The following is a 72089-nucleotide window of genomic DNA, read 5'->3' as shown; positions in this document are numbered from 1 at the left end:
GCTTGTACTACCAAGCCCTCTGCCTGCCTTTTGTCTGCGGAAAGTCTTTAGCCAAAGAGTAAGTTTAATCCTAGAAGGGAGAAAACACAGTAGCCAAAAAAGAGTAAGCAGAACAAACTAATCAGAGTTTAGTTAGAAAGCAACATCAAGGACCTTTAGTTCCTTCTCAAGGGCTAGAGATGATATTCTGAGCCATATCCTGGGAGCTGTCTTGCAGATACTAAAACCCCTGCCAGGTGGAAGGAGTCACCCACATGCTGAGCAGGACGTGGCCATGAAATAAGCTGCCACAGTTCTAAGAGTTGGCCTCAAAGAAATGGGAATATACTGGCCCTGGAACTGAACATTAACTGTACTTAAAACAGCCGAGGTGACCCTGGGCAGACCCCCGATGACCAACCTCAAGGTGACCGTCAGGGCTGGCTGCGCTGCTTCTCATGTAGCCCCCCTCCATCTATAAACGCTCCTGCCCGCTGACTGCCCCTGGGGTGGAACCAGCATTTGGACAGAAGTCCACCCCCACCTTCCCCCACCCCGACCCCAGTTGCCAGCATCCAAAGTAGAGCAAGCTTTCCTTTCCCACAACTTGGCTTCTTTATTGGCTTTTGAGCAGTGAGCAGCCAGACCCTACTTTGGGAAACAGTGAAAAAGTCTTTCAAAATGTATTGTGAGCTGTTGGGAAGGAAGGAGGTGCCGGTAGGTATGTGCCTCGGAGGGCATCCCAGGTGGATCAGCGGTACAGAATCTACCTGCCAATGCGGAACACACGCAGGAGATGCAGCTTCCATCCCTGCGGCAAGAAGATCCCCTGGTGGAGGAAGGGCAACCCACTCCAGTCTTCTTGCCTGGACAATCTCATGGACAGAGGAGCCCAGCGGGCTACAGTCCCTGGGGTCGCAGAGAGCTGGACACGACTGAGGGACTAGGCACACGCAGATGCACATGTGACTGGGAAGCATAGGCCATATTTACGTCTGAGAATCAGAACTCCTTATCGGACTCAATTGATAGAATCATTGTCTGGAAGACAAACAAGGGACTTTACTCAATCGTCAGTCAACTATACCTGGTCTGTATGGATTGTTTAGTGTAAACACATCTGCTGTTTATGACTTTATGGGGCAGAGCTACACCAAAGAATTGGAAGTCAGTGTCATCATTTTGACTAGCAGTGTATGAAAAGTGAAATCTCTTCCCCCCTCACCGTACTCCCCCGCCCCAACCCCCTGCAACCATAAGGTCATTCTCTAAGGCCATGAGTCTTTTTGTTTCTGTGTTGTAATTCAGTCCATTTGTATCATTTCTTTTTAGATTCCACATACAAGGGGTGTCATACAGGATAGTTAGGGAGTTCGGGATGGACGTGTACACACTGCTATATTCATAATGGATAACCGACAAGGACCTACTGTATGGCACATGGAACTCCATTCAATGTATGTGGCAGGCTGGATGGGAGGGGAGCTTGGGGGCAAATGGATCCATGTACATGTGTGGCTGAGTCCCTTCCATGTTTACCTGAAACTATCACAACAGTGTTTTTTAATTGGCTATACCTCAATACAAAAGAAAAAGTTTAAGAAGAAGAGGTGAAATCCCAAACAGATGGCTTCCCGAGGCTCACGTGACCCGTTCGTGCAGTTATTAATAACTGTCATCATGGCCACATGGGAAATGGAAACCAGAGAGTGGAGCCTGAGGGACTCTGGACCTCTTCACAGTGGGGATGGTTGCTGTGACTCCTTCTTCTATGCTTCATTAGTCATCTGTGAAGTGTGGTGCTGAGCAACACATCTCCTGTAAATCTGGTGGTTTGTTCAGCCCAATGTGCTTGTGCCAGGAGTAATCCTCCTTGATATCCAGAGGATTCTGGAAAGAAGTAACAACTACAGTGAGGACTGAAGATTGAGTATGAATGAGCCAGATTTAAAAAAAAAAAAAAGTGATGGGAAATCCTAGATGAAGGAGAGAACTCGTTCCAGACACGAGCCATTTCTAACTAAAAACTTGTATTATCCAATCAGAATTCCTGATCTACAAAAAATAATATGCACTTCAGGAACAGCACAGACATAGCAATGGCCTCTTTTGGCTTTTTTCCTGACACTGCAACTTGGGTCATTGTGGACATTGCAACTACTGCTTAAAAAAGAAATCTTAACTGAATTGGCTTTGGGTAATTAGCCAATTTCCATCTCTCTATGAAAGGCTTCCCAGGTGGCACTAGTGGTAAAAAGCCAGCCTGCCAGTGCAAAAGATGAGAGACATGTGAGTAGGGAAGATCCCCTGGAGGAGGGCATAGCAACCCACTCCAGTATTCTTGCCTGGACAATCCCATGGACAGAGGAGCCTGGTGGGATATGGTCCATAGGGTCTCAAGGAGTTGGACACGTCTAAAACGACTTAGCACATCTCTCTATAAAAAATAGTAAACCTCTACAGAATTACTGTTTACGTTTGGTATGAGCTTAAAGGATGAGGTTACAGCAATTAAAGAATCATATCAGTTAATAAGCTTTTTGTAAAAACTTCAAGTCTCCTAGAAGGCTATGGTAGATTTGTCACTCATGGCATAGTATAAATCAGCCCACTCAGGTGATTAAACTCCTAAGACCTGGCTGAATGTTACACTGACTGGATGAAAGCATCCACTGAGAAAGAAAGGAAAGAGGTCACTTTGGATTTCGAAGGGTATAGAAGTCTCAGATAAAAAAATGAATACATGAAACCAAGAAGTTAGTGCTATACGAAAACAACTATATTCTGGCAATCAGTATTCAGAAAACATGGAAGGTGAAAGAAGAGAAAGCAAATAGATTTGTCTGTTTCAAAATGATGCCTCAGGCAGGTCTTATATCCAGAGAATAATATTTATTCAAGGGTTTAGGCTCAAGGGCTCCAATTAAGACAGTGATTCCAAAACCGATCATGTGCCTGAAATCAGATCAGATCAGTCGCTCAGTCGTGTCCGACTCTTTGCGACCCCATGAATCGAAGCACGCCAGGCCTCCCTGTCCATCACCAACTCCCGGAGTTCACTGAGACTCGCATCCATCGAGTCAGTGATGCCATCCAACCATCTCATCCTCTGTCGTCCCCTTCTCCTCCTGCCCCCAATCCCTCCCAGCATCAGAGTCTTTTCCAATGAGTCAACTCTTCACATGAGGTGGCCAAAGTACTGGAGTTTCAGCTTTAGCATCATTCCTTCCAAAGAAATCCCAGGGCTGATCTCCTTCAGAACGGACTGGTTGGAATTAAACAACATCAAAAAAGTGGGAAATGGAGTTTTTTCTAATGTGGCAAAACTAAGCATGTAATTATCAATGCATGTATTTTAGTGTGTCTTAGTTGCTCAGTTGGGTCCAGCTCTTTGTGGCCCTGTGGACTGTAGCCCACCAGGCTCCTCTGACCATGGAATTCTCCAAGCAAGAATACTGGAGTGGGTAGCCATTCCCTTCTCCAGGGGATTTTCCTGACCCAGGGATCGAACCTGGCTCTCTTGCATTGCAGGGAGATTCTTTACTGTTTGAGCCACCGGGGAAGCCCATAATTATCAATAACCACAGTTAAAAGAGATGAATTAATTTCCCTACTAAAAATGCAGGTCTCTTATACATTGAGTTAAAAACAAAGTCCAAGAAGCACATAGTCTGCTCGGGCTGCAGAATCCCATAGGCTGGGTAGCCTAAACAACAGAAATTTATTTCTCACTGTTCTTGAGTCTGAAAAGCCCAAGGTCAAGGTACCAGCAAGGTAGATTCATGCTGAGCCTTTTCTCTTGGCTTGCTGCTGAATGCCATCTCACTATGTCCTCATGTGGAAGAGAAAGAGGCAGACGGAGAGAGGGCTCTGATCTCTCTTTTTCTGCTGAGAAGGACACCAATCCCATCATGGGGACTCCACCCTCATGACCTCCACTAAACATCCAAAAATCATCACACTGGAGGTTAGGGTTTCAGCCCATAAATGAGGGAAGGGAAGGCACAAAAACATTCAATCCACACATCTGCAACAAAGAGCATGTGAGGGTTAAAAGGATGGAAAACAGATACACTCAACAAATGTTAAACTGAAAGCAAGCTAATAACATCAGTATCTGAAGGAGAAAACAGAACTTGAACATTTGATAAGCACAGAGTCCTCCCCACAGATGGGTTATGAAATCTTCCTAACAACACAAGACAGCTATGGAATATACAGACGTGCAAAGAGTGATTGGTAAGTCCACAATCGAAGGGGGAGAATTCAGGACTCTTTCCACAGAAAGCAGCAGATGGAGTAAATTTTGTTTAAGTTGGATTTATATCACACCATTATAATTTAAATTTTTCATGATTTCTGGTTTTCTACTTATGTGTTTGAGAACTGTTCATGTGTTTGTCCATCATAGCTGGCCTCCAAGAATGCGTATCCACATGTAGAGCGACCTCCAAGGATGCATATCCACATGTAGAGCACTGGGCACTTGTTTCTAAGTCGTAGTTCTGGTCCCTGCTTGTGATCATCAACTGTCTATTGAGCAAGATCTGTATCTCTAGTCCAGTGCTGACAGCCGTTCCTTTCACCTACAGATAAATGCTGCTTAGGAGAAATCGGGATGTGAGGATGGAGGAAAGACAGCAGCTTACTAGACATCCTAGGCCATCTCCCACCCAACTGCTTACTTCTGTCATGCCAAACGTGAGCTTGTTTTGCTTTCACAGCTCCTATCTCCACAGCAGTCTGCTCCAGTCTGGGGTTTCCTCTCTGCTCAACCATCTGCTCAAACTTTCAGGCTTAATGGTGGTATGTTTCTGGGACAGATTATTGTGTCTCTTTTTATTTTTCCCATTATCTTATGTAATTATTGGTGTGAAGAAGATGGACACGTGTTCAGTTCACCACCTCGATCCCCTCTCCCCCTGGCCTTCTTTCTCTGCACTCCTTCTCCCAGGCTGGTCCCACCCTCCACATCATACCAGCTCCTTTGTATTTACCTTATACCACTGCCCTTACAGTCAGATGAACCTGGGCCAATCCTACCTTACTGTGGATTTGAAATAGTACCTGAAATAGTACCTGAGTCTTGGGCTTTACATATGAATCTTCCCAATAACTAGTGAACAATCTTTTCTTTTACCTTCAGGGAGGGTTTCAGCTTGGGGCTATGGGGAGAAGACAGTGGACTACCTCTGATTCGCCCATTTAGAGTCTTTTGAAAGCGGAGTGGGGACAGGTTACCAGGGACCTTCCCACCTCCCTCCCTCTCCTGAAGAAGCACCTGTTTTCACAGAGTAAAAGTAGGGGCAGTCTGACATAAGTTCTTGGCAACCAAGGCTTATCTTTTCTCCATGAGACGAGTAGCCTCTGTGGGATGTGTTTAAAAATTTAAGAATGATGTCCAGCATTAATAATAAAAATACTTAAAACAGGTAAAGGCATTAACCTTTTAATTTTTTAAAAAAGTGTCTGTTTGTTTCGGTGGAGCTGGGTCTTTGTTGCTGTGTGTGGGCTTCCTCCAGTTGCGGATGGTGGGGACCACCCTCCATTGTGATGTGTGGGTTCTCATTGCAGTGGCTTCTGCTGTTGCGGACCACAGGCTGGAGGGAGCATGGACTTCAGCAGTTCTGACGTGCAGGCTCAGCAGTTGCAGCTTGAGGTTTCTAGAGTGTGGGCTCAGTAGTTGTGGCACACGGGCTGAGCTGCTCCAGGGCATGTGGGATCTTCCCAGACCAGGGATCAAACCCATGTCCCCTGCATTGGCAGGCAGATTCTTAACCACTGGACCACCAAAGAAGTACCAGTACCAACCGTTTCAAACAGTTTGGCTTCCCACAGGCTACTCCAGGACCTGGAGATCGTAACACCTCACTAGCATCCTAACAGCTACCCACCTGTCCCTACCTGAACACACACACCTCTGCTAGCCTCTTTATCTCCTGATCTCATCTAAACTTAGTCTAAATATTTAGCTTTGTGTGTCCCAAATCATGCATCACAGAGGTTTTGCAAATCCCTTTTTGGCATAGTCACTGAATGTCTAAAAATTATTCATGACAAATATATCTAAGGTAAGATTTCATTTCCTGCCAGATCAGCCAGTCTTCTTACATATGAACATTGAACTGCTCATCGGCCATGAAATACATTGAAAAGGAGTTATCATGCTTGTATAGTCATTGATTATCCCAGAAAAAGTAGTGTCTTGAAAATGAATTTATTTCCCCTGTATATACTTTTTTCTCTTTTGATGATTATACTCTGTGTCTGGAGAAGGGATGGGCTACCCACTCTAGTATTCTTGGGCTTCTGCTGTGGCTCAGCTGGTAAAGAATCCGCCTGCAATGAGGGAGACCTGGGTTTGATCCCTGGGTTGGGAAGATCCCCTGGAGAAGGGAAAGGTTACCCATTCCAGTATTCTGGCCTTTGTCTTAGATTAATTTATTGTAAGTGTGTAGGTTTTTTTCTGAGCTCTCTATTTCATTAATCTGTGTCTATTTTTGTGCCAGTACCATACTGTTTTGACTACTGTAGCTCTGTAGTATAGTCTAAAGTCAGAGTACTTGATATTTCCAGTTTTGTTCTTTTTTCTCAAGATTGTTTTGGCAATTCAGGGTCTTTTGTAGTTCCATATAAATTTTAGGGTTATTTATTCCAGTTTTGTGGAAAATGTTATGGGTATTTTCATAGGGATTAAATTTTAAATTTGTAGATTGCTTTGAGTAGTGTGGCCATTTTAACAATATTAATTCTTTCAAGAACACAAAATAACTTTCCATGTATTCATATCATCTTCAATTTCCTTCATCAGTGTTTTAAAGTTTTCAGAATATAAGTCTTTCCTTTCCTTAATTAAGTTTATTATTAGGTATTTTATTATTTTTGATCTGATTTTAAATGGGATTATTTAATTGTTTTGTCTTTCTCATGGTTTATTATCAATATATAGGAAAGTAACAAATACTACCTCCACTAAGGAACCTTATGAATTTACCTATTCACATCCTCTTATTAGTGTTTATTCAATCAGTAGTGCTCACAGTTGAACACAAATTTCTCTACTATTATATGTAAACAAAGTACCAGTATTCTCACTCTGCTCTCACTTGCATCCCGAAAGATAACATCTCCCCAAAGATTCATTCTCCTATTCTTGTCCCTCCTCCTACCCAGAAGAGTGTGATGGTAAGACAAAATGCCTCTACAGTTCTATCTGTGGTCCCCTTCAGCCATACCCTGGCTGTTTCAGCTCCAGATATCACAAAATTTCCCTTGCAGTCAGTCACTTCCATTGAAAGACTCCTTCATTAAAAGTTCTATTACCCATTCCCAGAGAGTCTACCACTGTTCATTTAAATTTAACTATATAGGTAATTTCTATATATATAGCGAGTCTTCAACAGTATGTGAACTGAGAACTTTCAGATGTTCAAGCTGGTTTTAGAAAAGGCACAGGAACCAGAGATCAAATTGCCAACATCTGCTGGATCATAGAAAAAACAAAAGAATTCCAGAAAAACATCTACTTCTGCTTTATTGACTATGCCAAAGCCTTTGACTGTGTGGATCACAACAAACTGTGGAAAATTCTGAAAGAGATGGGAATGCAGGCCACCTTGCCTGCCTCCTGAGAAATCTGTATGCAGCTCAAGAAGCAACAGTTGGAACTGGACATGGAACAACGGACTGGTTCCAAATCGGGAAAGGAGTATATCAAGGCTGTATATTATCACCCTGCTTATTTAACTTATATGCTTAGTACATCATGAGAAACACTGGGCCGGATGAAGCAAAAGCCTGAATCAAGATTGCCAGGAGAAATATCAATAACCTCAGATATGCAGATGACACCACCCTTATAGCAGAAAGTGAAGAGGAACTAAAGAGCCTCTTGATGAAAGTGAAACAGGAGAGTTAAAGCTGGCTTAAAACTCAACATTCAAAAAACTAAGATCATGGCATCTAGTCCCATCACTTCATGGCAAATAGATGGGGAAACAGTGGAAACAGTGACAGACTTTATTTTCCTTGTCTCCAAAATCACTGCAGATGGTGACTGCAGCCGTGAAATTAAAAGACGCTTGCTCCTTGGAAGAAAAGCTATGACCAACCTAGACAGCGTACTAAAAAAACAGAGCTATTACTTTGCCAACAAAGAGCCATCTAGTCAAAGCTATGGTTTTTCCAGTAGTCATGTATGAATGTAAGAGTTGGACCATAAAGAAAGCTGAACACCATTCATTGGAAGGACTGATACTGAAGCTGAAGCTCCAGTACTTTGGCCACCTGATGCAAAGACCCAACTAATTGGAAAAGACCTTGATGCTGGGAAAGATTGAAGGATGAGGAGAGGGGGACAACAGAGGACGCAATGGTTGGATGGTGTCACCAACTGAAAGGACATGAGTTTGAGCACGCTCCGGGAGATGGTGAAGGACAGGAAATCCTGCAGTGCTGCAGTCCGTGGGGCTGCACAGAGTCAGCCATGACTGCGTGACTGAACAACAACATAGATAAAGGGCTTCCCTGGAGGCTGGGGGTATAGAATCCGCCTGCTAATGCTGGAGACATGGGTTTGATCCCTGGGTAGGGAAGTTCCCCTGGGAGAATGAAACGGCACCCCACTTCAGTATTCTTGCCTGGGAAATCTCATGGACAAAGGAGCCTAGTGGGCTACAATCCAGGGAGTCACAAAAGAGTTGGATATGACTGAGCTACTAAACAACAACAACATACATAGATAAAATGTGCTACAAATTTTTTTGTTCACCACTATTTGCTCTTTTTTTTTTTCTGTTGCAATCTGAGGTTTCTGTTCCTATGTATTTGATATTTGGTTAGAATTCTCACTCTACTATTTTCTACATATGAGTGATATATGATATAACTAGTGATATAATTTCTGAAGTCTTCCAAATCCACAATATCTTTCTTTGACCCGTGGCAGACTGACACCCTGTGACCTCATGTTTTAGACTGACCAATTTTTTTTTTTCGTTTTTATGAGGAGGAAATTGAGGCTCAAAGAAAGAAGGTAACCTGTTTAGGTCATATTGCTATTAAGAAGTGGATGACTAGTAAAGGGGTTGGAAGGGAGAGAGAGTGACTAAAATAGGGATTAGCAGTCAAAGGTTAAGCTAGAGCTTAACCCAACTTCAAGTTGATGAAATGGCGAAGACGGCAAAGACATGGCTGGAGGCAAGGCTGGCATGAGTGTGCACCATGTCGGTACAGGGAAGCTCATGCACGTCTTCACACTCCACTTCATAGCCTGCTGTTTGCCCTAGGTCTTGGAGAGTGTGTGACTGATTCTCAAACTTTGGTGCACCTGAGGCTCGCTGATCATAAACCATAATAAGTAGTCTCTATGCTCTGTGTAGTTCCTCAGTACATTCTGCTTATATAACACAGAAGCTGGCAACCAGGCCAGATTAATCATTTCTCAGTTCAGGACACAGTTTGGTTAAGAAGCTCCATCCAAGATCAACTCGTAGGTGTCCTTGGTGCCTGTGTTCGGGAGGGATGTTGGATAGTAGGGGAACAAGGTATTCAACCATCCCGTTTACTCTTTTCTTCAGAGGCAAATCCAGTAACGGTCTTTTGGCTCCTAACCCAGAACAACTGGTGCAATCACCAACGTCTTCGCATGTCTTAAATGAGAAGAAGCTGAGAGAAACAAACAGCTGCGTCTTTCTTTGTGTGTCAAGCCTTCACTTAAGGTGCAATCCCTCTAAAAATCAGAGAGAAGGGGAGAGTATAGACAATGTGGGGAGAGAGAAAGCCTGGGTGATCCTGGCCCTGAGGACTGTAAGAATGCAGGACTCAGGGGAGGCATGGATTAATGTCACCCATATCCCCTTCACATCCACCCCTGTGCAAGGGGGCTTTAGGGGGCACTGGACCCCCAACCCTCTGGCTCTGTTGCTTTCTTCTTGAAGTTCCCAGTGTTCAAGACTCCTCCCCGCTCCTCTTAAAGCTTACATTCTGATGCAAGGAAACAATAACTAAACTAATAAAAAAAAATCATACTATACAGTGAAGTGCAGTATATTAAACATTGGCATAACAGGACAGAAGATGACAGAGGTGGAGAGAAGAATATTTTATAGGGGTGGTCAGGGAAGACGTCTTTGAAAACCTGGCATTTGACACAGCTCCAAAGAAAGACAGGAGAGAGTCAGGCATGCATGTACGTGGCGGGGGCGGGGGTGGGGTGGGGCGGGGGTGGATTCCAGATCACGGAAGCTCTCCAGGAAGTACCCAACATGTCCACTGGAGTAAAAAAAATAATAATAATAAGTCAACCTCCATGTATGTTTTTATCCAAAAAAAAAAAAAAGAAAGAAATTGAACTAACATTTAGTATATTAATTATAGAAGATATATATACATATATAATATAAATAATACATATGGGGTAGATGCTCAGTTAAAAATCATAGGGGTAGGAAATAAAAATTATAGCGATTACTACACTCCTTAAAGCCACCCGAAAGGCAAAGGATAGATTTTATCTATGTCTCTGTCTTCAGATTCCACCACTCTGGAATATACTAGATATCAACATTTCATGTATAGTTTTTTTTTTGTAATCTCTGTGTATATATTTTTATAGCCTCTACTTTAAAGCTCCTTTTTTTTTTTTTTTTTTAATATCAACTAGGCCTAAGCCTTGAAGACTAAGTGAAATTCGCTCAGTCATGTCCGACTCTTTGCGATCCCATGGACTATACAATACATGGAATTCTCCAGGCCAGAATACTGGAGTGGGTAGCCTTTCTGTTCTCCAGGGGATTTTTTCCAACCCAGGGATCGACAGGTCTCCCACATTTGCAGGCGGATTCTTTACCAGCTGAGCCACAAGGGAAGCCAAACAATATTGAAGTGCTTCTCCAGCAGATCTTCCAGGGCCAGGAATCGAGCCAGGGTCTCCTGTGTTGCAGGCAGATTCTTTTCAACTGAGCCATCAGCGAAGCCTTGAGGATGGGTCCCTAATAAATGAACAGATGAACAAATGGTTGGAAGGATGAAACAGTATGAGAAGAGATGATTTACTGGAACTGCATGCATTGAAATGCTGCAAAGGCAGCCTTGGCACCATAAAAGACTTTGGGTGTTGGCATCTGACAGGAATTAAAATCATCCAAGGATCGCCCTCGGGCAATTTATTCACTTTGTTCCCTAATCTGTGAAATAGGAAATGGGTGAAAGTGAAAGATGATGAATTGAGACAACCCTGTAGAAAAGGCCAAAACACAGAGTCTGGCACTGAGAGGACAGTTCCTATCTTTCATCTCACTCTCCTCTCTTCAACCCCACCGCCAAGCAGCCCGCTCCACGCTGTCAGTGCGGGGAAACAGCTGCTAAGACAATGAGAGGTGGCTTGCAGGCTTTGCTCCCATGTTGCTTTTACCAAATAGACAAGGACCCAGAGTGATGAAAACACAAGTTTGACAGAGACAGGTGAGCTGAGCCTTAGTTAACTGAGCGGAAGGTAAGTTGAGGGGGCGGGGGGGAAAGCTGAGCCAACATGAGCTAGTGCAACCTTGGGCTAACAGTGGTACTCTCGGGGAGGACGCGACACAGCGTCTGTCACCTCCACCTCGCCGTTCCCTGACACAACTGCAGCACCCTAAAGGTGTGGGAGACTGTAGGGAGAAATATCAATAACCTCAGACACGCAGATGACACCACCCTTAGGGCAGAAAGCAAAGAGGAACTAAAGAGCCTCTTGATACAAGTGAAAGAGGAGAGTGGAAAAGCTGGCTTAAAATTCAACATTCAAAAAACTAAGATCATGGCATCTGGTCCCATCACTTCATGGCAAATAGATGGGGAAACAATGGAAACAGTGAAAGACTTTATTTTGGGGGGCTCCAAAATCACTGCAGATGGTGACTGCAGCCGTGTAACTGAAAGACGCTTGCTCCTTGGAAGAAAAGCTATGACCAACCTAAACAGCTTATTGAAAAGCAGAGATATTATTCTGCCAACAAAGGTACGTCCAGTCAAGGCTATGGTTTTTCCAGTAGTCATGTATGGATGTGAGAGTTGGACTATAAAGAAAGCTGAGCACCAAGGAATCGGTGCTTTTGTACTGTGGTGTTGGAGAAGACTCTTGAGAGTCCCTTAAACTTCAAAGAGATATAACCAGTCCATCCTAAAGTAAATCAGTGCTGAATATTCATTGGAAAGACTGATGCTGAAGCTGAAACTCCAATGCTTTGGCCACCTGATGCGAAGAGCTGACTCTTTGGAAAAGACCCTGATGCTGGGAAAGATTGAAGGCAGGAGAAGGGGACGTCAGAGGATGAGATGGTTGGATGGCATCACCGACTGGATGGGCATGAGTTTGAGGAAACTCCAGGCGTTGGTGATGGACAGGGAGGCCTGGTGTGCTGCAGTCCGTGAGGTGGCAAAGTGTCGGACACGACTGAGCGACTGAACTGACCCAAGTCGTGGGGCAGAGCACGGAAGCCTGGCGAGCCACCCCGAGCTGCCATTGGCCGTCGTGACTGTCAGTCCGCGCTCAGCTCCGCTTGCCCCGCCTCCTTGCCCCGCCCCGTCTTCCCGGATCTTGATCTGCGTCCTCCCGGATCTTGATCTGCGTCCTCCCGGATCTTGATCTCCGTCTGCGAACAGTCTGCGGGTGTCCATCCGCCGGGAAGCAGCTTTATCCGCCGCGAATACTCGCTTGGCTTGCGCGAGTGCCGGCGCCGGGAGGGGTGGGGGCCGGGAAGGGGCTGCCCGCGCAGACCTCGGTCACAGGCCCCGTGCGGGAGGGTCCCGGAGGGACAGGTTGGGGCAGCAGGAAGAGAGACGGAAGGGAAGCAGTCCGGGAGGTGCTGGGGTGGGCCGGGAAGCTGATTAGAACCGCAGCAGGGGAGCGCCAAGGTCACGTGCCAGCTGCCTTGCGTGCCTAGGGAGTCAGCCTGGCTCTGCTGGTAGCTGTGTGCCTGCAGGCCAGTTGCTTGATGTCGCTGGACGTAGTTTTCTTTTGAAATGGGGATGACTGAAGTTGCTCCCTGGGGTGTTATGGGGATGAAATCAGTTAATGTTTGTGAAGTCCTTAGTTTTCGTTCAGTGAAAACGGATGGTCGCCAGCGGCATTGGCATCACCTTTTGAGAAATGCAGGTCACCCCACCTGGCCACACTCCAGCCTTATGGCCTCGGGAGCTCACAGGAGCTCAGAAATGTGTTTCAACAAGATCACTACAGGATCCCCACGAAGTGCTGGTCTGAGCTCCTCAGGCAGATCTGTTGATGCCTCTACTGGTTAAATGATGCAGATTACCGAGCCTCACTTGGTGAATCTACGCTGAAACTGAGTCCCAGAATCTGTGGTTTATTAAAAGCTACTCATGTGATTGAGTTTGAAAGCAAATGGTTGGAGAATCACAAATGAATAGATCGTTTTAATTCACATATAGGGAATCAAGACACCCGCCCTCCATCCCACCCCCACCCCCGCACCCCAAAATGCAACCGGAGCTTGCCTAAGGTCTCCGTTCAGGGTCCTAAGAAACTGTGAAGCTCTAAGGTTAAACTCCGCCCCGACACACCTCCGCCTCTGCCCCAACTAGTCCAGTGGCCTCAAAGTATCTTGTTTCCTAATCTGTGAAATGGGAGCAAAAGTCACACCTAGCTCAAGGGGTGACTGTGAAGATCAAATATGACCCAGAAAAGTCCCCTCTGGGAATATGGATTGGACGGAAGTGTTCATCCATGTCTGGCCCCAGAGCCTGCAATTCCTGCAGGGGCCTGGGACCCTGCAATTCACTTGATAAAATAAGCCTCCTTGGAAACTCAAGTCAGCAAGTGAGGGGCTTTGGGGAGATATCCAGGCCTCTTAGTTTGGCCTGAGTCTGGTCCAGCCCAGTTCTGAGCCATCCCCAGAACCGAGACAGGAGCTCAGAGGATGGTTTCCAAGTCCCATTGTGCCTGCGAGGATGCATGAATAAAACCATCCAGCTCACACTGCCTCTTGGCTCCAGGCAATGGCTCCAGGCAGTGTCACCTCCATAGTTCTTTTCCTGGTGAGGAAAAACTCCCTGCTTGCTGGAAACCTCCTTGGAGCATCTGGTGTCCTGCAAGGGAGGGCTTTGCCGCCCCCCAAGTGTATTGTCTTCCTAGGGCAGGATGGACCAGGGGTCTCTGTAGGCAGTTTAGCTGCCAGGCCTTCAGGGCTGACCCTATGGTGCTGCTAGAAATATAGAGCCCCCACCCACCTCCTCTTTGGAGGGAGGTTCAAGAGGGGACAGGGTTGGAGGGAGGTTCAAGAGGGAGGGGACATATGTATACCTCTGACTGATTCATGTTGACGTAGGGCAGAAAGCAGCATTGTAAAGCAATTATCCTCCAGTTAAAAATAAATTGTAAATGTTAAAGTAAAAAAATAAATTGAAATAGATTCACAGACGTAGAAAACAAACTCACAGTTACCAAAGGGGATGCATAAATGCTCAGTCATGTCTGACTCTTTCCTCTTCCAGGGGGTCTTCCGATCCAGGGATGGAGCCTCGGCTCCCGTGTCTCCTGCATGGCTGGTGGATTCTTTACCTGCTGAGCCATCAGGACACCCCTACCAAAGGGGGTGGTGGGGGATAAACTAGAAGTTTGGGACTAACATATACATACTACTACTATACATAAAATAGGTAAAGCACAAGGACCTACTGTATAGCACAGGGAACTAGACTCAGTATCTTGTAATAACCTATGATGGGAAAGAATCTGAAAAAATATATATATATATATATATATATGTATAACTGAACCATTTTGCTCTACACTTGAAACTAGCACAACATAGTCACATAATTTGGGAAGATCCCCTGGAGAAGGACATGGCAACCCATCCCAGTATTCTCGCCTGAAGAATCCCATGGACAGAGAAGCCCAGCAGGCTACAGTCCATGGACTCACAAGAGTCGCACACGACTTAGCGACTAAACCACCACATTCACGTAACTGTGAATTAATTATGCTTCAATTAAAAAATTAAAAGTAAAAAAAATTTTTTTTAAGAATAAAAGGGAGGGGACAGCTTCTAAGTTGAACTGTGGTGGGCCCACTGTAAACTTATGGGCGAGGAGGAGGAGACCATCCCACTGGGCTCTGGCATATTCCAGGACCAGCTCTGGAATAGGATGTCCAGGCCTTCAACCCCGATTCTTCCCCAGAGGCCAGATCTCCAGCCCTTCATTCTGTGTTGTCTTTGTACATCTGATGACAGTTTTCCCTGTTCAGTTCAGTTCAGTCACTCAGTCGTGTCAGACTCTTTGCAACCCCATGAACCGCAGCAGGCCAGGCCTCCCTGTCCATCACCAACTCCTGGAGTCCACCCAAACTCATGTCCATTGAGTCAGTGATGCCATCCAACCACCTCATCCCCTGTCGTCCCTTTCTCCTCCTGCCTTCAATCTTTCCCAGCCTCAGGGTGTCCCCCATAAAACCCCTGTTCATCCCTCATCCATCAAGTTTGAATCTAAATCAACGTTTCTCTCTCTCTCCTTCTTAACTTCTCCCTTTCTCTCTTTCTCTCACATATTCTCCTCAGGTAGAGGAAAGGTGTCTTCTTGGCTCCTAGAACATGTTGTTTTTAACTCTAAATACAGAAATCAGCCCATGCTGTTAGGACTATTGAATGTGGGTGGAGCTTCCCAGGTGGTGCTAGTGGTAAAGAACTGTGCCTGCCAGTGCAGGAGACATAAGAGACACAGGTTCGATCCCTGGGTCAGGGAGATCCCCTGGAGAAGGAAATGGCAACCCATTCCAGTATTCTTGCCTGGGAACCCCATTGACAGGGGAGTTTGGCAGGCTACAGTCCACAGGGTCACAAAAAGCTGGACATGACTGAAGTGACTGAACGTCATGCATGGAGTAGAGACATCTTTGAAGGTGTGAGCAGTCTTTACCTCATTATGGGTTTGGTGGTGGTGGTTTAGTTGCCAAGTCGTCTCCGATTCTTACGACCCCAAGGACTGTAGCCTGCCAGACTCCTCTGTCTGTGAGATTCTCCAGGCAAGAATACTGGAGTGGGTTGCCATTTCCTTCTCCAGGGGATGTTCCCGACCCAGGAATTGAACCCAGGTCTCGTGTACTGCAGGCAGATTCTTTACCAACTGAGCTACAAGGGAAGCCCCATTATAGGTTTAACAACAATTAAATAACCCAACCACCTGTGACTTGGTGGTGGTGGTTTATTAAGAGGTGGAGTCGCTAAATCGTCTCCGATTCTTGTGACCCCTATGGACAGAGGAGCCTGGCAGGCTACAGTCCATGGGATTCTCCAGGCAAGAATATTGGAGTGGATTGCCATTTCCTTCTCTAGGGGATCTTCCCAACCCAGGAATCAAACCCGGGTCTCCTGCATTGTAGGCGGATTCTTAACCAACTGAGCTACAAGGGAAGACTTGGCTAGATGTATTCTTGCTCCATTTATAATGAAATGCAGATGACTTACTGCATATGGCCAACAAGGTGTTTAGTCCAAGGGACTATGCAGTGTGTGGTCCTATCAAAGGTAAACACTCTGTCTTCAGGGATGTCAGACAGTTTCAACAACATCCTATCCGCAGAAGCTGAAAGTGAAGTCTCGGTGGCTCAGCAGATTCCTCGAGCACTCCCTGACCATCACAGCTGCCAGGTTGTGGTGGGTTTGCATTGAGCTCGAAGGGCACAGCTTCAAGAGGAGAAGCAATGCTGCAGCTCTGCCATGGACCTAGAGGTCCTGATTCAGCCAACTCTGTTAGTTTTTTAATGAGGGTCAGTGTAAGGTTGAAATGGAAGACCGCCTCCTAAATGGCATCAGGCCAACAATTCCAAACATATGGTTCAGTTGCTATTCCAGTGACCAGTAAACAGAGAATAAAGCATCAGCAGGTAGCTCAAGAAACCAACATGCTTTGGGATTGGCAGGAACCATGTTGGGATGCCATTGGGATGCCATTACAAATGGGCAAAAGTCCATTGGGAGGTAAAAATACAAATGTCACCTAAGAAGCAGGGGGACCTGGGGAAACAAGCCAGGCTTTTTTTTTTTTTTTTTTCTTCTGCCAAGCTGTCTTCCTTTCAATTATTTTTTCCTTTGCCTTTTCATGTCCAACTCTTTGCGACCCCATGGATTGCAGCATGCCAGGCTTCCCTGTCCTTCACCAACTCCTAGAGCTTTCTCAAACGCATGTCCATCAAGTCAGCAATGCCATCCAACCATCTCATCCTTTGTCGTCCCCTTCTCCTCCTGCCCTCAATCTTTCCCAGCATCAGGGTCTTTTCCAATGAGTCAACTCTTCGCATGAGGTGGCCAAAGTACTGGAGTTTCAGCTTTAGCATCATTCCTTCCAAAGAAATCCCAGGGCTGATCTCCTTCAGAATGGACTGGTTGGATCTCCTTGCAGTCCAAGGGACTCTCAAGAGTCTTCTCCAACACCACAGTTCAAAAGCATCAATTCTTTGGCGCTCAGCTTTCTTTATAGTCCAACTCTCACATCCATACATGACCACTGGAAAAAACATAACCTGGACTAGACGGACCTTTGTTGGCAAAGTAATGTCTCTGCTTTGTAATATCCTGGTTGGTCATAGCTTTTCTTCCAAGAGCAAGTGTCTTTTAATTTCATGGCTGCATGTCGAGGCTGGCTCAACAAGCCACGGTTTCCCGAAAGTGCAATACAGAGAAAGAATTAGAAAGACACAATAATTGAAAGCAAGGATCAGGAGACCAACACCATTCCTAGGTGAAGGTGCCCAAACTGATCAAGTCAGCTTTACTACATGTTTTCAGGCAGGGGAGTCCGTGCAAGTGAGAACGTGCTCTCAGAAGCATATAGAGCCACAAGGCTGTTAAGATAGGATAGGAATGTAACATAAAGATGAACTAAGAAAGATTTACTTGTACTAATGATTTAAGTTGCTGTCTCAATAACAAAGTTCCAGATGCGAAAAACATTTGACTCAGAGACGCCCGGTCATGGAATAGTCTGATGATGGCTTTCCACCTCCAGGCACACATCCTGCTTTCAAGATGTTTTTCTGTTCCCTTTGGGCTTAATCCAAGGGTCCTATGTCTTGAGGTGTCTGGTCAGCAAGGTTGATAATGCTTTCACAAGCCTTTTCTGGGGTCTGCTTTTTCTGTCTGGTACTTGCTTCCTACATCTCCCCCTTTTTGTTTTTCAGCAAGTGAAATAATTGTAAGAAAGGCTAATTGTTGTTGGTGACATTATTGTCATCTTGCTGTTCTTCTCCAGACTACACAGAAGCAAAAGAAAACGATTAAAATTATAGCACAGGTTAACATAATTCCATGTCCATAGGCCTTGATCTGTTTAAGAGGATTTAGAGAGGATATACCATCGGCAATAGTATCAAGTAAATTAGATCCAGAAATCATATCTAACTTTTTATTAAAAGTTTCTAATATATCATGTTGTAAATCTTGAATATCTAGAGAAATATTTCCTTGATTTAATAAATGTTGTTTGATCTTGTCCTAATTAAACCATGACCAATTGTATTCATGTGCTCTAAAACAAAAAGAGGTGTAATTCCAATCACGTTTTAATCTCAGTTGCTTTTGTAAACTAACCATTTGATCTCTGAATAGTATTACTGTCTGCTGGAGATCAGCCACCTGAGAAGCTAATTTGCCATCTGTTTTTTGTTGAGTGGACTATAAAATGTCAGCATCCTTATGCCATTCTTGTACAAACTGCACTGTTTGAACAGATTGATGTAAACCTACTCCAGCCACTGCTGCAGTGGTAGTGATAGCTATGCTAATGCCTAAAATAGCAGCGATATGCATTCCAATGACTCTTTCAGCATGTTTTAAACCTTTAATAATTTCTTCAAGGGCATACAGTGTAGGACTTTCTTGCCAAGATCTTTGCAAATCTACTGGTATCCAAATGCCCACTCTAGCTTTAAGAATATAAATACTCTGCCAACTGTCATTGAATGGGATAGTATTACTTAAACATGTGTAAAAGGAACACTGTAAACAATCTATAAGCCCTGTATTTTTATCATAATTAGCTGGACAGACCATGAATACAAAAGGAAGTCTAACACAAGCTTGCATATTATGAGTAGAGTTTTTGTAAAAATAAAAGTTGCTTTAGGGTCCAGTGGTTTGGGCTTAGCGCTTTCACTGCTGTGGTCAGGGCTCAATCCCCAGTTGGAGAACTAAGATCCTGCAAGCCATGTGGTGTGGCCCCCTGCCCACCCCCCAAAAAGAGACACTTCATAACTGGCATATACAGGACTCCTGCTGAAGCATCCCTGAAAATATAGCATAAACTAATAATAAAAATGATTTATATACAAGGTTAATGAAATGTTTACTGCCTAAAGGACATTGTCTATCCTGGGTACATGTTAAATATTGTTGAATTAATGGATGCATTTCAAGATATTTCCAGTATTTATACTTTCTGGAGATCTGAGTTTCCATCTAGTATCATTTTCCTTCAGCCTAAAGAAATTCTTTCAGCATTTTGTGTACTGAGCCCTGAGACTTTCTTTTTTCCCTAAATCTTTTTCCTCTCCATTTTTCAAATTCCATGATTTTGTTGGTCGATTTTCAAATGCACTGTTTTTTTCTGTCATTTTCATTTTGCTGTTTGTCCAGTGAAACTTTTTTAAAATGTTATTTTATTTTTGGCTTCGCTGGGTCTTAGTTGTTGTATGGCAGGCTTTCTCTAGACTCGGCTGTGTTGCTCAGGCTTCTCGTTGTGACGGCTTCTCCTGGTGCAGAGCGTGGGCTCAGTAGTTGCGGCTCATGGGCTCAGCTGCTCTGCAGCATGTGGAATCCTCCCAGAGCAGGAATCAGACCTGTGTCCCCTGTGTTGGCAGGCAGGCTCTCATCCACTGTGCCACCAGGGAAGTCCTGTCCAGTAAATTGTTTAATTTTAGATAGTATATTTTTCAATTGTAGGATATCTGTTGGGTTTTTTTCTGAATTTTTTAAAAATTGTGGTAAGATATTTATAACATAAAATTTACCATCTCAGTCATTTTTGTGAACCTAGCCACAGTTTCGTGGTGTTAAGTACATTCACTCTGCTGTGTAACCATCACCACTATCCATCTTCAGAAAAACCTGACATCTCAAACTGAATTCTATGCCACTCCACAATAACTTCTCATTCCCCTGGAAGTCACGATTCTTTCTATTCTCTATAAATGTGACTATTCTAAGTACATTTAAGTGGAATCCTGTAATATTTGTCCTTTTCTGTCTGGCTTATTTCACTTAGAATAATGTCTTCACGGTTCACTGATACTGTCACATGTGTCCGAATTTTCTCCCCTTTTTTATTATTATTTTAAAAATACTTACTTATTTGCATCAGGTCTTACTTGCAGCATAAGGGATCTAGTTTCCCGACCAGGGAACGAACCTGGGTCCCCTGCATTGGGAGCTTGGAGTCTTAGCCACTGGACAACTGAGAAAGTCCCTTTTCTTCCCTTACAAGACTGAATAATTTTCCATTGTATGTATCTAGCCCTACTGGAGAAGGCAATGGCACCCCACGCCAGTGCTCTTGCCTGGAAAATCCCATGGACAGAGAAGCCTGGTAGGCTGCAGTCCATGGGGTCGCAAAGAGTCTGACACGACTGAGTGACTTCACTTTCACTTTTCACTTTCATGCACTGGAGAAGGAAATGGCAACCCACTCCACTGTTCTTGCCTGGAGAATCCCAGGGACGGCGGAGCCTGGTGGGCTGCCATCTGTGGGGTTGCACAGAGTTGGACACGACTGAAGTGACTTAGCAGCAGCAGTTAGCAGGGTCATTTAAAATATATTCAGTCTATCGACCATTCCATGCCTCAAGAGTTTTCAAAGCCATAGGTATTTTCCAGATCTCATTATGAATAGGATGGTGAACTAGATGTGGAATGGGAGGGGCAAATCCTACCCCATTCCAAACCAAAGATCCATTACCAAATGTACTGAGTCCCACTGTGCTATATCCAAGGACTGGGGATTTTGGTGTCTTTTAATTTTGGAGTCCCTCTGGGTCCCCAATCAATTATGGGACCTTCAGTAGTATTGATCAATAAATGGCCTTCCACTCCTTTACAATAATTCCATTGCATCCAATCTTCCTTTTCTAAAAACATAAGAGCAGTTGAAAGAAAAAAGGAAGTCTTATCATCTTTAGTAGATTTAACAACAGATAAACATTTTTGATAATCTGTTTTTAAACAGATCTCTCCACGCCTAGAGAATCCCATGGACAGAGGAGCCTGGTAGGCTGCTGTCCATGGGGTCGCACAGAGTCGGACATGATGGAAGCTATTTAGCATGCATGCATGCTTTGGAGAAGGAAATGGCAACCCACTCCGGTATTCCTGCCTGGAGAATCCCAGGGACAGAGGAGCCTGGTGGGCTGCCATCTATGGGATCACACAGAGTCAGACCCAACCGAAGCGACTTAGCAGCAGCAGCTCCATATCCAATGCAAATAGGGGTATTTTCAGACCCAATGGTGTAATTGTTTAATATATATTCTTCTTCTTCTGGTTTATCTGGGAGACTTTGATCATAGGGGCCAGGAAGCCAAGCTGAGTCATTCACAAAAATGGGAACTGTTGAATCTTCCCATGTCTAACACTGCGCTCCCTGATGTAGCTGGGAGCAGGTCATAGACAGATTGTTTTGGGGGGCCTGGGCTGTAAACACAAAAGGAACAGTCTTCCAAGCACTCAGATTGTTTTGGGGGCCTCAAGCCAGGCCCCACATTACATTTCGGGAATGTCCCATCTTTATGATATTTAGATGTGTATTGATTTGCCCATTGATTTTCTTTTTTGCGTTTTGGACATAAGCGTGGAGTCTCATTTTCTTGTTTAGCATTTTTTAAATCTTTTTTCTTTCCAATCTCTCTTAATACGTCCAATTTTTCCACATTGATGGCACAGAGTGTCATTTCCTCTTTTCCCTTTAGATAATGCTGGAGCCAATAATTGCATTTTATATGGCTCCAACCCACTACCATGACAAGCCTTTAAATATTCCTTCAAAAGCAGCACCGTGAGTTTTAGTGGCTGAATAGCCTTTTGACATTCTGAATTGGCATTATCATAAGCAAGAATCTATAATAACAAATCTCTCAGTCCTGGCTGAGAAATAGTTTGGGTCAAATTTTGACGTAATAGTGCAATGAAGTCTACATATGTCTCTCCATTAGATTGTTTGAGTAAATGATGGAGTAGCCTGTCCTGGAGGATTGACTTTTTACCATGCTTTTAAGCATATCATTCCTACTTGCTGAGTACTTGATCATCACTCACTTGATGAGTACTTGATCATCAAATTGTAACTGGGCTTGAACTCCAAAATATGCACCAGATCCCATCAATTGTTCTAAAGAAATGTTAACGGGAGGATTAGTGGCTGCATTACTATGAGCTTGCTAACTAGCCTCATCTTGCCACCAGTCCTAAATTGTAAAAATTCCCAAGTAGTTAAACAAGTCCTAGCAACCGTCTCCCTCCCAATCATGAGGGATCAATCTTTCTGCCTGTGACAAACCTTGAATCATCCCCATAGTATAAGGAGAATTAGTTCCATATCGAGTACAAGCCTGTTTGATCTCTTCAATAGTTTTGAAAGATAAAGGGTTATAAATTTAATCCTCCATTTGGGAATTGAGGTCCGGGTGGAACCTGTATCACTATTACAGGAAGAGCTAACGCATTTTCATCACCTTGTGACTGAGCCACACGAACTCCCCTATGAAAGGGAGAGATGGTGTTGGGAATGGTTACTTGTGGCTTTAACATAAAACCATCTTCCCAAGGAGTCTCGGATCAAAAGTAGAAGGCTCACCCAGGGGGGGCAGACGGAGGAGCTGTTCTAGCAAACAAAATTTGTTCATTACTTTTATAACATTTCCCTTTAAAAATTTTTGCTTTTAAAGGTTTTTTCCTCCTCCTCTGAGTCACTATTGTCATATATATGTAACTCTTCTTCTAACTCCGCCTCTATTCACTCGAGAAGCGGAATCATCAATCAGACTCCAAAACCTCCGATTATAGTGTACCCAAAGCCGTGCTAATGAAATTTCCTAAAGACCGCACTGACAAGGCTATTTGTCTCTACTTTGATAAGCTCCGTGCAAGCAACGCATTACTTCTTGCCATTCTTTATACCTTAAAGTTCCTCTAGCCAGATCAAGCCAATAGCAATGTTTTTCATTAGCAGAAAATACAGTCTTTAAAAGCAGACTGAGAGACTTGTACTCCTGAGCTTTTCAACAAAGTCTTTAAGACTTGCATATATTCTGCATGCTTAGAAGGATTTTGCCCCTTTGTTACCCTGATTGACAAATCCACGGGGGTGTACTTACCAAGTACTTGCATTGTCCACCACGCCGGCCGGATTTCCCTGCGTTCTCCGCCGCTCCGCTCGGAGCTGAGCCTCCTAGGCTGGTTTCGCTTTCAGGTTCCTGTTCCCATGCCACTTGTCGAGTCCGGCTCAACAAGCCAGGGTTTTCAGAAAGCACAAAACAGCGAAAGAATGAGAAAGACACAAGAACTGAAAGCGAGGATCAGGAGACCAACACCGCTCCCAGGTGAAAGTGCCCAAACCGATCAGGTCAGCTTTATTACATGTTTTCAGGCAGGGGAGTCCGTGCAAGGGAAAACGCTTTCTCAGAAGCATATGGAGCCACAAGGCTGTTAAGACAGGATAGGAATGTAACATAAAGATGAACTAAGAAAGATTTACTTGTACTAATGATTTAAGTTGTTGTCTCAATAACAAAGTTCCAGATGCGAAAAACATTTGACTCAGAGATGCCCGGTCATGGAATAGTCTGATGATGGCTTTCCACCTCCAGGCACACATCCTGCTTTCAAGATGTTTTTCTGTTCCCTCTGGGCTTAATCCAAGAGTCCTATGTCTTGAGGTGTCTGGTCAGCAAGGTTGATAATGCTTTCACAAGCCTTTCCTGGGGTCTGCTTTTTCTCTCTTGTACTTGCTTCCTACAGTGGCAGTCACCATCTGCAGTGATTTTGGAGCGCAAAAAAAATAAAGTCAGCCACTGTTTCCACTGTTTCCCCATCTATTTGCCATGAAGTGATGGGACCTGATGCCATGATTTTAGTTTTCTGAATGTTGAGTTTTAAGCCAACTTTTTCACTCTCCTCCTTTACTTTCATCAAGAGGCTCTTTAGTTCTTCTTCACTTCCCTGGTGACTCAGACAGTAAAGCGTCTGCCTACAATGTGGGAGACCTGGCTTCAGTCCCTGGGTCGGGAAGATCCCCTGGAGAAGGAAATGGCAACCCACTCCAGTCCTCTTGCCTGGAGAATCCCATGGATGGAGGAGCCTGGTGGGCTACAGTCCATGGAGTCACAAAGAGTCGGACACGACTAAGTGACTTCACTTTCACTCTTTGCCATAAGGGGGGGGGGGTCATGTGTGTATCTGAGGTTATTGATATTTCTCCTTGCAATCTTGATTCCAGCTTGTGCTTCATCCAGCCCAGCGTTTCACATGATGTACTGCATATAAGTTAAATAAGCAGGGTGACAATATACAGCCTTGACTTACTCCTTTCCCAAATTTGAACAGTCTGTTGTTCCGTGTCCAGTTCTAACTGTTGCTTTGTGACATGCATACAGATTTCTCAGGAGCCAGATAAGGTGGTCTGGTATCCCCATCACTTGAAGAATTTTCCATAGTTTGTTGTGACACACAGCCAAATGCTTTGGTGGAGTCAATAAAGCAGAAGTAGATGTTTTTCTGGAACTCTCTTGCTTTTTTGATGATCCAGTGGATTTTGGCAATTTGACCTCTGGTTCCTCTGCCTCTTTTAAATCCAGCTTGAACATCTGGAATTTCACAGCTCATGTACTGTTGAAACCTGGCTTGGAGAATTTTGAGCATTACTTTGCTAGTGTGTGAGATGAGTGCAATTGTGTGGTAGTTTGAACATTCTTTGGCATTGCCTTTCTTTGGGATTGGAATGAAAACTGACCTTTTCCATCCTGTGGCCACTGCTGAGTTTTCCAAATTTGCTGGCATATTGAGTGCAGCACTTTCACAGAATCATCTTTTAGGATGTGAAGGAGCTCAACTAGAATGCCATCACCTCCCCTAGCTTTGTTCGTAGAGATGCTTCCTAAGACCCACTTGAGTTCGCATCCCAGGATGTCTGGCTCTAGGTAGGTTGATCACACCACCATGGTTATCTGGTACAGTTCTTCTGTGTATTCTTGCCACCTCTTCTTAATATTGTCTGTTTCTGTTAGGTCCATACCATTTCTGTCCTTTATTGTGCCCATCTTTGCATGAAATGTTCCCTTCGTATCTCTAATTTTTTTGAAGAGATCTCTAGTCTTTCCTATTCTGTTGTTTTCCTGTTTCTTTGCATTGATCACCGAGGAAGTCTTTCTTATCTTTTCTTTCTATTCTTCGGAACTTTGCATTCAAATGGGTACATCTTTCTTTTTCTCCTTTGCTTTTCACTTCTCTTCTTTTCACAGCTATTTGTAAGGCCTCCTCAGACAACCATTTTGCCTTTTTGCATTTCTTTTTCTTGGGGATGGTCTTTATCCCTGCCTCCTGTACAATGTCACGAACCTCTGTCCATAGTTCTTCAGGCACCTGTCTTTCAGATCTAATCCCTTGAATCTATTTCTCACTTCCACTGTATAATCATAAGGAATTTGATTTAGGTCATACTTGAATGGTCTAGTGGTTTTCCCTACTTTCTTCAATTTAAGTCAGAATTTGGCAATAAGGCATTCATGATCTGAGCAACAGACAGGTCCCGGTCTTGTTTTTGCTGACTGTATAGAGCTTCTCCATCTTTGGCTGCAAAGAACAGAATCAATTTGATTTTGGTATTGACCATCTGGTGATGTCCATGTGTAGAATCTTCTCTTGTACTGTTGGAAGAGGGTGTTTGCTATGACCAGTGCCTTCTCTTGGCAAAACTGTTAGCCTTTGCCCTACTTCTTTTTGAAGGTCACAAACAAAACCTTGGGTGCACCAGGACCCAGGAGAAAGGAGCAGTGACCCCACAAGAGACTGACCCAGACTTGCTAGTGAGTGTCCAGGAGTCTCCAGCGGAGGCGTGGGTCAGCAGTGGCCTGCTACAGGGTCGGGGGCACTGAGTGCAGCAGTGTACGCATGAGACCTTTTGAAGGAGGTAGCCATTTTCTTCATTGCCTCCACCATAGTTTGGTCTCAGGTCAAACAACAGGGAGGAAACACAGCCCCATCCATCAGTAGAAAATTGAATTAAAGAGTTACTGATTATTATATATGAAACAGATCTCCAGTCCAGATTTGATGCATGAGACAGGGTTCTCAGGGCTGGTGCACTGGGATGACCCTGAGGGATGGGATGGGGAGCGAGGTGGTGGTGGAGGGGGTGGGTTCAGGATGGGGAACACATGTACACTCATGGCTGATTCATGTCAATGTATGGCAAAACCACTACAATATTGTAAAGTAATTAACCTACAATTAAAATAAATTAATTAATTAAAAAAATATTTACTGAGCATGGCCCCGCCATCAGAACAAGACCCACTTTCCCCCTGTCTCTCCCATCAGGAAGCTTCCATAAGCCTCTTATCCTTTGCCTTTTCACTGCATCTCAAATGCTCTTAGTTAATGGCCAAAGTCATTACCGTCATCCAGTTGAATCTTCTCGGTCTTTACGTCTCTGTTCTTCTTCCACTTTAGTCTGTTACTGCTTGCCATGGGCAGTTCCATGCCCCTTCCTGAGCCTCCCTGGGTGTTCACTATCACGTACTGAATGTGAATTCTTTCATTTCACTCGTCATTCAGTTGGAGTGGATTAGTATCTCTAAGTCAATATGTCAAAAGTAGAATTCAGAGACACACACGCCGGCAGCAACTCCTTCCCTGGATTTCTCACACCAGTTAAGGGAGACTTTATCCTTACTCCATTTACTCAAGTCAAAAGCCCAGAAATCATGACTGAACCCTCTTTTTCTCTTGTTTCTTGAACTCCCTCCATCCGTACACAAAGCATATGGGTTTGTCCTTCAAAATATATACAGGGACTTCCTCCATTTACTCAGTGGACTCTAGGTTTCCACTGAAGGGGGCATGGATCCAATCCCTGGTCAGGTAACTAAGATTCCCCCACCCCTTGAAGTGCAGCCAAAAAAATAAATAAATAAATAAATACATGTAGAATCCAACCAGTATTCACACCTCAATACCAGTCAAGCTGTGCCTCCCACATTGGTGGAAAGTTGGACGAGCCTCCTCCTAATTGCTTTCTTCATCTGCATCCACTCTTGCCCCCTAGAGTTTTTGGTCCACACAGCTGCCAGTGGTTTTTTTTAAAAGTCAGGTTATATCGCACCCTTGTTTCAAACTGTTAGAATAAATCTTCAATTTATAATAAAATCCAGCCCACAAGGTACTTAGTGGTAATGACAAATACATGTGCTCCTTAAGGTATGTTCCTTTCCAGGACAAATTCTCTGTCCCTAGAAATGTCAGGCAACTTCAATAGCACCATTCTCTACTGCTTCCTTTTTACAAGTTTTTAACATCCTCAGGGTCTACAAAGATAAGAGAATCTGTAAGTCCCTTGTGCAATAATTCATTCTCCATCTACGTATGTTACTATCAGTCACCTGTATGCTCTAAGATGATGTAAGGAATAACAGCGATTTGATGAAACTCTCATAGTTTTTCTCTTCTTTTCTTCTAGCTTTTTACAGTAACACTTCTAAAGTTTACTCTCTCCAAATCCCACTGAGTACCTGGAATTTAAGCAGTGATTATAGTTTCTCTGTATATATTTTACATTAAGCCAAGTTAGGAAAAGCTTTCAGTACTATTCCAATATCATCGACTTTTACATAAACATCTATTTCAAACGAGTTGTCACCATCTTCACGTATCAACTGTGTTCTCCCCTTCTCTGACCAGCCTTTCCAAAACAGCACCTAATAGTGAAGGCATCCCCTCCTATTGTTTCTTAAACTGTACGATGTTTTCTCAAGCCCCTGCTTTGGTCGTCAGTTTGGAAACGCCTAGTTCTGGAGCCCTCCCTTGGGACTGGAAAATTCTGCATGTACCCATGCAGGGCCTGGGAACCAGGAGAGCTGGGCTCTTCCTCCTGGCTGGAGGATCCGTGTTGCAACAAGTTCTAAGCTAAGCTGGCTCCTTTGTTAGAGACAGAAACTCGACTGCCTGCTTTGGACCATTTCTGCGCTGGAAGCTGACGAAGCTCACCGCGCCGACGTCCCCACGGGCTGGGTGGGGAGCCTCTCCAGAGCCCAGTCCACAGCCGCCGGCCGCCCGACAGTGGCCGAAGAGCCGTGACGGCCGAGCTCCCTGCGCCGCCGGGCCGCGCTATTGGCCTCGCGGCTCCGGAGGCCAAGCGCTTTGCCCCGCGCTCCGCGCAGCCTTCATGTAACCGGCCCTGCGGGGACGGGTGAGTCCGCCGACTCCGCCCGCTCCTGACAGCAGCGGACGCGGGGGCGGGCTGCATGAAGGGACAGGACGGCTCGAAGCCCGACCCGGAACAAGGACGCGGACTGTGGCAAGAGCGCTGGGTCTCGCGCGAATGGACCGGCTGGAGGCGGTGCCCTCATGACGCGCGAACCGCCCCGCCACCGGGTCCGCTTCCACCCTTTCTGGCCGCCGCTCTCAGTGGCTCGGCCAATCGGCTTCTGCAGGGGGATAACTTTCGCGCGGGAAGAGTTTCCTCCGAGCGCCGTCCTCGCAGCCTGGATCGCGGATCCCTGTCCCGCCATCACCCTCACCGCCGGGGCAGATTCTCCGCTTCTGTGAGCGGCTCCTCTGATCTTGAGGAGGACGTGGAGTTCTTGGGGCGGCGAGGCGCAGGTTTGTCAAGGGCGCCAGTTAGAAGGATCTCAGCCCAGATCCAAGAAAATTTTGGAGGGAGGGGGCATAAGCAGTTTTCTCTTGTGGTAACCCCCTCCCCAGGTTCAAAGGTCAAGAGTTTTACACCTGGAAGGACACTTCCAGATAGCCTAGGGAGCTATTCCAGTTAACGTTTGTGTGCCTTGGGCGTGGAAGGGTGGTGGTGGTGGTTAAAGTTGATTTAATAGTGGAGATTCCCATAACTGCATCCCAAGCGTAGTGAGGATGGGATTCAGGTATCTTCTTCTTCTTTAAAAAAAAAAAAAAAAATTCAGAGGGGAGAATTCTCAGGACCAATACAACTTTCAGCCGAGCTCCTTAATTTACAAATGAGGAAACTGAGATTTCTAAAAGGAGTATCACCTCGCGGAGGTTTGGTGGATTGTGGAGGTTCTCTCCTGGCCCCGGGTACTTCTTCCGTTGCTGTTGTGATCAGTTCTCAGCTGAATGCCTCGGAGTGTTCATCTATCCGGACTTCCCTCTGTGCAGGTCTCTCTTTTCTGTGTCTTTTGAACTCCTGCCACCTTGGTCTCTCAGCTGTCTCCTCAAGTCAGGAATGCCAACGGGCCCTGCCTGGCTGCCCCTCGTGGCGCCCTGGCCTGGAATCTCTCAAGGCAGTCAGCTGGAGTCATCACAGGATGCCCTTCATTTGTCACTGCCACGAACTGCATGATGTCTAGTTCCTTGCAAATTCTTGTTCCATCTGTTTAGCTTATTGTCTTCTTTTGCTTTCAGACTGAAGGGCAAGTCAGGTCCCTGTCACTTTGGCCAGATATCCAAGATAATAACCATTTTAATGTTCTTGTCTACTAGTTCTATCATCTGAGTCACTTCTGGATATGTTTCTGTTCATTGACTTCTCTCCTCATTGTGGGTATTATTTTTCTGCTTCTTTTTATGCCTCAGAATTGTACTGGATATCAAACTTTGTCAATTTCACATATATGAGCGCTAGAAATGTTTCTATTCCTATCAGCATTTTTGAGCTTTGTTCTAATTGTGTTAGTGGAAAAGTGTTACGCTTCCAAAGCTTGCTTTTAAATTTTGTCAGGTGGGACCAGAGCAGTCTTTGGTCTATGGCTAATACTTTTGTCAATACCTAATATGTTATGAATTATGAAGTTTTCCAGTTTGACTTCTGGGAACACAAATTATTGTCAGCTGAGCATGAGAAACAGAAACTATTCTCAGCTGAGTGTGGGAAACAGAAACTGTTCTCAGTTGAGTGTGAGAAACAGACCGCTAGTCAGCTGAAATTTCAGGGGTGCCCTGCGGGGAGCCGGTGGGAGGCACTCCGCCTGTGGCAAAGGTCATGAGGAAGGAGGCTTGACATACGCAAAGGTGGGATCAAGCCTCAAGAGTCCCCCTGGAAATCCTTGAGCATCTACCCCCATAACCAGAGCCTGCCTACTTTACTACTTTGTGCCCTCACCTACACCTCTGACTTTACAGGGGGCTGTCCCCCACCACCTCTTTCGGAGAAGGAGTTAACTTAGAGCTCCAGTTAATAAAAACTCCTGGGTGTGACAAGAGTGTTTTAACTTACAAACTCCTCTGAAGGTTCTCTAGCCTACCTGACAGGCTTGTCCAGCCACATGTGATTGCTCACAGCCTCCCAACCGGGAGAGGCACGAGATGCTTTAAACCTTCTAAAAACAGGTTCCTTAGAAAAGTTAGAAAACCATTAGTATAAGTATAGTGGGATGATTAGAAATTGTATTGGTGAAGGGTTTTTCATTTGTTGAGCCAATGTTTACTGCTAAGTCTCCACATCCCTTGCCCTTACACACATTAATGAATATATAGAAGAAATAAGTATTAACCTTTGATATTAATCACGGTAGACCTTAGGCTAAGTAAATTCTTTCCTTAACTAAAACCCACTACACCCTTACCCTATAGGAATGTAACTTTATTTGGGTGGCGTCTGTTTTAAGAATAATCACCCCTGGAAAAATAAGTGTCCTGGTTGACTGACTGCTGTCACAAGGAGAGGGTCATAAATTGTCAGCAGGCCCCCTGGCCAGAAGATGATGTAACACCCCTAAGACCTCTGTATACATTTGTACGAAGCACCTGACTTTGATAAAAGTCAGGACTGCTGACCCCGCGTGACTTTTGCTTAACATCTCAGTGTATAAAAGTAGACCATGGAAAATAAAGAATTGGGATCAGTTCCTTGAAAGACTGGTCTCCCCATGTCTCTCTCTCTCTCTCTCTCTCTCTCTCTCTCTCTCACTCTGGCTGAGTCTCCATCTGGAGTGCGGAACCCGCCATGCTTACTAATTATGCCTGGGCTTCTAAGATCCGACCGGGGAGGCCTCAGTGTCTCCTCCCCTTTGGGAGAACGGAAGGACGCCTGCGGCCTATGTAAGTGGTGCAAGCTTCTTGTCTTGAAGTTTTACTGGATTCCCGCGTAAACCAAGCTACTCAGCCTCTTTTCTCCACTGAATTTTCCTACTGAGCTATCCTCATTCTATTACTCTTTACATCTTTAATTAATATCTAATTGAAGCTATTGTATCCTGATCCTCGCCGACGCCATCCCCGCTTCGAACTCCCTGGATCAGCCGGGGCTGGACCCCGGCAGTGCCCACTACAGATCTCTAACACTCTGTGTAGCTGTAGCTCTCTAGTACTCTAGCCCTACAAACTCCAGCCTCCTGGCCCCACCAGGACTCTTAGCTTGTCTTCTCCACTTGGGGAAAGTGCCAGGCTCTGCTTGTGTCTCCCTTCCCTGAGATACAGCCTGGAGATGCTCCCCAGGCAGCAAGGTAGATGTCTGTAGGTCCTACCTCCGATTTCTCTCTCTCTCTCTTAGGGGTCAGAGATCACTGTTTTGCCCTGCCTGATAACCAGTGTTTGAAACTTACTATTTCATATATGTTGTGTTTTATTGTTTTAGTCATTAAGGGGTTGGTAAATTCAATCCTGTTTCTCTTTCTTGGCCAGTAGTGGAAGAAAGTCATATTCTCTTGGGACTCATCATGAATTTCATAAAGACTGAAGAGAATACATCATTCAGTGCTACAGGAAATGACCAGAGTACCAGACCTGAAGCATCAAAGGTGTGTGTACTTCTAAACAACTTTGCTGGAATGGCACTCTAACTATAGAACTGTCTTAGGATCCTTGAAGGGGATAAGTGTATAAAGAATGGCAATTATAACCCCTTCTCATGTATTGTTTAAAATATATTTAGGGAGATCATATATATAAGTGTTTGTGTAAAAACAAAATGATAGTATATGAATTAACAAAGCAAAGAATACCTTGTTAAACAGCAAGGTGACAGTATAGACATTCAGTATCATTGGAAATATAGATGGGCAAAAATAATAAGGTAGTTAATATGTACTGAGAAATTACTGAGTACTTGGAATTAGGCTTGTCACTTCCTGTGGATTATCTCCTTTAACATTTAATAAAACTCTTTGCAATAGAAATTATCATCCCTAAATAGAGAAACTGACCCTCACTTTTCTTAAAATTGCAAAAGTAATGGACTTCAGAGCAAGGATTTTAACCCAGGCAATCAGACTTCAGAACGCAATTTTGGACCAACACGCGGTTGTACTCAAAGTACGCAAAATAGTAATACTAAATCAAAATATAAACAACTGCTTTTAGAGTGCAGAGAAAAGAGTGTTTAATTGAGACTCAAGAAATTAAAGTTATGTCATGTGAGAAATATCTTAAAGAATGGCCACAATTTCACAAGGTAGGTGGATCAAGTATAAGGGAATAGTCTGGGTAAAGTCATGTACACAGGCAAACCTATTTGAGGAATCGTATAGCTAGATTTGATGGTATGTATGTAAGGAGAATTCAAGAACATAGTAGGCAAGTAATACTGGGAATACGATTTAGTACAAGATCACAGTAGACTATATCAGTAAAAACATTTTGTCAGGGGAAAATCATCTAACTTTGAAATAACAAAAATGATTCATTGGATTAAAGGTAAATGAAATTTAAAATTAATTTTCTTTTGCACTAACCACATTTCAAGTGCTCAGAAGCCATATGTGGCTCATGGCTGCCATATTGAACAAAGCAGATATAGAAAATTTCCATCATTGCAGAAAGTTGCAAACTGCTACTCTAGGTTAAGGAACTCTGTCCTTCTCAAAGTGTGGTCTGTATACTAGCAGTATTGATGCCACCTAATAGCTTCTTCCCCATGTCCAAGGTAAGAGAAACCCAGGTAAAACAGTAGGTGCTGTGAGAGGCATCAGAGGGCAGACACACAAACCACAGGAAACTAGCCAATCTAATCACGCAGACCACAGCCTTGTTTAACTCAATGAAACTAAGCCATGCTGTGTGGGTCCACCCAAGACGGGCGGGTCATGGTGGAGAGGTCTGACAGAATGTGGTCCACTGGAGAAGGGAATGGCAAACCACTTCAGTATTCTTGCCTTGAGAACCCCATGAACAGTATGAAAAGGCAAAATGATAGGATACTGAAAGAGGAACTCCCCAGGCCGGTAGGTGCCCAATATGCTACTGGAGATCAGTGGAGAAATAACTCCAGAAAGAATGAAGGGATGGAGCCAAAGCAAAAACAATACTCAGTTGTGGATGTGACTGGTGATAGAAGCAAGGTCCGATGCTGTAAAGAGCAATATTGCATAGGAACCTGGAATGTTAGGTCCATGAATCAAGGCAAATTGGAAGTGGTCAAACAGGAAATGGCAAGAGTGAACGTCGACATTCTAGGAATCAGCTAACTAATGGACTGGAATGGGTGAATTTAACTCAGATGACCATTATACGTACTACTGTGGGCAGGAATCCCTTGGAAGAAATGGAGTAGCCATCATGGTCAGCAAAAGAGTCCGAAATGCAGTACTTGGATGCAATCTCAGAAATGATCTCTGTTTGTTTCCAAGGCAAACCATTCAATATCATAGTAATCCAAGACTATGCCCCAACCAGTAATGCTGAAGAAGCTGAAGTTGAATGGTGCTATGAAGACCTACAAGACCTTTTAGAACTAACAACCAAAAAAGATTTCCTTTTCATTATAGCAGACTGGAATGCAAAAGTAGGAAGTCAAGAAACACCTGGGGTAACAGGCAAATTTGGGCTTGGAATATGGAGTGAAGCAGGGCAAAGGCTAATAGAGTTTTGCCAAGAGAACACACTGGTCATAGCAAACACCCTCTTCCAACAACACAAGAGAAGACTCTACACATGGACATCACCAGATGGTCAACACCGAAATCAGATTGATTATATTCTTTGCAGCCAAAGATGGAGAAGCTCTATGCAGTCAGCAAAAACAAGACCGGGGGCTGACTGTGGCTCAGGTCATGAACTCCTTATTGGCAAATTCAGACTTAAATTGAAGAAAGTTAGGGAAAACCACTAGACCATTCAAGTATGACCTAAATCAAATTCCTTATGATTATACAGTGGAAGTGAGAAATCAATTTAAGGGACTAGATCTGATAGAGTGCCTGATGAACTATGGACGGAGGTTCATAACCTTGTACAGGAGACAGAGATCAAGACCATCCCCATGGAAAAGAAATGCAAAAAAGCAAAATGGCTGTCTGAGGAGGCCTTACAAATAGCTGTGAAAAGCAAAGGAGAAAAGGAAAGATATAAGCATCTGAATGCAGAGTTCCAAAGAATAGCAAGGAGAGATAAGAAAGTCTTCCTCAGCGATCAATGCAAAGAAATAGAGGGAAACAACAGAATGAGAAAGACTAGAGATCTCTTCAAGAAAATTAGAAATACCAAGGGAACATTTCATGCAAAGATGGGCTCAATAAAGGACAGAAATGATATGGACCTAACAGAAGCAGAAGATATTAAGAAGAGGTGGCAAGAAGACACAGAAGAACTGTACAAAAAAGATCTTCATGACCGAGATAATCATGATGGTATGATCACTCACCTAGAGCCAGACATCCTGGAATGTGAAGTCAAGTGGGCCTTAGAAAGCATCACTATGAACAAAGCTAGTGGAGGTGATGGAATTCCAGTTGAGCTATTTCAAATCCTGAAAGAGGATGCTGTGAAAATGCTGCACTCAATATGCCAGCAAATTTGGAAAACTCAGCAGTGGCCACAGGACTGGAAAAAGTCAGTTTTCATTCCAATCCCAAAGAAAGGCAATGCCAAAGAATGCTCAAACTACTGCACAATTGCACTCATCTCACATGCTAGTAAAGTAATGCTCAAAATTCTCCAAGCCAGGCTTCAGCAATACATGAACCATGAACTTCCAGATGTTCAAGCTGGTTTTAGAAAAGGCAGAGGAACCAGAGATGAAATTGCCAACATCTGCTGGATCATGGAAAAAGCAAGAGAGTTCCAGAAGAACATCTACTTCTGTTTTATTGACTATGCCAAAGCCTTTGACTGTGTGGATCACAATAAACTGTGGAGAATTCTGAAAGAGATGTGAATACCAGAACACTTGATCCGCCTCTTGAGAAATTTGTATGCAGGTCAGGAAGCAACAGTTAGAACTGGACATGGAACAACAGACTGGTTCCAAATAGGAAAAGGAGTACGTCAAGGCTGTATATTGTCACCTTGCTTATTTAAATTATATGCAGAGTACATCATAAGAAATGCTGGACTGGAAGAAACACAAGCTGGAATCAAGATTCCCGGGAGAAATATCAATAACCTCAGATATGCAGATGACACCACCCTTATGGCAGAAAGTGAAGAGAAACTCAAAAGCCTCTTGATGAAAGTGAAAGTGGAGAGTAAAAAAGTTGGCTTAAAGCTCAACATTGAGAAAACGAAGATCATGGCATCCAGTCCCACCACTTCATGGGAAATAGATGGGGAAACAGTGGAAACAGTGTCAGACTTTATTTTTCTGGGCTCCAAAATCACTGCAGATGGTGGTTGCAGTCATGAAGTTAAAAGACGCTTATTCCTTGGAAGGAAAGTTATGACCAACCTAGATAGCATATTGAAAAGCAGAGACATTACTTTGCCAACAAAGGTCCATCTAGTCAAGGCTATGGTTTTTCCTCTGGTCATGCATGGATGTGAGAGTTGGACTGTGAAGAAAGCTGAGTGCCGAAGAATTGATGCTTTTGAACTGTGGTGTTGGAGAAGACTCTGGAGAGTCCCTTGGACTGCAAGGAGATCCAACGAGTCCATTCTGAAGGAGACCTGTCCTGGGTGTTCTTTGGAAGGACTGATGCTAAAGCTGAAACTCCAGTACTTTGGCCACCTCATGTGAAGAGTTGACTCATTGGAAGAGACTTTGATGCTGGGAGGGATTGGTGGCAGAAGGAGAACGGGACGACAGAGGATGAGATGGCTGGATGGCATCACCGACTTGATGGACTTGAGTTTGAGTGAACTCCAAGAGTTGGTGATGGACAGAGAGGCCTGGTGTCCTGCAGTTCATGGGGTCTCAAAGAGTCGGACACGACTGAGTGACTGAACTGAACTGAACTGATACGAAAAGCAATCCACAAACTTAGAAAGTGAAAGAAAGTGAGTCGTGTCCTACTCTTTGTGACCCTAAGGGCTGTAGCTTGCCAGGCACTTCTGTCCATGAGATTTCCCAGGCAAGAATACTGGAGTGGGTTGCTATTTCCTTCTCCAGGGGATCTTCCCAATCCAAGAATCCAACCTGGGTCTCCTGCTCTGCAGGCAGATTCTTTACCATCTGAGCCACCTGGGAAGTCCACAAACTCAGAGAATACATTTTTAATACATATGATGAATAAATAATATGTGTCCAGGATATACAAAGTACTTTCAATAATGAAAAATAATCCAATAGAAAGATGGGTAAAAGACATGAACAGGCAGAAGTTATTAAACTTATTAAACTACCAATAAGATGCCATTTCAGGGGAGGGATAAATTGGGAGATTTGGAGTGACATATGCACACTACTATATATAAAGTTGGGCTTCCCTGGTGGCTCAGACAGTAAAGAATATGCCTGCAGTTCAGGAGACCCGGGTTCAATCCCTGGATTGGGAAGATCCCCTGGCAGAGGGCATGGCAACACACTCCAGTATTCTTGCCTGGAGAATCCCCTTGGACAGAGGGGCTTGGTGGGCTACAGTCCATGGCATTGCAAAGAGTCGGATTTGACTAAGCGACTAAGCACATATATAAAGTAGATAACTAATAATAGCCTGCTGTATACATGGGGAATTATACTCAGTGCTGTGTAATGGTCTATATGGGAAAAGAATCTTAACAAAAAGAGCGGATATATATGTATGTATACATGATGGAATTCCAGTTGAGCTATTTCAGATCCTGAAAGATGATGCTGTGAAAGTGCTGCACTCAATATGCCAGCAAATTTGGAAAACTCAGCAGTGGCCACAGGACTGGAAAAGGTCAGTTTTCATTCCAATCCCAAAGAAAGGCAATGCCAAAGAATGCTCAAACTACTGTACAATTGCACTCACCTTACATGCTAGTAAAGTAATACTCAAAATTCTCCAAGCCAGGCTTTAGCAATACGTGATCCGTGAACTTTCAGTTGTTCAAGCTGGTTTTAGAAAAGGCAGAGGAACCAGAGACCAAATTGCCAACATCTGCTGGATCATCGAAAAAGGAAGAGAGTTCCAGAAAAACATCTATTTCTGCTTTATTGACTATCCCAAAGCCTTTGACTGTGTGGATCACAATAAACTGTGGAAAATTCTGAAAGAGATGTGAATACTAGAACATCTGACCTGCCTCTTGAGAAATTTGTATGCAGGTCAGGAAGCAACAGTTAGAACTGGACATGGAACAACAGACTGGTTCCAAATAGGAAAAGGAGTTCGTCAAGGCTGTATATTGTCACCCTGCTTATTTAACTTACATGCAGAGTACATCATGAGAAATGCTGGGCTGGAAGAAGCACAAGCTGGAATCAAGATTGCCGGGAGAAATATCAATAACCTCAGATATGCAGATGACACCACCCTTATGGCAGAAAGTGAAGAGGAACTAAAAAGCCTCTTGATGAAGGTGAAAGAGGAGAGTAAAAAAGTTGGCTTAAAACTCAACATTCAGAAAACAAAGATCACGGCATCTGGTCCCATCACTTCATGGGAAATAGATGGGGAAACAGTGGAAACAGTGTCAGACTTTATTTTTCTGGGCTCCAAAATCACTGCAGATGGTGACTGCAGCCATGAAATTAAAAGACGCTTACTCCTTGGAAGGACAGATATGACCAATCTAGATAGCATATTGAAAAGCAGAGACATTACTTTTCCAACAAAGGTCCGTCTAGTCAAGGCTATGGTTTTTCCAGTGGTCATTTATGGATGTGAGAGTTGGACTGTGAAGAAAGCTGAGCGCCGAAGAATTGATGCTTTTGAACTGTGGTGTTGGAGAGGACTCTGGAGAGTCCCTTGGACTGGAAGGAGATCCAACCAGTCCATTCTGAAGAAGATCAGCCCTGGGATTTCTTTGGAAGGAATGATGCTAAAGCTGAAACTCCAGTACTTTGGCCACCTCATGCGAAGAGCTGACTCATTGGAAAAGACTCTGATGCTGGGAGGGATTGGGGGCAGGAGGAGAAGGGGACAACAGAGGATGAGATGGCTGGATGGCATCACTGACTCGATGGACATGAGTGTGAGTGAACTCTGGGAGTTGGTGATGGACAGGGAGGCCTGGCGTGCTGATTCATGGGGTCGCAAAGAGTCGGACACGACTGAGCGACTGAACTGAACTGATACGTGATTAGCTTTGCTGTACCCCTGAAATTAACACAACATTGCAAATCAACTATACCCTAGTGAAAATTTGTTTGAAAGATGTCATTTCACATTCACAAGATTGGCAAACTTTAACAGTTGGGCAGTACCATGTTTTAATAAGGATGTGGAGGCAGTGAGAACTCCCATTTCCCACTGGTAGAGGTGTAAAGTGGTACAACCATTTAGTAAATCATTTGACAGTATTTAATAATGGTGAGTATGTGTATTCCAGATGTTGAGCAATTCAGCTCCTAATCTATTCCCAAGAGACACTCTTGCACGTGTGCACCAGGAAACATATTAATAGATATTCACAGCAGAACTGTACTACTGTAGTTGGTAGAAAAAAAAAAAAAAACTAGAAATAACTGAAATGCACATAACCAGTTAATTTCTTCAGTGGATTCTATTTAACTGTGAAAGTGAATTTAAAGCTCCATCAACTGGAAAGAACGTCAAAAAAATAGTGAAACAAATCGCAGAAGACATATTCATGTATGTGAGACAGCAAAAGAGACACAGATGTATTGATCAGTCTTTCGGACTCTGTGGGAGAGGGTGAGGGTGGGATGGTATGGGAGAATGGCATTGAAACATGTAAATTATCATATGTGAAATGAACCACCAGTCGAGGTTCAATGCATGATCCAGGGTGCTTGGGGCTGGTGCACTGGGATGACCCAGAGAGAAGGGATGGGGAGGGAGGTGGGAGGGGCGTTCAGGATGGGGAACTCATGTACACCCATGGCAGATTCAAGTCAATGTATGGCAAAACCAATACAATATGGTAAAGTAAAATAAGTAAATAAAACTAAAAAAAAAAAAAAGAAGACACATTCAAAAGATGCATTTATGCAAAAATCAAAAACAGACAAAGCTAAAGACTATGCTACTTATATGTGTGTGTTAGTTGCTCAGTCCTATCCAACTCTGCGACCCCATGAACTGTATCCCACCAGGCTCCTCTATCCATGGAATTCTCTAGGCAGGAATACTGAAGTGAGTTGCCATTTCCTTCTCCAGGGTATCTTCCCAACCCAGGGATTGAACCCTTGTCTCCTGCATTGCAGGCAGTTCCTTTGCCATCTGAGCCACTATACGTATATGTCCCTAAAGAATCTGTTGCCAGCAGATTATCAAAATACTTTTTCCTAGGCGATTTCCAACTGATTGTATAATATGTTTTTAATATGGATTTGTATATCTGTCCAATCCTGTGATTCATTAATCATGTTAGTATCTTTCCTTAGTGCTGTTGATACCATGTACAGAATAAACTGGACAGTAAATATTTCACAGGAATTTTTTAAAAGGTGGTACTTCAAATGTCCAAGTGATATGTTAAACCAGCTTTGTTAGTAAGTAAATACATATAAATGTAAAAAAAAAAGTCAAGCTATATCTCCCAGTTACCAAACCTTTAAAATGGTAGTACTCAAATCCTTTTGAAGAATTAACCATAATACTGATTTCCTTGGGCAATAAGGAAAGAACGGGGAGGGGGAATTGATGTGACCTTCCGAGAAAGCAGTTTGGCAGTGTACGTGGTGAAGTACATTTATAATCTATTTCCGCTGCTGGGAATCTAGCATAGGAAAATATTTTAAGACTTTAGACAAAACGTTTTGTGTATAGAAAAGTTTGTCATATTTAGAATAGTAAAAAAATTAGAAATAATCTAAATAGCCAGCAACAGAAGAATGGATTAGAAACTATTGTACAGTGAACTATCATATAGCCCTTCAAATTATGTTTTCAAAGGTTGTTTAATGATATGCAAAAGCACTGACAGACTGCTTAGTGAAACATGAACTCATATGCAGCATGGTATATTTTGATTTTATAATTCAAAAGGCATGGGACATTATTATTAAAGGTGATCCTTACTAAATTTTTAATCTTTCCTTTTCTAAGGATACTGTCATAGAGGAGGCATGTCCTGGCACACCTGTTGATCAGTCTCTGTCTGACATACGAGAACGTAACAGCACCATTAAAGTTAAAAGTGAAGTCATTGAGCAGGAAACATCCTCTGAACGACAGAACCCACACGTGAGCACCAGTGAGAAATGTCTTTTCACCTTTAGTTTGAATGAACGCCTCAGGAAGTTAGACCATAGTGTGTTTACAGCATTTGGTGGGCCCAATGAGAATATCTATTCAGTTCTGAGTGCTGATGACCATTTCAGTGAAAGGATGAAGAAACATGTAAAGAAGAACATCATTGTTTATGAAGAAGAAACAATAAAAGCGTATATAAATTTAGGAATGCCTCTCAGATGCCTACCTAGTGGTTCCCATTTGAAAATAACATTTGGTCAAAGAAGGAGTAACCAGAAAGATGATCAGGTATTACGCCCATGTAAAAATCCAGACACTGAATGCATTCTTTTTCACGTTGTTGCTATTGGGAAGACCAAAAAGAAGATTGTTAAGATTAATGAACTTCATGAACGAGGAACTACACTTTGTGTCTATGCCTTGAAAGGTGAGACTATCAAAGAAGCCCTTTGCAATGATGGCCGATTTCTCTCAAATCTAGACACACTTGAATGGACACTAAGAGATCACAAAAACGTTTATGGAAAACAGTCCATTGTGGATATAGTATCTGGAAAAGTCTTAGAATTGGAAATTCTTAAAAAACTGTCTATCAAGAAATGTACCCATAGAAAAATTAAACCAGAAGATGAAAATGCCACTGCAGATATCAGTCTGCAGGCTTTAACACAGTCTAAGAGCAAAGCCCATGAACCAGAGAAAGATGGAGAAACTGAAGATGTAGAACACAACAGAGAAAAAATTCTCCCATGTGAGAGTCTAGGGCTTGATATTAAACATAAGACACGCCGGTCCATTTCCGAAATTAAACGTTATTACAATAATAATCTCTACAAAAGACTTCGGAGAAAAATCACACGAGTTAGGCGAAGGCCCTCTCTAGGTAGGCAATATGCTATTCTGGCAATCCAAAGGGAGACAACTAATCTCTGGGTAAAGAATTTACAAATATTGAATAAAGTTATGATGCATCAGTATCCAAATTTTAATAAAGAAGCACTTCGGATACAAAAGTATTTTCAGGAAGAACGGGAGAGAATGAAACTGACAACGTCTAAACAATTCAGCATGTATAAACATTACTTTGGAAAAGTGACTGAAAATTCTGTTTCAGTTGCAATCTGTGAACGTCTTGTTCATCTTAGTAAGTCAGTTGGATTCATGAAATGGGACAATAATGGAAACACAGGCAATGCTACTTGCTTTGTTTTCAACGATGGTTTTATTTTCACCTGTAGACATGTTTTACACCTCATCGTGGGAGAAGGTACAGATCGAAAGTCATGGCCAGATATAATAAGCACATGTGCAAAGGTTACTTTTGCTTATAAAGAGTTCTGCCCTAACGATGTTGATTGGCTTTCCTTTGAGCCATGGTTTATGGTGTCTGGTGAAACTCTAGATTATGCCATTTTAAAACTGAGTGAAAATGGAAATGGATTTCCTCCAGGTCTGTCAAAACTGATTTTTCGTCAACCATCTGATGGTTTACTTTATTTAATTGGTCACCCAGAAGGCCAGATCAAGAAAATAGATGGTTGTTCTGTGATTTCTCTAGAGCAACGGTTAGAGAGGTACAAAGAACATTATTCAGATGGGGTAGTACCAGGATCCTGTTCAGACATTTATAATGCTTTCCCTATGTTTACCCAGAGAAGTTTCTTGTCAGAGGTGTGGAGCACTAACACACTTAGTTATGATACTTATTTTTCTAGTGGGTCTTCTGGCTCCCCAGTGTTTAATGCATCTGGCAAGTTGGTTGCTATGCACAGCTTTGGGCATTTTTATAGCCGTGTAAATAAGGCTTATGCCCTTATTGAATTTGGCTATTCTATGGAATCTATTCTTTGTGATATTAAACAGAAAGATGAGAACTTGTACAAATTATTACAAGAAGAGAAAAATGAGAGCCACAATGAAGAGAAAGATAACAAACAAGAACTGTCACTTCAAGAAAGTCAGATTGAATCCATGCAATATTAGGAAAAGGATGCTGCTTTCAAAAACACATGCCAATGATTTAAAGTATTGGGATGGCCACAAGTTGGTTTGTTTTTTTTTTTTTCTGTATGATGGCTCTAGTAGTTCTTAGTTTTCTTAAACTTCATTTGAAACAATTTCATTATATTGTATTCATATTGTGACAGCTGTTGTATCAGCAGGCATTTTAAAAAAACATCAAAATTAGTGAATTTTTGTGTAGCCATTTTAATATTGAAGATAGAAGAAAACATTGTTGGCATATTATGCTTTATTATTTCAAGTAAGGTTAAAACTATTGAAATTAAAAGATTTGTGCAGTGTATGGAGTGGTTTGCTAATTTGTGTGCTGGAGATTTCTCACTGGACAATGCTCCATGATCTAATAGACAAATTGATGTTAATAGTGATCCAATCTAGACATTAACTGAGAGCAATCAGTGTTATATCACGCAGGAGATAGCTGACATACTCAAAATATCTGAATCAAGCATTGAAAATCATTTGCACCAGCTTGGTTATGTTCATCACTTTGATGTTTGGGTTCCACATAAGTTAAGCGAGAAAAACCTTGACTGCATTTCCATATGGAATTCTCTACTGACACCTAACAAAAACTTTCCATTAAAACAAATTGTAATGGGTGGTGAAAAGTGGATACTGTACAATAGTATGGAATGGAAGAGATCGTGGAGCAAGTGAAATGAACTGCCACCAACCCCACCAAAGGCCAGTCTCTGTCCTAAGAAGTAATGTGTGTGTATGGTGGGACTGGAAGGGTGTCCTCTATTATGAGCTTCTTCTGGAAAACCAAATGATTAATTCCAATAAGTACTGCTCTGAATTAGGCCACCTGAAGGCAGCACTTGCACGAAGTATCCGGAATTAGTCAACAGACAGTGCATCCTCTTACATCAGGATGACACAGACTGCATGTTTCTTTGATAAACAGGCAAAAATTGTTACAGTCTAGCTGAGAAGTTCTGATTCATCCACCATCTTCATCAGACACTGCAACTTCAGATGTTCATTTGTTTTGGTCTTTACAGAGTTCTCTTAATGGAAAAAATTCAATTCCCTGGAAAACTATAAAAGACATCTGGAACAGTTCTTTGATCAAAAAGATGAAAATATTATAAAATTGCCTGAAAAATGGCAAAAGGCAGTAAATACATTATTCAGTAAAGTTCTTGGTGAAAAAAAAAAAAAAAAAAACTTTTTGGCCAACTCAACATTTGGGGCTGTTTCTTTAAAGTATAATGAATATAATTTCTCAATTAGAAAAAAACTTTAAGAGAATCATGTGGATGTACAAAACACATATTAGAGCTCAAATGAGCATTGATTTTCTTTTCTCTCATTGGCTTTTTTTCTTTTCAGCAATCTAAAGCATCACTTTAAATACTTCAGTTCGGTGGTGCAGTACTTACTGGATGTGAGGTAGACCACAGGATGTATTGTACAACACAGGAAATACAGCCAATATTTTATGACTGTAAATGGAGTGTAACCTTTAAAATTGTATAAAATTTTTTAAAACTATAATCAGACTGTGAAATGTTGTCTTTGTTCTACTTGACCAGATGCATAGCCTAAATTCTAATACTGTGGAAGGATAGGAAAATGGATATTGGGTAAACTAGCAGCCTTATTTATTTTGGGGGGCTCCAAAATCACTGAAGATGGTGACTGCAGCCATGAAATTAAGACGCTTGCTCCTTGGAAGAAAAGTCATGACCAACCTAGATAGCATATTCAAAAGTAGAGACATTACTTTGCCAGCAAAGGTCTGTCTAGTAAAAGCTATGGTTTTTCCAGTAGTCATGTCTGGATGTGAGAGTTGGACTATAAAGGAAGCTGAGCACTGAAGAATTGATGTTTTTGAACTGTGGTGTTGGAGACGACTCTTGAAAGTCCCTTGGACTGCAAGGAGATCCAAACAGTCTATCCTAAAGGGTATCAGTCCTGAATATTCATTGGAAGAACTGATACTGAAGCTGAAACTCCAATACTTTGGCCACATGATGCGAAGAATGACTCATTGGAAAAGACCCTGATGCTGGGAAAGATCGAAGGCGGGAGAAGGGGATGACAGAGGATGAGATAGTTGGATGGCATGACTGACTCAATGGACATGAGTTTGAGTAAACTCTGGGAGTTGGTGATGGACAGGGAAGCCTGGTGTGCTGCAGTCCATGGGGTCACAAGGAGTCGGACACGACTGAGTGACTGAACTGAACTGAGCAACCTTAATCACAGTCCTACCCATTCAGCCCCCTTAGTACCTTATATACACTTCCTTCCATGACATGAAGCACACCTACTCACTCTCCAAGATAGTCCAGCATTGCTGGGTAACGTGTTTCTCTTCATCACACCTGAATGCCACTCCTCATGGCCCAGAGACATATCAGCCCATTCCTCCTCATGCTACTCACACACCTGATATACCAGAGTGGAGTATGGCCAGAATCCAGGAACTTAAATTTTTATTCAGAAAAGAGGATAATGGAAAATTTGGCAGTTACAACCCCATAACAATGATCAAATTATGTTTTGTAGGAATTGCCAGGATGCTCTGCTCCAGTAGGGAATTTGAGTTATGACTGCTGCTACTGCTGCTAAGGCGCTTCAGTCGTGTCCGACTCTGTGTGACCCCATAGATGGCAGCCCGCCAGGCTCCCCCGTCCCTGGGATTCTCCAGGCAAGAACACTGGAGTGGGTTGCCATTTCCTTCTCCAATGCATGAAAGTGAAAAGTGAAAGTCAAGTCGCTCAGTTGTGTCTGACTCTTCGCGACCTAGTTCATGTTATAACTCTTGGTTACTGCTCATTGGAGTTGGAACAGCCTTGTCCATTGTCACTCAAAACCCCAGTTTTTTTTGTTTCAGGGTGTTCTTTCCTGTCTGTTTTCTCCTGTGGCATTTCCTTCTCTTTGCAATGTGTAGTTTTATTAAGTTAGGGTTTATATACAGTAAAATACATCTTTTTTCTGTACAGGTCTGTGAATTCTGACAAATGCATTGCTCAAGTGACTACTACCCAATTAAAATGCTAAGCAGCATCTTTACTATAGATACACTGCTATCAGCATGCTTATAAAATTATAGTGATCATTTCAGTCAGTGTATACCTCCCCCTGACTTCTCTTTAATTTGTTAATTTTTGTTTGTTTCACATCTGGATCGTTTGAATCAGAATCCAGTTTCCACATTGTATTTGGTCATATAAGTCTCTTAAGTTGCTTTTAATGTGTAAATTCCCGCTTCCTATCTCTCTTTTTCGGACATTTATTTATTGGAGAAACTGGGTCATACGTGTCCTGTAGAATATTCTACATTCTGGACTCCACTCTTTCATCTCTATCGTGTCACTGAATGTGTAGCTGTACTCCCTCTATTTCCTGTAAACTGGTAGTTAGATCTAGAGGGTTGATTATATTCAGTTTGGACTTTTTTCTACTTCCTAAGTGGTGTCAAGGGATATTGGGTCTTCCTGTTATATTTACAATGGGCCAGTATCTGATCTTCATTTTCATTAGCATCATGAAATTTAGTATAAATCCTACTGGCTTCCTGTAACTGAATGTTGAATACAGAATCTCTGGAAAGTATACCACTTCAAAGTACTAAGCCAACATCATTTCCCATCTTTTTGAATTAAGCTTTAAAATGCTCTCCCACAAATATCCCCTATTTTTTTGTTGATGGAGTTTAATTCTAAAAATTCTTTCTGCATAAAACTTTTTTCTCACATATTCTGCAAATTACCTTCAGATCATAGTAACTTTAAATCTGGTGTGGCAGTTAACGTTGATTGTCAACTTGACTGGGCCACAAGGTGACTGGATATTTAGTCAAGCGTTATTCTAGGTTTTTCTGGGAGAGTGATTTTGCATAAGATTAAGATTAAAGCAGATAGCCCTTCTTAATATGGGTGGGCCTCGTCCAATCAGTTGAAGACCTGAATACAACAAAAAGACTGACCCTCACCCGATTTAGGAGAGAATTCTTCCTGTATGACTGTCTTTGAACTGGGACACTGGATTTTTCCTGCCTTTGGACTTGAAACATTGTTTTTTCCTGGGTCTCAAGACTGCCTTGTTCTCAGAACTTCAGATGCTGACTGGAGCACACCATGGGATATCCCAGGTCTCTGGTTTGCAGGTTCACCCTACAGATGTTGGGGCTTTCCAGCCTCCACAAACATGTGAGCCAATAACATACTAAATGCATACATGCATTTGTACATAATCTCATAAGCCAATTACCTGTAATATATGTACAAATCCTATTGGTTCTGCTTTACTGGGGAACCCTAATACACTAACAGGACCACTGCAGTGAAGCACAGGGCATGAGAGAAATCTGTTAGCTTTCTCCTACCAGAAGACAAAGCAGAGCAGCAGAGAGAATGTCATTCAAGATTCTATTCAGTTCAATTGCTCAGTCGTTTCTGACTCTTTGCAACCCCATGGACTGCAGCACACCAGGCCTCCCTGTCCATCACCAACTCCTGGAGTTTATCCAAACTCATGTCCATTGAGTCAGTGATGTCATCCAATCGTCTCATCCTCTGCCGTCCCCTTCCTCTCCTGCCTTCAATCTTTCCCAGCATCAGGGTCTTTTCAAATGAGTCAGTTCTTCACATCAGGTGCCCAAAGTATTGGAGTTTCAGCTTCAGCATCAGTCCTTCCAATGAATATTTAGGACTGATTTCCTTTAGGATGGACTGGTTGGATCTCCTTGCAGCCCAAGGGACTGTCAAGAGTCTTCTCCAACACCACAGTTCAAATGCATCAATTAATTCTTCTGTGCTCAGCTTCCTTTATGGCCCAACTCTCACATCCAGACATGACTACTGGAAAAACCACAGCTTTGACTAGACGGATTTTTGTTGGCAAAGTAATGTCTCTGCTTTTTAATATGCCAACTAGGTTGGTCATGACTTTTCTTCCAAGGAGTAAGCATCTTTTAATTTCATGGCCGCAGTTGCCTACCACAGCGATTTTGGAGCCCCCCAAAATAAAGTCTGTCACTGTTTCCATTGCTTCCCCATCTATTTGCCATGAAGTGATGGGACCAGATGCCATGATCTTTGTTTTCTGAATGTTGAGCTTTAAGCCAACTTTTTCACTCTCCTCTTTCACTTTTATCAAGAGGCTCTTTAGTTCTTCTTTACTTTCTGCCATAATGGGTGGTGTCATCTGCATATCTGAGATTATTGATATTTGTCCCAGCAATCTTGATTCCAGCTTGTGCTTCATCCCACCCAGCATTTCTCATGATGTACTCTGCATATGTGTTAAATAAGCATGCTGACAATATACAGCCTTGATGTACTCCTTTCCCAGTTTTGAACCAGTGTGTTGTTCCATGTCCAGTTCTAACTGTTGCTTTGTGACCTGTACACACACTTCACATGAGACAGGTCAGGTGGTCTGGTATTCCCATCTCTTAAGAATTTTCCACAGTTTCTTGTGATCCACACAGTCAAAGGCTTTGGCATAGTCAATAAAACAAAAGTAGATGGTTTTCTGGAACTCTCTTACTTTTTCAATGATCCAATGGATGTTGGCAATTTGTTCTCTGGTTCCTCTGCCTTTTCTAAACCCCGGTTGAACATCTGGAAGTTTTCGGTTCACATACTGTTGAAGCCTTGCTTGAAGAATTTTGAGCATTACTTTGCTACCGTGTGAGATTAAGGCAATTGTGTGGTAGTTTGAACATTCTTTGGCATTGCCTTTCTTTGGGATTAGAATGAAAACTGACCTTTTCCAACCTATGGCCACTGCTGAGTTTTCCAAATTTGCTGGCCTATTGAGTGCAGCACCACATCATCTTTTAGGATTTGAAATAGCTCAACTGGAATTCCATCACCTCCACTAGCTTTGTTCATAGTGATGCTTCCTAAGGCCCACTTGACTTCACATTCCAGAATGTCTGGCTATGGATGAGTGATCACATCATGATTATCTTAGTCATGAAGATCTTTTGTGTATAGTTCTTCTGTGTATTCTTGCCACCTCTTCTTAACATTGTCTGCTTCTGTTAGGTCCATACCATTTCTGTCCTTAATTGTGCCCATCTTTGCATGAAAAGTTCCCTTAGTATCTCTAATTTTCTTGAAGAGATCTCTAGTCTTTACCATTCTATTGTTTTTCTCTATTTCTTTGCACTGATCACTGAAGAAGGCTTTCTTTTCTCTCCTTTCTATTCTTTGGAACTCTGCATTCAAATAGGTATATCTTTCCTTTTCTCCTTTGCCTTTCTCATCTGTTCTTTTCACAGCTATTTGTAAGGCCTCCTCAGACAGCCATTTTCCTTTTTTGCATTTCTTTTTCTCGGGGATGGTCTTGATCCCTGTCTCCTGTACAATGTCATGAACCTCCATCCATACTTCATCAGGCACTCTGTCTTTCAGATCTAATCCCTTGAATCTATTTCTCACATCCACTGTATAATCGTAAGGGATGATTTCAGTCATACCTGAATGGTCTAGTGGTTTTCCCTACTTTCTTCAATTTAAGTCTGAATTTGGCAATGAGGCATTCATGCTCTGAGCCACAGTCAGCTCCTGGTCTTGTTTTTGCTGACTGTATAGGGCTTCTCCATCTTTGGCTGCAAATAATATAATCAATCTGATTTCGGTATTGACCATCTGGTGATGTCCATGTGTAGAGTCTTCTCTCAACGTTAGTGATTGATATTTTCCAAGTCTTAGAAGCCTCCCAAATACCGGAACTCCAATTCTAGGAAGCTTACCCTTTGTAAATGAAGGTTCTAAATTTCACGTATAAGACAGGAGAGGTTTTGAATTCAACTGCTATTGGAATTTAGCAATATGAAAGATTAGTCTTAGAATTCTGGTACTGGTGGAATGGGTATTCAAACAAGTCTTCCCACCCTGTATACACATGCAGGCACACTGAATAACTTGAAAATATAGACAAAAAATAGGAAACACTTGCGTGAAGATATCAAAGCATTATGAAAGCAGGAAGTACAGGACCAATATTCAAGTGAGAAAATAGGTTCAAAGGATGAGCTCTGTTGTTCATGTTGCTTTTACATTAGAGGCACCTGCCATTTTCAGAGGAGATGGTTGAGCATCTGACTAGCTAACCAGACATTTGAAACAAATCATGAAGCTGAGGGAAGCAGAGGCAAAAGTTAGAATTTAAGGCCTATCAAGTGGTCGGGGGTCTAGTAAATACTGCAGAATTTTATATGGGAACAAAATGTTGCCTGTCAGTATAAGAATGTCCCCCAAATATCCCAACCTTCACAGGGACTCAAGTTGGAAAACATTCTCGACCCCAACTAAGTTAAGATGATCTAACCTGGATGATCCCTGGTGACTCAAGCAATAAAGATCCACCTGCAATGCAGGAGACCTGGGTTCGATTCCTGGGTTGGGAAGATCCCTGGAAGATGGCGTGGAAACCCACACCAGTATTCTTGCCTGGAGAATCCCCATGGACAGAGGAGCCTGGTGGGCTACAGTCCATGGGGTTGCAAAGAGTCAGACACGACTGAAGCAACTAAGCACAACACAGCACAGCCTAGGTTAGGTTAGTGACTCCCACCCAGCCATCTCCCAGAATGAATGGCGACGTCTCTTTGGAGGAAGGTTATATTATCCTAAGCCTCATTTTTTTTGTCCTTACAAGACAAAATTTGCTACAGAAAAATGAGACCTTAGACTTGAAAGAGCTTTTATGGGAAGTCTATCAAGAAAATTGGCAGAGAGATAGACTTGATGAGAAAAATGTGATGATATTCTTCAATCTAATACCAATATGTGAAGACTTCCCTGATGGTCCAGTGGTTAAGAAGCCTCCTACCAATGCAGGGGACACAAGTTCGATCCCTGATCTGGGAAGATCCCACGTTTTGCATGGCAACAAGCCCATGTGCCCAGGCCACCACGGTGAGAGGCCCACACCCTGCAACTAGAAAGTCGCCCCCACTGATCACAACCAGAGAAGGCTCACACGCAGCAGCAGAGACGGGGCAGCCCAAAGTAAACAGTAATAATAACGTGAGATACACACAATAATTATTTACTGTAACCTGAGAATGCTCACACTCAGCAACAGAGACAGGGCAGCCCAAAATAAATAGTAATAATAATGTGAGATACACACGATAATTATTTACTGGTCACAACCAGAGAAGGCTCATATGCAGCAGCAGAGACGGGGCAGTCCAAAGTAAATAGTAATAATAACATGAGGTACACACGATAATTATTTACTGGGTTATAATTACTAATAATCCGAGAGCCCAAGTACTTATTCAACAGGCAAGCATTCTTTCCTAACAACTACTTGAATAACAGAGAATTAGGTTCTCTCAACATCTGACTCATTCTTTCTCTGCCAGGCAATGTGGGCTGACATTTCCTGCTTTAGTATTTACTGAAACTGAAAAGAACAATTTCACAACAAAAAGTGCACTATAACTTTAACCAGAAGGATACTTTAAGACATTTTGAGAACGGTGGACCCTCTTGTCAAATCCTGGAAGCCCAAGGCTCCTCCTGCTGCAACCACACTCAAAGATTGCAAATCACATGATCCTGATGTTGCAACTAAATCTACACTGAACATTATTCAGGGCAGCTCCAAATTAGCTGAATCAGATCCTCAGACTTATTTTTTTTTCAACTGGTACACAAGTGAAGACCGCCTCTCTCAGTGTCCTGTGCCACTGCTTGCGCATACCTGCCTTGTGAACACTACCCCTTCCTCTGAACCAAAGATGGGTCCAATTGAGTGGGCCAGACAAATAGTGGTTCTAGTAACATTCTCCACGAAAACTGTAGGTATAGCTTATCACTGGGTTATACAGAAATCAGACACATAGACCCTAGGATAGTTCTTAGACACAGGTCAATGAGAGATGCAGAACAGCTAACCCATAAAGCATGCTCATGGGAAACCTAACCCAACAGATAATTGTGCTGGAACCATCTTGTTGCTGTTCAGTCGCTCAGTTGTGTCTGACCCCATGTACTGTAGCCCGCCCGGCTCCTCTGTTCATGGGACTTCCCAGGCAAGAATACTGGAGTGGACTGCCATTTCCTTCTCCAGGGGGATCTTCCAGACCCAGGGAGTAAACCCAAGTCTCCTGCATTGGCAGGCAGATTCTCTACCACTGAGTCCCCAGGGAAGCCCCATATAAACCAGCTAAAGATGAGGCCCCTATGGTGGGGTTCCTCCAGCACTCTCCTTCCTGTCTTTGCTGCACAATCCTCGTGGACTTCATCCAACCTTGCCAAGGGCAGCAAAGAAGGAAGATCAGAAAATGGCCCACACCTTGCTGGTGAAACACATGTCCATCCAGCCTCATTGAGCATATTGGCTACAGCCCTTTCTGTTTGTTTGGTCAGCTGGACAATTAAGTAGAACTAAAAGACCACCTCAATGGACATGGGTTTGAGCAAACTCCAGGAGACAGTAAAGGACAAGGAAGCTTGGTATGCTGCAGTGCATGGGGTCACAAAGAGTCAGACACGACCAAGCAACTGAACAACAACAAAAAGACGTCCACTCACCGTGAAATCTGGCTATTGAGTCTATCACTCCAATAATGTGGTTCAGCTATTTCCACTATTGCCTGCAAGGGAGGAGAGGGTGGTAAAATACATTAACTGCCAGGCTTCAGGGCATAGAAATGAAAGTCGCTCAGTCGTGTCTGACTCTTTGTGACCCCATGGACTACACAGTCCATGGAATTCTCCAGGCCAGAATACTGGAGTGAGTAGCCTTTCCCTTCTCTAGGGGATCTTCCCCACCCAGGGATTGAACTCAGGTCTCCCACATTGCAGGCAGATTCTTTACCAGCTGAGCCACAAGAGAAGCCCAAGAATACTGGGTTGGGTAGTCTATATCTTCTCCAGGGGATCTTCCCGACCCAGGAATCAAACCAAGGTCTCCTGCATTGTAGGCAGATTCTTTACCAACTGAGCTATCAGGGAAGCCCTCAGGGCATAGAAAATGTCTACAATTGGCTTTGACACCAGCCTGCCTTTGCTGTTGTTGCTACTATAAAAAGGCTAGGAAGGAAAGTTAAGGTTGGTGTTTTGTGGCCTCTGTACTTTGTGCGTGGAAGTTTTGAATCAGTACTTTTTAATGGAGACAGCTTGGCCAAAACTGTTACAGAATTTGGGGACCCATTAAAACAAAGTTTAAGGAGGAAAAGAAACTTCCGAATATGTAATATATTATATATGTAATATAACTTAAAATGTATCTAAGGACTCAGCCTACTCTTTTCAGGGCCAGAAGTACTTTGCAGGTATTTGGAATGAAGAAAACACAGTCGGTCTTATGTATCTGCGTATCCATAGATTGAACCAAAGGATGGAAAATATTTGGAAAAAAAAAAATCTGTGAAATTCCAAAAAGCAAAACTTGAATTTGCCACTCATCTTCAACTATTTGCATAGCACTTAAATTATATTTGGGCTTCCCTAGTGGCTCAGACAGTAAGGAAGGAACCTGCCTGGGTCAGGAAGATCCCCTGGAGAAGGAAATGGCAACCCACTCCAGTATTCTTGCCTAGAAAATTCCATGGACAGAGGAGACTCGCAGGCTACAGACCATGGGGTCACAAAAGAGTCCGACATGACTGAGTGACCAACACTACTAAGTTAATGTAAGTAAATTCCTTAATTCTGATCCAAGAATCCCTTTCCATTTTTACAGTAATCCAGGGTATCACCAGTGATGGAGAAACGGGTATTTAAGACCTCCTCCACCTACCGACTTGACGGACACGAGTTTGAGCAAGCCCTGGAAGTTGGTGATGGACAGGCAGGCCTGGCGTGCTGCAGTCTGTGGGGTCGCAAAAAGTCGGACATGACTGAACTGAACTACCTAGTGAGGGTGAGGCAGGTCATGAGTAAACTGAAAGAAGGCTGAGTCAGCCCCAAGAGGCCAAACCAATCCCAGGGCTGGCTCCTTCAGAGCAATAGAAGGGTCTCAAAAGATCAGGTGATAGAACGTCCCAGATCTCCCACTTCACAGCTCTCTGCTATCACCTCCAGCTCCCAGAGAGGGAAAACCAGTTTCCAGAAGGCTTCAAGCTCTGCCCCAAAGACCTGAGGCTTGGGAAGCCATTTCCCAGCAGTGTTGCCATTGGGTGTGGGGGATGTCAATCTTTGCCCCAGCTCTGTTCCCCCACCCCCCGACCCCAGGTCTCTGTCTACAGGCAGGGCCCCACCCAGGGCGAGGAGACACCGTTGTTGCGGATGCCTGAGTAGGCCTCCCGGGACTTTCCTGGGAGGAAGCTGTGGGCACTGATCTCATCCCCTGCATGGAGGGTCATGGAGAGAGGACTGCCCGAAGTGGAACAGACTGGATGGGAAAGGACAGAGGTGGGGTGGCATCCTGGAGACTGAGCTAACAATAGGAAGGAAGAAAGTTCTAGAGGCAAAAGCCTTGGGGCCAGGTTCTTCCTCTGCAAAATGGGGGTGCTAAAAGTTGTCCCCACTTTGCAAAGGTGGTGTGAGGATTTAAACATTGTTAAGAGTTGACTTAACAGTTTCGGTGTTGACCATCTGGTGATGTCCATGTGTAAGAGAAGACTCTACACATGGACATCACCAGATGGTCAACACTGAAATCAGATTGATTATATTCTTTGCATCCAAAGATGGAGAAGCTCTATACAGTCAGCAAAAACAAGACCAGGAGCTGACTGTGGCTTAGATCGTGAACTCCTTATTGCCAAATTCAGACTTAAATTGAAGAAAGTAGGGAAAACCACTAGACCATTCAGGTATGACCGAAATCAAATCCCTTATGGCTATACAGTGGAAGTGAGAAATAGATTTAAGGGCCTAGATCTGATAGATAGAGTGCCTGATGAACTATGGGATGAGGTTCGTGACATTGTACAGGAGACAGGGATCAAGACCATCTCCATGGAAAAGAAATGCAAAAAAGCAAAATGGCTGTCTGGGGAAGCCTTACAAATAGCTGTGAAAAGAAGAGAAGAGAAAAGCAAAGGAGAAAAGGAAAGATATAAACATCTGAATGCAGAGTTCCAAAGAATAGCAAGAAGAGATAAGAAAGCCTTCTTCAGCGATGAATGCAAAGAAATAGAGAAAAACAACAGAATGGGAAAGACTAGAGATCTCTTCAAGAAAATCAGAGATAACAAAAGAACATTTCATGCAAAGATGGGTTCAATAAAGGACAGAAATGGTATGGACCTAACAGAAGCAGAAGATATTAAGAAGAGGTGGCAAGAATACACAGAAGAACTGTACAAAAAAGATCTCCACGACCCAGATAATCACGATGGTGTGATCACTGACCTAGATCCAGACATCCTGGAATGTGAAGTCAAGTGGGCCTTAGAAAGCATCACTACGAACAGAGCTAGTGGACGTGATGGAATTCCAGTTGAGGTATTCCAAATCCTGAAAGATGATGCTGTGAAAGTGCTGCACTCAATATGCCAGCAAATTTGGAAAACTCAGCAGTGGCCACAGGACTGGAAAAGGTCAGTTTTCATTCCAATCCCAAAGAAACACAATGCCAAAGAATGTTCAAACTACTGCACAATTGCCCTCATCTCACATGCTAGCAAAGTAATGCTCAAAATTCTCCAAGCCAGGCTTTAGCAATATGTGAACCGAGAACTTCCTGATGTTCAAGCTGGTTTTAAACAAGGCAGAGGAACCAGAGATCAAATTGCCAACATCTGCTGGATCATGGAAAAAGCAAGAGAGTTCCAGAAAAACATCTATTTCTGCTTTCTTGACTATGCCAAAGCCTTTGACTGTGTGGATCACAATAAACTGTGGAAAATTCTGACAGAGATGGGGATACCAGACCACCTGATCTGCCTCTTGAGAAATTTGTATGCAGGTCAGGAAGCAACAGTTAGAACTGGACATGGAACAACAGACTGGTTCCAAATAGGAAAAGGAGTACATCAAGGCTGTATATTGTCACCCTGCTTATTTAACTTCTACGCAGAGTACATCATGAGAAACGCTGGATTGGAAGAAACACAAACTGGAATCAAGATTTCTGGGAGAAATATCAATAACCTCAGATATGCAGATGACACCACCCTTATGGCAGGAAGTGAAGAGAAACTCAAAAGCCTCTTGATGAAAGTGAAAGTGGAGAGTGAAAAAGTTGGCTTAAAGCTCAACATTCAGAAAACGAAGATCATGGCATCCGGTCCCATCACTTCATGGGAAATAGATGGGGAAACAGTGGAAACAGTGTCAGACTTTATTTTTTAGGGCTCCAAAATCACTGCAGATGGTGACTGCAGCCATGAAATTAAAAGACGCTTATTCCTTGGAAGGAAAGTTATGACCAACCTAGATAACATATTGAAAAGCAGAGACATTACTTTGCCAACAAAGGTTCGTCTAGTCAAGGCTATGTTTTTTCCTGTGATCATGTATGGATGTGAGAGTTGGACTGTGAAGAAGGCTGAGTGCCGAAGATGCTTTTGAACTGTGGTGTTGGAGAAGACTCTTGAGAGTCCCTTGGACTGCAAGGAGATCCAACCAGTCCATTCTGAAGAAGATCAGCCCTGGGATTTCTTTGGAAGGAATGATGCTAAAGCTGAAACTCCAGTATTTTGGCCACCTCATGTGAAGAGTTGGCTCATTGGAAAAGACTCTGATGCTGGGAGGGATTGAGGGCAAGAGGAGAAGGGGACGACAGAGGATGAGATGGCTGGATGGCATCATTGACTCGATGGATGTGAGTCTGAGTGAACTCTGGGAGTTGGTGATGGACAGGGAGACCTGGCGTGCTGCGATTCACGGGGTCGCAAAGAGGCGGACACGACTGAGTGATCTAACCTGAAGAGTTGACTCATTGGAAAAGACTCTGATGCTCGGAGGGATTGGAGGCAGGAGGAGAAGGGGACGACAGAGAATGAGATGGCTGAATGGCATCACCGACTCGATGGACATGAGTTTGGGTGAACTCCGAGAGTTGGTGATGGACAGGGAGGCCTGGCGTGCTGCATTTCATGGGGTCGCAAAGAGTCCGACATGACTGAGCGACTGAACTAAACTGAACTGAACTAAGAACATAGAACAGTACCTGACAGAGAGAGCAGGGCAACGTTTGTTCATTAGCAACTGGCTTTAAGGGTGATGGAACCCACACAAATTGGTGCAGTATTTTTTTTTCTTTTTGACTTTGTCCTCTAAGACAATGGAAACAAAAGCGAAAAGAAATAAATGGGACTCAATTAAACTTAAAGCTTTTCCACAGCAAAAGCAGCCATGGACAAATGAAAAAAAATAAAAATGCCCTACTTGAATGGGGGAAAATATTTTTAAATGATATCACTGATAAGGGGTTAATATCCAGAATATATAAATAGCTCATATAACTCAGTATTTAAAAAAAAAAAAAACCAACCTGACTTAAAAATGACAGAAGAATTGAATAGACATTTTTCAAAAGAAGACATACAGATGGCCAATAGGCACATGAAAAGATGTTCAATATCAATAATACTCAGTAAAATGCAAATCAAAACCACAATGAGATATCACCTGGTACCTGTCAGAATGGTTATCATCAAAAGTCTACAAATAACAGGGACTTTCCTGGTGATACAGTGGGCAGGAATCTGCCTGCCAATTCAGGGGACAGCTGTGAGCACCTAAAAGCCCATGTACCACAACTACTGAGCCCATGGGGAACCGAAATTACTGAGCCCATGGGGAACGGAAATGACTGAGCCCAGGCGCTGCAACTACCCAAGCCCACGCACCTAGAGCCCTCACTCTGCAACAAGAGAAGGCACCACAGTGAGAAGCCTGAGCACCTTGAGAAAGAACAGCCTCCACTCGCTGCCACTGGAGAAAGCTCTCAATCATAAAGAAATAAATACATGATTTTTAAGTCTGCAAATAACAAATGTTGGTGAGGATGTGGAGAAAGGGGAACCAACTCGATGGACATGCATTTCAGCAAGCTCCAGGAGTTGGTGATGGACAAGGAAGCCTGGCGTGCCGCAGCCCATGGGGTCGCAGAGTCAGACACAGCTGAGAGAGTGAGCTGAACTGTACACTATTGATGGGAATCTAAAGGAGTGCAGCCAACGTGCGGAACATCACGGAGTTTCCTCAAAAACTAAAAGTAGGACTGCCACGTGATCCAGCTGGTTATATATCCAAACAGAAGACGTTAACTTGGAAAGACACAATATGCGTAGTCCAGTGTTCACATCAGTGTTATTTACAGTAGCCGAGATACGGAAACAATCTATGTCTACCAACAGACAAATGGGTAAAGATGTGGTATATACATTGAAGTGTTACTCAGTCATAAAAATGATTGAAATTCTGCCATTTGCAACCACGTGCATGGATCTGGAGGGGATTATGCTTAGTGAAGTCAGACAGAGAAAGACAAACCATATGATATTATTTATATGTGGAATCTAAAACATAAAACAGTGAGTACAAGAAAACAGAAACAGATTCACAGGTACAGAGATCAAACTAGTGGTTACTAGTGTTGAGAAGAAAGGGGGAAGGGGCAAGATAGGGATAGTTCAAGAGGCACTACTATGCATAAAATAAATAAGCTACAAGGATATACTGTAGAGAACAAGGAATAGTCTCTACTATATTATATATATATATTATACATATAAATATATATTATATACTATAAAATATCCAATATTTTATAACAACTTTAAATGGAGTAAAATCTCTAAAAATATTGAATCATTATGTTATATACCTGAAACTAATATAAATTATAAATCAACTCTACTTCAATAAGAAAGTAAAATGAATAAGATGATCCAGTCCAGAGTTTTGCACTAGGGTAATATGTTTTTTCACATTTATCTATTTGGCCATGCTGGGTCCTAGCTTCAGTACGCAGCATCTTTGATCTTCATTGTAGCACACCAGATCTTCCGTTGCGGCTCTCAGTGCTTAGTTGTGGCCTGTGAAATCTACATCCCTGACCAGGGATCACACCTGGGTCCCTTGAGTTGGGACCATGGACTCTTAACCAGTGGACCACCAGGGAAGCCCCTCACCATGGTGATATGGAAAAGATGCAGATTATCAGGCCTCACTCCAGACTTGTTAAACCGTAACATATTGTGTGGGCTCTGTGAATTTGCATTTCTAAAAGTTGGGGAATCTCTGGTCTGGGACAATCTTTTAAATCGCAAATGGAGGACCTGAAAGGTACCTCATCTCTCCGAAGAGCTCCAGAAGGCTGTGAGGCTCTGAGAGTTGAAGCCTTAAAACTCTTTTCCCTTCCAACTAGTTCCGTGGCCTCTAGGAAATTTACCTGATTTCTTCTCTGTGAAATGGGCAAAAGGCAAAAAAAAAAGAAGAAGAAGAAGAGGAAGAAGGGGGTGAAAAACCACAGGAAATGACTCACATTTGCACACATTCTCAGTAGACTAACTGGTTGTATTTATTACCATCAGAGGTCTTCTTACTTTACAAGTGGTGGTTTCAGCAATATCAGTGCTTGTTTCAAAAAGGATGACTTCACTCATGTTCATAGCATTCTGAGATCCATTTCTTAATTTCCAGGCAATATCTCAATATCTCAAAGCCTATCAAATATTAATAAGTCAGATGGAAATCAGGATGCTGTTCAATGTTTAGAAGTCATCAGGATAGCTCAGCTCGCTCAGCAATTTCAACCCTAGTATTCTTTATGGGTGGCTGAGCAGTAAAGAATCTGCCTGCAATTCAGGAGAGATGCAGGTTTGGGAAGATCCCCTGGAGGAGGAACTGGCAACCCAGTTCCTTGCCTGCAGTTCCAGTATTCTTGCCTGCGAAATCCCATGGATGAAGGAGCCTGGCGGGCTACAGTCCATGGAGGGTCACAAACCAGTCGGACACTACTTAGCGACTACAACAGCTACATTCTTTATTACGTTTTACCTGTCGCTGAATATTTGCTGCTTCAGAATCCACAATAAAAAAAGAAAAGGATAAGCTGGATACTAATTCTCTGGTGATTGTTGCACTCTCTGCCCTCAGAGATCCAGAAACCTATAATGATTTTGGAGAAGGACAGTAAGAGGTGGACACTTTTGGGCAAGTTGGTTTCCTTGTTGCTGTTGCCCTTTTAAAAGTTCCTCTTTCCAAACCCCAGAGGACCCACAGAAGAGGAAGCGGTAACCAACTACGTGAAGTGTATTGCATGCGCGTTAAGTCCAGTTCTCCCAAACCATCATGCAGATTGTAGTCACCAAAGAGCACTCTTCAACCCTGTCATCTTATACACACGGAGACTCCTCTGTCAAGCTGCATCCAAGCCGTCAGCTTTGCGACTTCGATCCCTTCTCTAACACGGGGTGAAATACTGCAAGCTTGCTCTCCGCCGAGCGTGCCGAGCTTTGCAAGCCCTTTCGGACGGAGATGTGTGACGGCCAGCTTTGAGATGCACAGTCCTGGCAAACGTCTGCACTTTCAGACCTTTGGAGAATCGATTTGTGACGAGGTCTTCCACGTCCTCTGCATCCGCGGTTTCTTCCTAATTGTCCTCGTCGTGGGTCCGATCCTGGCTGCTGGGAAGGACACCCCAGGAAAGTGCCCGGGTGGCTCCAGCCCCATCGCCCCCACCCATCCGCCGCGTCCTCCGTGCGCTCCAGCGGGCCTCCAGCCGCGCCTCAAGTGCTCCGCTGTGAAGTGTCTCCAACCATCCTCTTTCCGCTTTCCCAGTTGTCAAAAAGAATAGAGGAACCCGGAGAGGCAGGGGCGGGGGGCGGGGGGCGGTGGGCGGTGGGCGGGAGGCCTAGGCTGAAAGAAGCCAGGAGGAAATGAAAGAGAGTCTCCAAAGGGACCGCTGAGCAACGGTTCCGAGAAAGTCAGCAGTTCCGAAATCTTAGCCCACCTCCCTCCATGACTGCTCTTCTGAGCAAAGGTGGGAGCACGCCCCTCGCCAGCCACCTGCGGAGCTGGGAGGACTGCCCTTCCCAAGGGAGCAGACACCCGGGCGCGGCACCCCAGCCCTGGGCGAGGGGCTCAGCGAGAGGGCCGGGCCCTGGGCAGCCAGGCCGGACCCCGGCCGGGGGCTGGTAGGAAGGGGCTGGGCCGGGCTGGGGCAGGTGTGGGGAGCCCAGAAGGTACGGGCTGTTACCTCAGTGGCTGCGTCCATCATGTAGTTTGCCTGTCGGAGCTGGCTGGTGGCCTAAAGGAAGCCCGGGGCCTGCGCTCTCTGAGTCCTGCCCCTGGATGAGGCCACGGCCAGGCTCTGGGGAGTCCCGGCCAGAGAAGAGTGCGGAGGGGCCTGGGGGAGGGGAGGAGAAAAGGGAAAAGCAGAGGAGGAGGGAGGGGGGAGGGAGAGGAGGGAAGGGGAAGAGGGACAGGAGGGAAGGGGGGGAGAGAAGGGGGGAAGGGAGAGGAGAGGGGAGGGGGGGCAGAGGAGGGAGGGGAAGCGGGGGCAGAAAGGCAGACTGAGAACCATCGCTCACCTTGCTAACAGTGAACTGAGGCTGAGAGAGGCTGAAGGGAGTTTGTTGGTAAGCACAGTCCCAGGAAACGATGAAGCCAGCGCTCAGGCTCTGCTGTGAAACAGTGAGTGCAATCAGCACAGTCTGTAGGTAACTTCTTGACCAGAAATGCAGGAGCTAGAAGCTAAACTAAGCACCAAGGTGAAGAAGCCACCCAGGAAGTAAACACTCTACAAGTCTCTGTTTTCTTCAATAAATCAATGTTGTTGTTTTTTAGAACAGGACAGACTCAAAAATTAAAGACAACTTATGTATCCTTCAATTGCATCTTGGTCTGAGTAAATGAGTTTTGTGATGATATAAGAAAAAGTCCAAAATTTTTAAAGAGGGAAAGTGGCAATTAGGGTGAACATGTCATGACGTTTCTAACTGTAAAGTAATGTAAAACACAAGGGTGATGTAAACAAGCAAACGTAAGGGCGCATTACCCTGTGTGTGAGCATCAGAGGCTCACTGTGCCGTTCGGAGAAGGCAAGGGCGCCCCACTCCAGCACTCTTGCCTGGAAAATCCCGTGGATGGAGGAGCCTGGTGGGCTGCAGTCCACGGGGTCGCTCAGAGTCAGACACGACTGAGAGACTTCACTTTCACTTTTCACTTTCACGCATTGGAGAAGGAAATGGCAACCCACTCCAGTGCTCTTGCCTGGAAAATCCCAGGGGCGGGGAGCCTGGTGGGCTGCCGTCTCTGGGGTCGCACAGAGTCGGACACGACTGAAGCGACTCAGCAGCAGCCGCAGCAGCATTGTACCGTTCTCTTGTTTCTCTGTTTGAATATGTTCATAATCAAAAATTACGAGAAATATACTTTCTGGGGCTTTGTGACCTCGAGTAAATAGTTTGACCTGTCTGGGTGTTCAAAGTCTTTATCAGTGACATAGGTCTAGTGTATCTCAGAGGGCTGTAAGACTTACATGAGGTACTCTATGAAAAGCAGTTCTAAAACGGCAGAGCTCACAGGCCACCTCATGCTCTCACTGACCATGTCTGTGTGAATGTTTCTTTGCTGAGGGCTTGCCCTGTGCCAGGCTTTGTGACACATGTTGGGACTCTGAAGACAGATGGCTGCTGCCGTCCATGGCTTTAGTTTTCTAGAGGTTTACATCACTGCTGAAAATTTCACTATTTGGTTTACACTGTTCATTCTCTTCTGGGGAGGTGTCAGCGGGAAGACAGATGGGGAAGCACCTCCTTAAAACGAAAGCAGCAGCTAAAGTTTCGCGCTGTCTTCTCGGGCAGACTCTCTAAGTTTGTTCTGTCTTCACGGCACAACAGAGTTCTCTTCCCACCTGTCTTCCTACAACGGTATCACCTCGGTATTGTCTCCGTCTTAAATGGAGGCTGAATTTTAACATCGGTGTATCTAGAACACACTTTTCAACTCTCCAGGAGAAAATCCATCTGTAAGGTATTTATCCTGGCATCTGAATTCCATCTCTGCTTTGTAGGTCTAGCCTAGGGCAAGTCATCTAAGTTATACTTTCTGCGCTTGCAAAACGAAGGTATACCTACGTGGAATAATTGCACTGGCAATTAGAGATAATTTTTGTAAAGTCTGGTGTGCTGCTCTATAAAAAGGAGGTTTTATTGTTCAGGTCACTGTAATTAGTGGATAAACTGTCTACATGCTAAATTAACATCTCTAAGGAAAGTGAGGGTGGAGCTGAACGGGACAGGTGCGTTAGGGGGTCCCTGTTAATCTTAGTCTCTATACAATTAATGATAGCCTTGAAGATACTGCTCTAATTTGACGCTTTCTGAAACATGTTTCAGCTGAATTGTGTGTTCATCTTCAAGCCATCGTGAGCTCTGAGCAGCCCTCACAGATGGACTCAGCTGAAAAGTGTAAGAGCTGTACTGAGCACTGCTTTCCTAAGGTATGTTTATAAACGCTATTTGTGAAATATACCAGTATTAAACTTAGCCATCCTTGAGACTGGGCTTCATAGACCTTCTTGCCAATAAATGACTTCATTGTACGTAGGAAATAGTAAATAATTTAAAATCTGTCTCATCCATTTTATTCTTCTTGTTTTAGTTGGATGGTGGCAGGAAGATGTTTTAATATAACTCTTTGCTAGATCAAAGGAAACTTCAACCCCCCCCCAAAAACAGTTGTAATACTTCCTGAACAACAGCCATAAAATCAAATATAACATATTAGAATAAGCTATAGAGTGAAAATAATATGAATGCTATTGCAAAGCATGAAAATATATGCCGTTCCCTAAAATGGCTGATCTATTCAGTAACAAGCATAATCTATATTTGCACAGTGCTTCACAGTTTATAAAGCAATTTTTAAGATGTTTGTTCTTACCATAGCCTTGTTAGGCAAGAAGAGAGAATTTTATTTTCCTCAATTTGTTAATGAGAAGCGAGGAAAAGTGAGTTGTTGCCTAAGGCAGAAGTGGAATGAAGACTTGGCCTTAAGTTTACAAAAGTTAAGTCATGGCTCTCCCTACTAACTGGACTCTGTTATCATATCAAACCATCATCTCTTTTTCTGAGTCTACAGTGCTCCTTGAATTTTTCAACAAGAAGACTGAGAATTTTTTGGTGCAAATCATCACTATGCTCGAAAAAAAGTAAAAATTTTGAAGTTGAAAATTATAACCAAGACCCGAAGTAACAAACACTCAGATTTAAGTATCTCTGTTTTTGATGCACTTGGGGAAAAGTTGCTTCTTTCCTTATATTTCTCTGAAAACACTGCACCAGTGTAGCAGTGTTAAGAATTTATCTAACTGATAAGATATTTCTGGCTTATATGTTGGATCCCAACTCAGATTCTGATTTAATTATATTCCCTGGCCTTTTCATATTCATTCTGCGTTTCCATGAAAAACTTTGTGAATGGTATGCAGCAAAGAGAAATATAAAAGACTATTGTTGCATTCATAATTTTAAAGTATTTAACATTTCTGTTTACCTCAGTGAAAACCAGCAGGATAATTCCAATACTCCTCAAATGGAGATGGACTCTAAGACAAGTTCAGAGAATATAGACAACCTCCAGGCTGAAGGACCCAGAGACCAAACTGTGTCCCCAGAAGAGACAGTTTATGTTACCCTGGATGTAAACATCAAGCAAAGCAAGGGAAGGAAGCACAGGCTCCGTGTGACGGGGGAGCTCACGGGAGGCCCGCAGCTCTGAGGCTGTCAGAAAGGCAGTGAGGACTCCTCCTGGCAGAGAAAGGCTGGTATACAGCGCAGAAGGAACTGACGCATTCTTAAACCTTGGAATGCCTCTCAGGTGTTCTCCTGAAAACCGCCACGTGAGAGTTATCTTTTCTCCAAAGAGAAGCGAGACAGGGAAAGAGGAACAGGTATTTGGTCAGTTTAACAACACATCAACTGACTGTGTCAAATTTTATATTCACACAGTTGGGAAGACCAGAAAAACTCTTCTCAAATGCAGGGAACTTCACAAAGATGAGTACAAACTCTGTGTCTATGCTTTCAAAGGAGAAAGCATAAGAAGGCTATGTCCGCGGATGGCAGACTTCTTTCCCTTCTGGAGAAGAGTGACTGGACCCTCATTGGAAACCTGAGCATTGTTTTAGACAGCTCACAGTTGGCCAATGCCTTAGAGGGCGAGCTCTTTCAGCTTGAGGTTAAAAACAAGCATAAAAGCCAGGGCACCAGCTGCTTGAAATTCTCAGGTTGAGGTTGAAAAAAAGCATGGATGCCAGGGCACCAGCTGCTAGAAATTCCGAGTCACAGGAAATAAAGCCTTGTGTGTTGAAACAAACAATCATGGAAGACAAGCACCCTAGTTTGGAAAGAGAAAGTGATAAAATTAGAAAAACTTTGAGAATAATTTGGATAAAACACAGGGGGGAAAATTGTTTGAATTGCATAAAACAGACTTTGGGAAACTGACCAAAAACTGCTCAGGTTGAAGTGCACAGACTTCTTTCCGGGCTCAGTGACTCAGTCGGGCACCTTTCACGGCACACCAGGAAGAGTGCAGGCTCTTCCACTTGCTTTGTTTGGAAAGGGTTGTACATTTCCACTCGTCGGCATGTGATGTATCGAACCGTGGGAGAAGACATAGTCACGTGAGTGTGCACACACACATGGTCAGTGTGTAAAGGGGACATTTGCTTATGAGAAGGCTGAAGATGAAAATAAGCACTGCTTCTCCTTGAGTGTTGGTTTGAGACACCTGATGTAGAGCTTGACCACGCAGCTCTGAAAGTGAAGACACAGGGACAGCAAGAGCCTGAGGGGCTGTGTGATGGGAAGGACCCTGGACCAGACAGCAGCCTGGTGTGTATTATTGGCCGTCCAGCTGGGGAGGCGAAGTCTACCGATGCCTGTGCTGTGATCCCTCAGGATCAGCGGGAAGAGAAATACTTGGAACACATTCAGGCTAGAGCTGCAGACAGGCGTGGTGCTTGAACGCAGTACATCCATATGCACACCCAGAAGAGTTTCCAGGAGGTAGTCCCCCAGCCTGATGTGGCGACCCATAACACCGCTTCTTACTTTGGGTCTCCGGCTCCCCCGTGTTTGATTCTGAAGGCTCGTGGGTGCCACGTACACTGCAGGCTTCGCTTATAAGTACCCACAGGGGATTTCCAGCATCACTGAATTCAGCTGTACCCTGAAATCCATTATCTATGATGTTAAGAAAAAACACAGAATGTGGTAGGAAGGACTGTTTCTAAACCTGCCAGATTCAAAGAAAGGTGAGTATTAAGGATGAAAAAGAATGAGAATTCAGAATACACCCCAGCTGTTCAGGGAATCACCTATGGGATTGTTATTCCACAGGCAATGATAACAGGTTTCTAAATTCTGTAATGGTCAATCTCATCAACAACAATAATAATTAATGGTACTGACTACTTCCTATGCACCTAGCATTTTTCTAGGTACACGAAGGAACTGGTTTTAACAAATCTGTGAGGTGGGCTACTCTACCTATTTTAAAGTTAAGCAATGTGAACAAAGATGAATAATACTCAGTTTTATGACAATAAAAGTAAGCATTGTTTTTGTTTTTTTCATCTTCCCCATCTCCCCTTCGGAGAAGGCAATGGCACCCCACTCCAGTACTCTTGCCTGGAAAATTCCATGGACAGAGGAGCCTGGTGTGCTGCAGTCCATGGGGTTGCTAAGAGTTGGACACGACTGAGCGACTTCACTTTCACACATGGCAGAAGGAAATGGCAACCCACTCCGATGTTCTTGCCTGGAGAATCCCAGGGATGGGGGAGCCTGGTGGGCTGCCGTCTGTGGGGTCACAAAGAGTCGGACATGACTGAAGCGACTTAGCAGCAGCAGCAGCAGTATCTCCCCCTAAGTTCAGTTGCTTAAAGGCAGGACCCAAGACTTCTTCTCATTATCCACAATGTCTGGCACATGGAAATTAAGGGCTTCAAAAATACGTAGGTTCATCAGTAGCAACACTTAGGGCTGCAGTTAATCTTAGGTGTGTGGGTCAATCGCTCAGTTGTGTCAGACTCTTTGCAACTGCATGGACTGTAGCCTGCCAGGCTCCTCTGTCCATGGAGTTTTCCAGGCAAGAACACTGGAGTGGGTTGCCATTTCCTTTTCCAGGAGATCTTCCCAATCCGGGGATCGAACCCACATATCTTGCATCTTCTAAATTGGCAGGCGAATTCTTTACCGCTGTGCCACCTGGACTGAGTAGCTAAATGCTTGGTTAGAAGTAATCTCAAATAAAATCTTTTAGAATTTCCAAAATCCTCATATGATCCAAACTGTCAGGATATATGTTTCCTGAAATTCAGAGGGTAGTATATCCATTTTCCGTGTATTTATAGGCTACTAGGGGGGCTATGTTAAATACCATGTTACTTTGTAGAGATGTCTTGGTTTTTGCCTGAAGTCCTTGTCCTGCTCCAGGATGCCGGCTAGTGCCCACATTGCGTTCGCTGTTAGGTCTGCTTAGACTTCTCTTGGTCGTGACAGTTTCTCAGCCTTTTCTTATATTTTATGATCTTGACAGGAAGTGTACTGGTCAACTATTTTGTAAAATGCCCTTCTATTGGAATTTGTCTGATGTTTTTTTCTAATACTCATTGGACTGGGGCTGTGGGTTTTGGAGAGTAAGATCACAGAGGCAAAGTGTCATTTTGTAACCAAGAGGTGGAGGCAAGCTAAATGTCCATCGACAGCTGAATGGATAACGAAGATGTGGTACATATATGTGATGGAATATGACTCAGCCACAAAGAGAAGGAAGTAATGGCATTGGAAGCAGCAAGGAGGGGCCTAGAGATTATCGTACTAAGTGACGGAGGTCAGATGGAGACAAATGTATGGTATTGCTCATCTGTGGACTCTAAAATAAAAAATACGAATGAATTTATTTCCAAAGTGGAAAGAGACTCACAGACATAGAAAACAAACTTACGGTGACCAAAGGCGAGAGGGGGTCTAGGGAGGCATAAATTAGGAGGTTGGTATTCACCTGTACACAGTGCTGTATACAGCATAGATAACAAGGATATAAAGGGGACTAGACTCAGTACATCTAATTCTTGGGATAACTACACGATACACATATGCTGCTGCTGCTGCTAAGTCGCTCAGTCGTGTCCGACCCTCAGCGACCCCGTGGACTGCAGCCCACCAGGCTCCTCCATCCATGTACACATATATAGGAGGAGGAAGTGGCAACCCACTCCAGTGTTCTTGCCTGGGAAATCCCATGGGCAGAGGAGACTGGCGGGCTGCAGTCCACGGGGGTCACAAAGGAGTCACACACAACTTAGTGACTTGCTGGGAGCCAGGCCCTCCGCCTGTGGCAAAGGTCGTGAGGAAGGAGGCTCGACATACGCAAGGCGGGATCGAGCCCCAGGAGTCCCCCTGGAAATCCTCAAGCATCTACCCCCATAACCAGAGCCTGCCTACTTTACTACTTTGTGCTCTCACCTACACCTCTGACTTTACGGGGGGCTGTCCCCTACCACCTCTTTCGGAGAAGGAGTTAACTTAGAGCTCCAGTTAATAAAAACTCCTGGGCGTGACAAGAGTGTTTTAACCTACAAACTCCTCTGAAGGTTCTCTGGCCTGCCTGACAGGCTTGTCTGGCCACATGTGATCACTCACAGCCTCCCAACCGTGAGAGGCACGAGATGCTTTAAACCTTCTAAAAACAGGTTCCTTAGAAAAGTTAGAAAACCATTAGTATAAGTATAGTGGGCTGATTAGAAATTGTATTGGTGAAGGGTTTTTCATTTGTTCAGCCAATGTTTGTTGCTAAGTCTCCATATCCCCTGCCCTTACACACATTAATGAATATATAGAAGAAATAAGTATTAACCTTTGATATAAATCACGTTAGACCTTAGGCTAAGTAAATTCTTTCCTTAACTAAAACCCGCTACACCCTCACCCTATAGGAATGTAACTTTATTTGGGTGGTGTCTGTTTTAAGAATAATCACCCCTGGAGAAATAAGTGTCCTGGTTGACTGACTGCTGTCACAAGGAGAGGGTCATAAATTGTCAGCAGGCCCCCTGGCCAGAAGATGATGTAACACCCTTAAGACCTCTGTATACATTTGTATGAAGCACCTGACTTTGATAAAAGTCAGGACTGCTGACCCCACGTGACTTTTGCTTAACATCTCAGTGTATAAAAGTAGACCATGGAAAATAAAGAATTGGGATCAGTTCCTCAAAATACTGGTCTCCCCATGTCCTTCTTTCTCTCAAACTCTGGCTGAGTCTCCATCTGGAGCACGGAACCCGCCATGCTTACTAATTATGCCTGGGCTTCTAAGAGCTGACCGGGGAGGCCTCAGTGTCTCCTCTCCTTCGGGAGAACGGAAGGATGCCTGCGGCCTACGTAAGTGGTGCAAGCTTCTTGTCCTGAAGTTTTATTGGTTTCCCGCGTAAACCAAGCTACTCAGCCTCTTTTCTCCACTGAATTTTCCTACTGAGCTATCCTTATTCTATTACTCTTTATATCTCTAATTAATATCTAATTGAAGCTATTGTATCCTGATCCTCGCCGACGCCATCCCCGCTTCGAACTCCCTGGATCAGCTGGGGCTGGACCTCGGCAGTGACTAAACGGCAAGAACAACATACACAGATGTATCTACATAGACACGTGTACACACATATACAGACATGTATATGCATGTAGAGATATGTGCACATGTATGTATGTATCTGACGATGTGCTGCACACCTGAAACGAATATGATATTATAAATCAATGATACTTCAATTAAAATCAAATGAATAATAATTATTTTAATGATTATTATATAATAATTATAATTATAGTAAATATATAACTATATGATAATTGGAGAAGGAAATGGCAACCCACTCCAGTATTCTTGCCTAGAGAATCCCATAGATAGAGGAGGCTGGCGGGCTACAGTCAATGGGGTCTCAAGAGCCGGACACAACTTAGTGACTAAACCACCACCATCATAATAATTATAATAATAATATTGAATCACTCTTTTGTACCTGAAACTAATATAGTAAATCCACCATACTTCCATAAATAATATAGATAATAAATATCAGGAAATTAAAAAAAATACTATCATATCAGGGGCACATACTACCAACATGCTTTGTGACCTGAAGTTAGCCCTGACCACCTGACCAAAGTCGTGTTTATCAGATTCTCTCCTGTAAAGTTACTCTTTTCTCTCTCCTCTGTCTAATGTACTCTTTGGAAGGAATTCATTGTACACAACCCACAGGGATGGAGTGGGGAGTTATGCTTCCTCTCCTAATGTAAACACTCCCGGAGTATTTACATAACTTACTTGGCCTCCGCCTGTGTGGGAGGCATCCCAGCACATGCGCAAGTCGTTACTGAATGTCCCCAGCCAGGCTAAAACGCTAGTTGGCAAAGCCTGTCTTGACCAACGCCAAAATGTCTCTAAGGAGGAAAGCTCTGAAACAGGATGGGCTTGTACATTTGGTACTGCCTTGCCAAGAGACACCTGTGCCATCATCCAAGCCACACGTCTGTCTTCATACCTGACACGTCAACTAATGTTTCTTTGTTTATTAAACCACAGGAGGACACGAGTGAACATCCCAAACGCTCCACCCTCCAGCCTAGGGGACTTAGTGAATCCGGGGTCCAGCTCATGGGGCTCCTGGTGGGGACGATCGGTACTTACTTTGGGAATCACCTTAACCTGTGTGTTCTCTGGCATCTGGGTGCATCGTTGCTGTGATGTCTGCCTCCAGGGCAGCCAGACAGTGACCCCCTAGGCACCTCCATACTCAAGAAGCCTCTCGCTGACCACTCTGGGCACCTTGTGGGAGAGGCAGGCGTGTGAGATCGTCAGAGCCAGTCACGAGCGGTGGAGTGCTGGCGGAGGACATCTAGAGGACATGACCGCCTCTTGGCCCTCGAACTGGATCTGGCCATCCAGGGGGCCTCTGTCCTCGGAAGGGACACGCTGACTACCATTTCCACAGCGTGAACAGTAAAGTCAAGGGACACACCCTTCACTTTAAGACACCGAATGGCACTTACATGTGGAATGTAAAAAAGAATGCAAAGGAGTCCATGTATCAGTGCAAGTCAGAAACAGACTCACAGACACAGGAAACAAATGTATAGTTACCAAAGAGGTGAGGGAAGAAGAGACAAATTAGGAGTATAGAGTCACAGATACAAATAGATACGAACCAGGGGTTACTCTACAGCGTGGGGAATTATATGCAATATCTAGTAATAACCTATAATGGAGTATAATCTGAAAGATACAGCTGAGTCACTTGGCTGTACACCTGAAACTAACACGATATTGTATACTCACTATATTTCAATAAAAAAAATTCTGGTGGGGGGAACGCAGAGACCACCTGTGTTTTGACTTCTCAGCACAAGCCATGCATGCTGTGCCCTTGCTTATGAAGCTGCTACTCATCAGTTTGGAGAGGTCTGCAGCTTCCTTTGCCCTCCTCCCTGCCTTCCGTGTACAGGGGCCAGTTTTCAGTCTAAGAACCATCCCCTCAACCCCCTGAGAAGTACTGGGTGCTTGCTACCCTGCTCTCTGTCTCCCTGCTCACTCATGATTTCAGATAGAGGACCACCCTTGCCCTGGTTCCTCACCCCAGCTTCTGGGATCTGTAAGTAAAAGAATCTTGTGATTCTGTTTCCTTCATGTGGGTGTATGGCAACTCTGCCTTCGATGCAAGTGACCCTGTGGGCTTCACTCCCTGCAGTGGGAGCCTGGATGCTTCTGAAGGAGCACCCTGCTGACCCCGGGTGGCTGGTGCCCCTCGTTCAGCAGGTCACCATCTGCATCTTACAGGGAGGTTGCAATGGTGCATTGGGTGCAACCTTCAAGCGAGGGAAGCAGATGAGATGGTTGTTGCTGTAGTCGCTAAGTCGTGTCTGACTCTTTTGCAACCCCATGGGCTGAAGCCCACCAGGCTCCTCTGTCCATGAGATTTCCCAGGCAAGAATACTGGAGTAGGTTGCCATTTCCTTCTCCAGAGGGTCTTCCCTGTGGGTTCCACCACAGGGATGGAACCCACATCTCCTGCACTGGCTGCTGATTCTTTACTGCTGAGCTACCTGGGAAGCCCAAGGACATTTGGACCCACTCGATAATTAGAGCTTCCCTGGTGGCTCAGACGGTAAAAAATCTGCTTGCAATGAGGGAGACCTGGGTTTGACCCCTGGATCGGGAAGATCCTTGGAGGAGGGCATGACAACCCATCCCAGTATTCTTGCCTGGAGAATCCCATGGACAGAAGACCCTGGCAGGCTGAAGTCCATAGGGTCACACAGAGTCAGACACCAATGAAGTGATTTAGTACACATGCAAATGATGCAGGATAATCTTCCTATCTCAAGATCCGTAATTTATCACACCTGCAAAGTCTTTATCGTATAAGACAACATTCACAGGTCCTGGGGATCAGGACATGGCTGTGTCTTCAGGGGCCGTGATTCAGTCCACCACACATATCAGATGAAGATGACTTG

General features: G+C 43.8%; 2 protein-coding genes across 5 annotated transcripts; both read left to right on the top strand.

The window, feature by feature from the left end:
- The first annotated feature begins 28332 nt into the window (after positions 1-28332).
- Positions 28333-44322, top strand: FAM111B (FAM111 trypsin like peptidase B). Of its 4 annotated transcripts, none has more exons than XM_070383274.1 (3): positions 28333-28838; positions 31833-31945; positions 40499-44321. In XM_070383274.1, exons 1-3 carry the CDS (start codon positions 28481-28483, stop codon positions 42626-42628), a joined length of 2601 nt encoding a protein of 866 aa, XP_070239375.1. In that variant the 5' UTR covers positions 28333-28480; the 3' UTR covers positions 42629-44321. The 4 variants fall into 4 exon arrangements, with proteins under 4 accessions (XP_070239375.1, XP_005907413.2, XP_070239377.1 ...); XM_005907351.3 differs by having other exon boundaries at positions 31830-31945; XM_070383276.1 differs by lacking the exon at positions 28333-28838 and adding an exon at positions 28855-31247 and having other exon boundaries at positions 40499-44322.
- An 18566-nt stretch (positions 44323-62888) lies between these two features.
- FAM111A (FAM111 trypsin like peptidase A) lies at positions 62889-68753 on the top strand. The gene is given in 10 exon segments (XM_070383236.1): positions 62889-62926; positions 64258-64604; positions 64607-64751; positions 64808-64926; positions 64929-65022; positions 65024-65182; positions 65184-65269; positions 65272-65622; positions 65625-65660; positions 65663-68753. Coding segments are annotated over 10 exon segments (1497 nt in total). The 3' UTR covers positions 65785-68753.
- Positions 68754-72089: the final 3336 nt, after the last annotated feature.

Source organism: Bos mutus, chromosome 15, assembly GCF_027580195.1.
Source record: "Bos mutus isolate GX-2022 chromosome 15, NWIPB_WYAK_1.1, whole genome shotgun sequence".
Taxonomy (NCBI): Eukaryota; Metazoa; Chordata; class Mammalia; order Artiodactyla; family Bovidae; genus Bos; species Bos mutus.
This window is presented reverse-complemented; position numbering and strand designations above follow the sequence as displayed.

Coding starts and splice junctions, on each gene's coding strand:
- FAM111B (XM_005907351.3), top strand. CDS start 28,481: ATGAAGGGACAGGACGGCTCGAAGCCCGACCCGGAACAAGGACGCGGA. Junction 28,839..31,829: donor CTTGGGGCGGCGAGGCGCAG/GTTTGTCAAGGG, acceptor TTTCTTGGCCAG/TAGTGGAAGAAAGTCATATT. Junction 31,946..40,498: donor CCAGACCTGAAGCATCAAAG/GTGTGTGTACTT, acceptor TCCTTTTCTAAG/GATACTGTCATAGAGGAGGC.